The sequence below is a fragment of the Diadema antillarum genome, unplaced genomic scaffold (assembly GCF_040938485.1).
Source record: "Diadema antillarum isolate AM-2024a unplaced genomic scaffold, OU_Dant_1.0 seq00000549_RagTag, whole genome shotgun sequence".
In the NCBI taxonomy this organism is placed as follows: domain Eukaryota; kingdom Metazoa; phylum Echinodermata; class Echinoidea; order Diadematoida; family Diadematidae; genus Diadema; species Diadema antillarum.
In genome coordinates, this window is record NW_027271494.1 from 486,172 (window position 1) to 547,360 (window position 61,189).

Here is a 61,189-nt window from a genome sequence, read left to right on the forward strand (position 1 = left end):
GGAATTCACATAGTGATGTGATGTTTCACACAGTGAATTGATGATCATCGATGTGATCGCATTGTTAATTGTCAAACACTCGAATTCAACAGTGTGAAGAGATTTCACACTGTGCTCACAATGTGTTCACAGTGTGCTTCACACTCTGTTTCACACTGTGAGGCACCGTCTTCTTTCCAGCAGGGATTTGCACGCAGAGAGTTAATACGGTACTCAAGTGGGATACAGTGGCTGAACGCATTGATTCGTACGATGTTTCCATTTTGAAATGTCTGTAGTGCATGGTCCTACATGCAGCCAATGTAAATTCAGCTATGATAAAAGTTTGGTTGAAACTACAACTCCGATGTTTCAAAAAATGAAAACAAGCGTGACCGGATTTACCACACTCAATGTTTCTCATCAGAAATATATGAATAGAGAAAGCTTTTAGTAACCGGTTTGGAGTGGTAATATTTGTTTGTAGATGTCTTGTCATTGAAAGCATATTACATAATCGCTATAGAGGTTGTTGGTTTCATGCTCTCACAAGCATTAATACATAATTCAATGAAATTCAATTTTTGGCAAGTTTTGGTAAGGAACTACCGCAATACCAATAACATTGTCTTTAAAAGGAGATGTTCAGGGATTCGAATCCAGGATTATGCTGTTGAGATTCCAGTGCCCCAGCAACTACATCCATTCATTCATTCATCTTGTCACATTTGCCTCCCAACCCCCTCACTCCCCCCCCCCCCCCCCGCCCTTTATCAGGTGCTTAGAACATTGCCCAAATTTGTGGTATGGCCCATCCTGCAACACACCGTGTGACTGCCAAAACGGACTTTCGTGCGACCGTTTCACGGGACACTGCCCTGGTGGGTAAATTGATCATTTTATTTTTTTTTATCCCATTTTCTCTGTCGGTGCTTATGTCTCCCCCACCCCCTTATTTAATTTAATTGATATAAGTAAGATAATAGCCGTTTGCAAGATCTTAGTCGTTGAGATGTCGTATTGAAGAAATGGTATATTTCATGTAGGCGGAAAATGGAATTCCCAAAGAGTAAATGTCGTGGAATAGCTACCCTTTGCTATGTCTTTCATCAATATCAATTCTACTACGATACGATAACAGTCAGTAGGATAGAAAATAAAGCCAAATCAAAGCCAAAGAGTATAATAGATGTGATCATTATTCCTACTTCCCTGGTACAAGGAATTAATGAATGAATAATGAATACCCCTATTATTTGTTATGGATACCTCTAATCTGTCTTTCTGTCAGTATAAATATCATCACCCAAACAACAAAAATATTCAACGAAAGAGTATTTCAATGTAAGATAACCATGTAAAAGTGTATCTACATGCTTGTTTTTTTTTTTCGTTTTTGTTTTTCATGTGACATCGTTGAGCACTTATCGAATGGACCAAACTATGATTTGAATTGGCCGAGAAAATGAAGACTCACTCTGTTCTTGTTGGTTTGTTTTTTCCGTGGATGTGGTATAGGGGGTAGCCAAACAGAGTCGGACAGCGGTCCATCATCGACTACAACGTCCCCCGCCGCACGAGCATCGCCGATCGGAAAACAACATGATGGTCCCGGTCGGTCAACGACACAGTCTCAAGTACCAGTGCCAATAGACAACTCGATTGGCGGGGGCGACTCGTCGTCGAATAATGACACATTGGTCATTTTGACTGCCGCGTGTGTTTCTATTCTGACCTTCAGCGTCTTGTTCTTCGTCACCATTTACGTCATCAAGAATAAGCCGTAAGCATTTTAAATCAATATGTTTAACTAAAATTGTGTCCTTTAAAAACAAAAATAAAAAATAAACAAAATTTATAGGAGCACAACAAACACAGTCACAACACACGTACACACATGGAACCCAAACAACCAATAGGCAGATAGGAGATTAGAAATAAACATGAAATAGAAATCTGTTAAAATTCTGTAAAAAAACAAAAACAGCATTACCCTGTAGTCTTTTCCATTACTATCAAAATCCCTGGTTTCAATGAGCTGTAATTTCAAAGCAAATCACTTGAAGCATCAATATTCCTTTGTTTTAGTCTCTTGCTTTTTGAAGTTACTCAAATACAGACCTAATTTTCCTGTGCCGCAGGTTTGCTCAATATTACACATTGGTAAAGACGATAACAGTTACAACATCACAACAACCTCCCCTTTCATAGTGGACTGATTGCATGAAAAACGAAATTGATCCTTATTTCTCCCACTGCCTCACTCTCTTTATCTCTCCTTCTCTCTCGCTCTCTCTCTCTCTTCCTGTCTCTCTCTCTTCCATATCAAAGTTGCAGGCGAGATGACAGCATCAAGCCCGACCAGCAGCCTGTGTCACAACCAAATCAAGTTCCCATGGAAATGTGCGGCAATGAGCCACCCTCACGTAAGAAACAACACTTTTCATTGTGCTCTTGTTGCCTTGATAATGATGTGATTCCAGTTGTCCTATCGTGTGTGATGTGCTTCATGACATGCCTGCACAATTGTTATTTTTCTGTTCCGTAATTTTCTGTTCTGTTTTGTAATTTTCCGCTCATCATTTGACATGCCCACCAAAGTACGAATATCGCACTTTCACACGTCATCAATACTGTTTGAATCTAACATTTCACCATTACGCAATGAAAAGCTCATATTTTTAAGCCACATACTAATAGTTATGACAGACAGCGGTGAAGAGAGTATGCATGCCTCTTTTCTTATCGCCCATTTCTCTTTGCAAATGCTCTTGCCTCCAGATGAGTATGCTTACGCTTGTGATGTGAATGTCGTAGACGAAATCCTAAACAACAGGATAGATATGCGTGATGGATATGCGATCCCAAATTCGTTGGCTGAAGGGAATCGATACGAGCGTCATCCTGACTCTTCGACCATCACTGCAAACACAAGCCAGCCGGGACCTAACAACTACATGGAACTCTACTCGGATCCGCCGCCGGATTACGAAATCGTAGTACAAAATGTTCCCGCCAACACACGCGCATAAAGTCTGTTCAATTAAAGTGGTGTGATGAGATATTTTGTCTCTTTCTCTATCCCACTGCCAACAACACGTCAATTTGCACTAATGGCAGAAAAGACGTAAGAGGTCGGGTGTCAGATGAACTCAGTCTAATCTAAAATGAATCATTGTAAAAAAATATATATATACATTCATCTAATGCTGCCATCATAATGATATTGTGCATAGAATGTGATGTTGTTGTTTTTCGGCGTATTATGTGCAAATTAAACGGCTGATATCACTTGAACGCGAACTAGAGGGAAAATCACGTAGGGAAATCAACATTAAAAAAAAAAACAAAAAAACAAAACAGGAGCCGGTAGTCACTCATGTCTGAGGTCTCATTGCCACGTTTTATTCAATCATTTTCCAGCTTTATCTACCCAGATATCTCACTGCTCTTTACTTATCTATGTTGGAGATATACGTAGACCCCTTGCAGTGACCACTACCCCATCATCTCACTAGACGGCGATTCCATTACGATCCTCAAAATTCGACAAAGCGCGGCATATTATGGCTTGATCGCTTCAAATCTTCCCCGTCGTATCTTGAACGGTTCAGAAGCGCGATGAGTCGCCAACATTGCCATAGTCGCCACCAAGTTTTTAATATATCCAAAACTTTAAAGCGACAGAGCGGTGGTTCTAGAGCGTATACTGTCGGTTCAAAGCAGCATACCTTCATAGTGGTAGCAACGCGTGAAGCGTATCTCAAGCCCATCAAGGCGGCCCCCGTCGTTTATGAAAATCTAAACTTTTAATTACTACTCAATGCAAGAATCTTAAGTTGCAAATATCTTCGTAAAATTGGCTCATTGTCCGATACGATTTGAAGTTTGCTCGTAGGCCGGTTCTTTACTGTACATACATTTCACCCATGACCTTTTATTTCAAGTTCATATTAGTTCAGTTGGTGTTGTTCTAGAATGCTAAGATATAGGGGTGAACCATAATTATTCTGCAAATCCTTGTTGGTTTGATACTGAAATCTGACTGAAGAAAATCACTCGTGTAACTCAATTTATATCCCAATTGCTTGAGATCGTGGCATGAGCCCAGCATTTACCATTTTTAACGTATTACAGTCGCTCCGATCGTACCACTGTACTTGTAGCGAGGTCTATTTGATCGCAGAAGCATATCAAGATGATAATTATCATCTCAATATGACGTCCGACAAATAGGCACACTGTGTTGGACCGGTATGATCTCTAACGTACTTCGTCCTTTTGAATGATATGTGAATATCAGTTGGACTTCAAGTGATAGATAAGTCAGTGAACTGATGGGTCGATGCATAAACAGGGAACAGATGTCAGTCAGGGAATTCTGCCTTCCTCACACTCAACAATATGTGAACATCTGTCAAACAGGATTTCATAGGCACCTTCCTAGATCTTTTCACTTCAACGGCGATATCTATTAGCACCTAGCTCTGAAGACTCCTCTATTCAAACGTTGGAAATTGTACGTCTTACAGTATACTCTAGCTGCGTTTTCTCTTCTTTTTCATTATCTTACCCCCTCTCCTCCCACTAAAAGAAATACCCGATTCCAATTACACTGTTTGCCTATCAAAATTCACATTCACATTTGTAGTCAAAGAGATATACAATTCGTGTAATAAATACCCCGCGCAATGACATTAAAAACAATATCCGCGAAGTGAAAAGAAGATTCATCTCTTGGTTTATTAGCAGGACTACCATAACTATTTCCACGCCCACCATTCAAACACTCTCATGGAAACCATCGTGCTTCTCTGAGGTAGTGAAGTATGATAACTACAACAAAAAAGAGAGATTTGTGGTTGTACTATTTTTTATCTAGAATTAAGCATTCATTTTTTGTATGATAACTTCTCTTACACGGAGGCGAACATTCTGTGTCTTTGTTCTTCCAAAATGATGAGAATTTATATCTGTTTATACCTAGACTTGGAAACTAACCCATTAGGGCGTAATTGCTTGGTAAGATACTTGGTGAAGTGTGTACTTATGTCCTTATTGTAGTCTGTTTTAATAATGAGTTCCCTTTTTTATTATCAATGCTGCGTTTATGTGAAGCTAACAGATACTCAGTTTAGAAATAATCATTTTGGGGAAATGTACATTACGGAGTATAAACGGGGTGTACGGGTATCATCGCTTGTATTTCTTTTCTCTACACAGATTTGTTTCCAAAGATATTGACATTTTACTTGAGATATAATCCAATCAAAAGCAAGAACTTTGTTACTTTTACGTAGTATCACTCTAATGGGAGAACAAGGATTGCTACAAAACTAAGAATGATATTCAACCATGGCGGAATTCTAGCCATGGCGCTATTTCTGCATGGAGGTGAACGAAGTTAGCAAAAAACAAACAAACAAAAATAAACAAACAAACAAACAAAAAACAAAAAGTAAGCACTTTTTCGAGTTCATATTTTTCACAGAAGATCTTGATGAAAATCAACTTATCATATACAATATCAAAGGCAATTTAATTGGCTATCAAGGTATAGGTATATACAAAGGGAAACTTTACGCATGAGTTAACACATTCGTTTTTGTCCTCCAAGGCTCAGAAATAAAAATTTCAAAACAAAAAAAAAATGACATGCTGTCTTTCATTTGCAATTGCCCTTCTGTAGATAACAATGACAACAAAAGACTACTTTGACACAAGGAGAGACATGAATGAAATAAGAAAAATAAGTTTTCGTTCTCTTTATTTCTTTATAACCTCTACAAAAATAAATTGGGAAACTAAAGGAGAAAGTAAGAATTCTTTGTCGACTCAAACTTTAAATAACATAGGGAATGGTATACATAAAGGTGATTGAACTAACAGAATTCCTGTATTTAGTTTCTTTAATTCATTGATTTAAGAATTCATGAAACAAATTTAAGAACTAAATGCTATTTACGATATTCCTAAATTGAAAAAAGTATATGTATATATATATATATATATATATTTACCATTTTTTGTTGATATCGCTTCTTTTCCTAGTTCATTTGAATTTAGATTTGACAGAAGATTCTTCATCGATCTCTCGGGCTGTAGAAATAATAGGTTTATTTTTCAACTTAATTCATGTTTCTTTTCGTTTGAAATGTGTTGTTTGTTCTTGTGTTATATGGAAGAGCACTTACACGCATGAATGACAACTTGCTGAGTTTTGCAATTTTTACTTTTGTGCCCTAGAAGAGAAAACAAAGGTGTTCACTCATACGTAAAATTTTCCTTTTCATTGACCTACCAGGTTGAAAGCCAAATTAGATTACATTTAATATGGCCTGTTGGCCAAATATTCTATGAGAAATACAAACTTGAAAAAAAAAGTTCTTACTTTCTTTCCTTTTGTTTTTGCTGAGTGTTTAAAGAACGCGCCAAAGTTCACGAATCAACGATTAAAAAATACAAAACAAAACAAAAGAAAACAATTTCATGACTGCCATGAAAGTAGGATTTACCATTTGTTGTCCTCGTTGGGCAGACTGAGCTTTACTCAGCGGATATTCTTTTTTCTTTTACGAATGTTCCTGAACCAATAAACTTAATTGTATACACTGTAGATGTACAAGAAAATATATTAGTATGCAGATTGCGAGATAGAGAGAAGGAAAAGAGAGAAGGAAAAGAGAGGGGGAGAGAAAGGTGGAAAAAGACGTGCGCTCGAATTGCTGCTTAAGATATACTAAAAATTCATATTTTCTTTCATTAAAATTGTCGTATTATATCGACAACTTGATGAATGTTGCCAAAAAATTATGATGATATTTTGATATGTGATTTTCGTAAACGTCACATATTTATTATTCTTTAAGGTAATTCGTCATGTTAAAACTGTTTTGTTTTCATTATCATTGTTAAGCATTAATAAACACTGCGCCATTACACTTGCATTAATATATTCTTTGTATGATATGACGTTACACATCTTTATGAAAATATTATAATAGTATGCAGGCACCTTCGAGTGGGTGTTCAGTGTTTGTATATCGCGCCATTGTATTTAATGTACAATAATATTACTGCAATAAGACTCATATCAGGGCTGGCGCATTGTGAGTTTTTGTCGGTCATTGTGACCGAGGTGTGGAACCCAGCAGGGCTGGGATGTGCACGGGCGTATTGGATGTTTATTAAACTGATGAATAAAATAAAGATATATATTTCTGAGCTGAATCTCCTGCTTTCATCGAACTGGGATACATTCGCGAACACGTGTGCAAATAATGACAGAGAGCCCAAACTCTTTTGCTCGAGATAGTATTCAATTCGATACACTTAAAGGGGCATTCCAGACAATTTTAATAATTTCACATCACGTACACTGACGTAGTACAAAAATCGACATCTCTATATGTGACCGTGCACCTCAAAACGAACATAAAGTCGCACACACTGATTTTGCGTGAGGACTGAAAATAAGTGAAATGGGTCAACCTAGCCTAACTTGACGTTTTCACATTTTCTGAAAGAGCGGGTCTTCTTTTACATTATGCTAAAATTTGGTATCATAAAACGGGCAGGAAAGTGTGTTTTTTCATCAGTTTATCTCGAACATTTTTGGTAGAATAGTGTGATTAGGTGTGTCTTTAGAATCCCTTTTTCATTTCTGAAAAACCTTGTCCACACTCTTCACTTTCAACTCTAATAACTTTTGAAAGGATAGTGCTACTGATTTGAAGGTTGGCATTAATTATGGACAGAATGTGTTAATGAGGCATGCTTAATTTCAGTTCAATCTGATAATCCCTTCATTGTTGTTACTCTGGTGGCTTACTTCCTGTTTTTTGTCCCATTCATCGCACAGCCAGCACGGTTTGGTAACGATTAAGCGCTTGAATAGACACTGTACTTCAGAGCCTCTTTTCTCAGTTCACACTTTTCCTGAGTTTGTGCTTTCTTTCCAATATTTAGATAGGTTAGGAGAGTCCATTTAATTTGAGTTATACATCATTTTAAAGCTTAAAGTCTGCTCTTTCAGAATATGGTCTTATCTAAAAATTCATGTCTGGCGACTTTTTGTTTGTTTTGAGGTGCAGGGTCACATATACACATTGTAGAGATTTATGGAATAGACATAGTCCTTGAACAGAGAAACCGATGCTCTGGAAATCATCAAATCAGTAACACTGAACAATTTTGATGATATAATTGTAGGAGACTGATATAATTTCAGAAATGTAGCAGTGTAATTTCATTACAATACCGCTTGCTGACCAAACAAGTTCACCTGTGTAGAATGTATGCATGCCTTCTTCTTTTGTTCTGCTTCCTTCAGCCCCAACTCATGCGTTCTTATGGTGAGGCTGCCACGCATCATCCTTGTTCACTGCAATTTGTTATAAATTTTGAAAACATTCTTATTCCTCTGTATTCAGTAGTAGTTGTTCAAACGTAAAAACAAATTGAATCATTATTTTTCCCTTGTTTTTAGATGTATCAGCCATTTCAAAGCAGATTTTCATCAAATCAACTTTGAATACCTCTTACAATGGTATGCTTTATACTAATTCCTAAGTAGTTTCTTGGTACCTTGCAAAAAGTGAAAAACCCAATCCTTATCTCCACCAAAACTATGCCATCCCTTTTCACAACTTGTCACGTGACATGAGCAACAAAATAGAGAAGAACATCTCATGCTTTACCTCATGTAAAATTTTGAATATTTCATTGAAATTATGTTATTAAAAGTGGGAAAATCGGAGCAATGCTAGCAGATTTTACTAAAGCGTTATTGATGTTTTAGATACAGAATTTTTTTATTTGAGTTATTGGTTATTCTTAGGTGAATCATTTTGTAGATGAATTTGTTTTGTTTACAAAAAAAAAAATATATGAGTTCTGCAATGATCAACGGTTGGCTATCGAAAGGTTTTGATATTGAAAGAGGTGTCCGACAGGGCTGTGCTTTGTCATGATTACTTTTTTTTTCTGCAGCTGAATTCATAGCAAACAGTATCAGGGAAAAACAGAAATAATCGGTCAATGGAATTGGCAGATTATGATAACAACCTAAATTGTTACAATATGCTGATGGCAATTTATTTTTTGTTCAAGATTCTAAAAAGAATGTTGGAGGAAAATTTTTAAAAAGTTAAATTTTTTTTAGTCAAGTAGCAGTCCAAAGATTTATATAGACAGAATATTGATAATATGTTTGGGTGATTTAGTTCACATAAAAGCGAACGCTGGAATTTGGAAAAAAAAAAGGGTGCCTTATTTTAGAGTATCTAATAATTATAATAATAATAATAATACAATACATTTATAAGGCGCTTAATACAGATGTTTCTAAGCGCACAATCTAATGATTTATATCGAAACGAAGTGAAATTAGTTATAATTTTTTGTGAGAAATTTTAGAATAAGAATAGTAATGCAATGTCGTATGAAATAAAAAAAGAACTAAAGGAAAAAATGAACAAATATTACCAAAATAGTTGAACCTTCTGTATTGCAAGGTTGTGTTTGCATCGCTATGTGGAATCCTGAATAATCATCAGACGAGGAATGAAAAAAAAAGGATTGTGATCAAAATGAATGTGTCCTTTCTATCATTTTGTATGCATATATATATACATAATAAATATGCATATATATTTTTGTATATAGATATACTCCTCAAAAAAAGTTCTGCAAGTCCAATTTGACGTATCGTATTTCTCTCAAAATTATGTAATTTCATTCAAATGTGACATCACAAGAAAGCCTGATTACTTATCTTTAAAATGACACCTCACTTGCTATGATTGGGTGTTCTTGGAATGTGCAAAACAGCTGAGTATGGGGACAGATCAAAAGTGAAAAGTCGCAACAATTCTGCTATTGATATTGTACAGTTTTGATGAAAAAAAGGCCACTGGAACAAGCAAATGCTGAAATGACAGCACTTTCAAAAACTCCCATTTCCTAGACATTAGATGACTGTTTGGTCAACCTTTATGTTTAATTTTAATCTGCAGATACTACTGCATTTTCTAATTCATGGATGAAGCCTGGAATCTAATGATAATCTCACAATGCATTCTTTTCAAGCACATTCCTTCCCTGAAGTGACAAAGCAAATGGGAATTACTCTGTTTGACACAACATATTTGCTCTATTTTGCAACATTTCACATTTGGCCTTTCCTCATTCTCAGTCCTACTGCGCATTCCAGGAATACCCAATCATAGCAAGTGAGGTGTCATTTTACAGATAAGTAATCAGTTTTTCTTATGATGTCACATTTGAATGAAATGATATAGTTTGGAAAGAAATATGGTACGTCAAATTGGACTTGCAGACATTTTTTTCAGGAGTTTATATATACAAGTGTATATAGATATGAAGAGCTCAAGTTCAAACCAAATCCTCTTAATCCATTGAAAAATGATGGATTTAGCGCCTTTTGGAAGCAAGCTCTTCATATATATAGATTGTATATATGTGACTCTGCACCTCAAAACAAACAAAAAGTCGCCAGACATAAATTTTTAGTTAAGACCATATTCTGAAAGACCAGACTTTAAGCTTTAAAATGATGTATAACTCAAATCAAATGGACTCTCCTAACCTATCTAAATATTGGAAAGAAAGCACAAACTCAGGAAAAGTGTGAACTGAGAAAAGAGGCTCTGACGTACAATGTCTATTCAAGCGATTAATCTTTACCAAGCCTTGCTGGCTGTGCGATGAATGGGACAAAAAGCGGGATGTAAACCACAAGAGTAACAACAATGAAGGGATTATCAGATTAAAATGAAATTGAGCATGTCTTATTAACACATTCTGTCCATAATCAATGCCAACTTTCTAAGCAGTAGCATCATCCTTTCAAAAGTTATTAGAGTTGAAATTGAAGAGTGTGGACAAGCTAGGTTTTTCAGAAATGAAAAAGGGATTCTAAAGACACACCTAATCACACTATTCTACCAAAAATGTTCGAGATAAACTGCTAAAAACACACTTTCCTGCCTGTTTTATGATACCAAATTTTAGCATAATGTAAAAGAAGACCCGCTCTTTCAGAAAATATGAAAAAGTCAAGTTCGGCTAGGTTGACCCATTTCACTTATTTTCAGTCCTCACGCAAAATCAGTGTGTGCGACTTTATGTTCGTTTTGAGGTGCACGGTCACATATATATATATATATATATATATATATATATATATGGAGAGAGAGAGAGAGAGGGGGGGGGGGCGTCGTATTATCTTTCCAGCCGTGTGACATCACGAACTGATATATGTTACCGACTTACCGTGCATCACAAAACCAACAAAAAGTCGCACGCGCTGATTTTGTGTGAGGATTGAAAATAGGTGAAATGGGTCAACCTAGCCAAACGTGAGTTTGTCATAAAGTTTGGAAAGTCTTCGTCTACATTATGCGGAAGTTTGGGTTCGTAAAACGAATGAACATTTTTTTTCTACAGTTTTTTTTTTCCTCGAACATTTTTTTTTTTTTGTAGAATAGTGTGATTAGGTGTATCTTCCAGTGTCCCCTTTTCATTCCTTAAAAACCCTGTAGGCCTACACACTTTTCACTTTCAACTCTAATAACTAATGATGCTATTGCTTTGGAAGCAAGCATGGACAAAATGTTTTGATAAAGCATGCTCAATTTTAGCTTAATATGATGATCCCATCATTGTTGCTGCTTCGGTGATTTACTTTTTTTTTTCTCATTCATCGCACAGCTAGCATAGCTTGCTAGAGATTATACGCATGAATGGACCCTGTACTTCAAAGCCTCTTTTCTCAGTTCACACTTTTCCCGAGTATGTGATTTCATTCCAATATTTAGATTAGGTTATGAGAGTCTATTTGAATTGAGTTAAACATCTTATTAAAGCTTAAGAACAGCTCTTTTAGAATTTGCTCTTATTAAAAAGAAAATCCATGTCTGGCGATTTTGATGCAGAGTCACATATGACCTCACAAAATAAAAAAGATTTTGGTCACGTAACTATTGGATTGATGATCCGTGGAATCATTGACGATGTTTTCTTTCAATTATCAGTTGATCAGCAGAGTGTGATTTCAAGTTAGCATATATGTTATCCCTCCCACCCCCCCCCCCACCCCCGTTTTAAGTCAAGTTTGACCGTTTTTGTCTAGCGGAATGATCCATGTATACACTCGTTGAGATCGCTATAACTACCAATATAGTATTGGACAGCTGTATTGTGTTGTATTGTATTTTATTGTATTGTATATGGTATGATATGATTGCCTCAGAACGCATAAGTATTCTAACATTCCTTTTCTACTGACATACATTCGAGAACTCATACCCTCCCGTCAGTATCGGATTGTTCCAGACTTTTCCAGATTGTTCAAGATTTAAGAATGATTACCTGTATTTTTTTATCTATTCAAAAGGATAAGAGGTTCATGGTATCATTGTTACCATACAAATCAATTCATGTCAGAGTTGTCAGAAGACAGCATCGTTTTCAGCTAAATTCGGTGCTTCACAATTACTTGATGGAAAGCCAATATTTTCTGTTTATAATAACAAAGAGATTATCTCTCTTCTCATCGCCCATTTCTCTTTTTCCCGCTTCCAGATGAATATGCCTACATTCATGAAGACCACACGTTCACTGACTCAGGCGAGTACGTGGACATGAGGGAATCCGCGTATGAGATCCCAATGACAGTAGATCTGGGAAAACCGACGGGACCGCCGAAAAGTCCGAACTCGTTTGTCGAAGGAAACCGATACGAGCGTCATCCGAACTACGCAACCACCATTGTGAACACAAACCAGCCGCTTGACATTCGACCGGGTCCCGACGGATATTTGGGCCTCGACCACGCGCGGGGTCCGCCGCCGGCGTACCACAGCATACATGCTCCCGCCAACATCTAGACGCGAAGTACCGTCTGCCCAGGTGGTGTAGTGAGACATTCTCTCTCTCTTTCCACTGCCTGCAACAAGTCAATTCGCATTGATCGTAATGCAAGGCGTGAGAAGTCATGATCTCGGATGAACTCGGCGTAATTTGAAATGAATCTCTATTGGAACAAAAAAAAAATCAACTACAGCTGCCAATGTCACTACTCTGTTTAGGCTGCGTTTTTTGTATTATGTCATAATGATACTCTTCACATCAGTCGAACGCGAACTGTTAGAGTAAAGAACGAAAATCCCAATTTTTAGGTAGGGAAATATTTTTTTTTCTTTTTTTCAAAATCGAGATTGTAGATCTTGATATCGAGATATCGGGAGCGAGCAGTCACCCGTATCTAAGGTTTGATTGGTGCGTCTCAGTATTTCAGCATCTCCCAGTTCTGTTCACCTATAGACGGCTAGACGTTTCACAGTGACACAATATGCTCTTTACTGGTCCTTGGTGAAGATAATACCAAGACCCCTTACAACGACCACAATCCTATTTTTTTTTTTTAGGTCGTAGGATGAATAAAATGATGTGTCGTTCTGGCATGAAGTCCAATTATATTATGCAGAGTTTGATGGTGAAGTAAAATCAATAATGCACGTTGTCCTCTCCATAAAGACTGCATGAATGCCAGTCCGACTTAAATAATATAAAATTATATTATGTTTCAGTGAATTGAGATGAATAGTTACGATTCAAATAGATTTGAATCTTGAATTTGAATCTTGAATCTTGAATGAATTATTATACGGGAAACGTAAAATCAGCCAAGAAATTCTACGTTCTTCAAACTTACCGAGGTACGAACATCCGTCAAATAGGATTTATTTGGCACCTTCTTGGCTTCTTTTCACTCAGAAGGCGACATTGAATAAATAGCGTCAGCTCGGAAGACGGCTCCATTTAACCCTCTGCGCGCTACATTGATTTCCTGTGAAATTTGTGTACTGAACCATTGGGACAGAAAGAGTTGAATATTAGAAAAAGTACGTGTTCCACCATTCACTTAACTTTCCTGCATTTTTCTGCGTTTTTTTTTTTCTTCAGGGATTGTCCCTCTTCCCGCAAAAAAATAAGTGATTTGAATTCCAATAATTGTACTCTATTTTGTTTATTATGCAAATGTTATATTGTATACTTTGTCGGAAATGAAATAAAATGAAATTAAAATGAATAATTGCTTACCAAAATTCAAACTCATCCATGTCATGCATCGCTTGACGACACCATACTTTGATTGAATAACAGTTTCCTTCTGTACACCAGTCTTTAAATAGCTCTCTACAATTGTATCTATTCAAATTAGTGAAATTCTTACGTCTAGTTGTTGTTTTTGTCGTTGTTGTTGTTTGTTGTTGTTGTTGTTCGTTTGTTTGTTTGTTTGTTTTTTTTTTAATGCAACTGATTGACAAATTGGCCTACATCGGGCACTGGATTGATCATTGTTTTACTAGTTCGAACCTACGACTGTCTCATAGCTTTCTATAATGTATCATGATTATTTATTTTTTCTGTAGTTGGGGTATCAATTCTATCCCTTAAAGGTATGGTTATGGTCATGATGACGAGGACGATTTTTTTACCGTTCTTCACATTGAATCGGTGTGATCGCGGATCTATACACATGATCCATCTTTAAAAGCGTTATCGACAACAAAATATTTGTAGGATGAGGGTAAGCGATAGGGATATACAATTCGTGCAATGAATACTGTGTACAAGGACATCAAAACGACATCCGGGAAGTACAAGTTTGTGAGGTAAGACGAATATCTATCTCCTCATGGTGTATTGACAGGGCAACCATGGTTCCCCGCCCACCATTTCAACACTCGTAACCATGGAAACCATTCTACTTCATAGGCCCGAATTCATGACGGTGGTACAATCTTGTCCATGGTTTAAACCATGGATAAAACCATGGTGCGCAAAGTGTCGCGTGGATTATTTCTTTACTAAATTATCATTTCATCGACGAGATGTCATTTCGTTACAAAAAAAAAAAAAAATCATTTCGTCGACGAAATGTCTGATTTCGTACCGAAATATTCCATATGCAACACTTGGAGCCCCATGATCTTTGTCCATGGTTTAGACCATGGACAAGATTGTACCACCTTCGTGAATTCAGGCCTTTGAGGTATAAAGTACGACAAATAAGAGATCATCCATTTGTGGTTGTACTATTTTTTTAAGTGGAAAATTGAGCAAAGAAAAAAATGGGAATTGTTTTATTTAAATCTAGAATTAAGTATTTTTTTTGCATAGTAATTTTCTTACACGGAGGAGAACATTCCGTTTCTTTACTTCCAAAATGTTGAGATTTGTTGCTACCTGTATAATTTATTTTTGTTGATGCCTAGACTTAGTAAGTGGCCCATTAGCGCGTAAATTCGCTAAATTTACTTGATGAAGTGTGTATTTATATCCTCATTGTATAAATAGTCTGTTTTGACAGTGAGTTCCTTGTTTTATTGTCAAAGCCGCGTTTATGTGAAGCTAACAGTTACTCAGTTTGGAAAAAAAAGGAAGAGTTGTGTGTGTGTGTGTGTGTGTTATTTTTTTTCTTCCAATATAAGTGAATCATTTCGGGGAATGTGTGTACATTACGGAGTACAATCGGAGTGTACGGGTATCGTTGCTTGTATTTCTTTTCTTTGTAAAGATTTGTTTCCAAAGATAGTGAAATTCTACTTTAGATATTGTTATCAAAAGCAAGAACTGTGTTCCTTTTGCGTAGTCTAGTCACTCTGACGAAAGAACAAGGAAAGCTCCAAAACTAGGAATGACATTCAGACTGTGGCGGATTACTGCGCATGGCTTCATTTCGGTGTGGAGGTAAATGAAGCCATAAATAGTCTAAAGAATGGCCCAAAGTTCAGGAATGAGCGATTAGAAAAATACGAAACAAAACAAAGCAAAAATCATGATTACTATGAAGCAATGAATACCCTCTGTTGTCCTGAGCTCTACTCAGCAGGAGTTTTTTTCTTTTACGAATATTCATTCATTTTTTATTTCGTGTACGTGAACCAATTAGTTGTATACATGTATGTATATGATTATATATATATATATATATATATATATATATATATATATACATATGTATATATATATATAGATAGAGAGAGAGAGAGAGAGAGAGAGCGAGGTGGAACAAACGACACATCAATTTGCTGCCTAAGATATAGTTAAAATTTAAATTTGCTCTCAATGAAATTGTCATTATATCGGTAACCTTGTAAATGCACACTTATATTTTGATTTGTCATTGTTGTAAACGTAGAAGAAAATAATTGATCATAGCAGCTTTTTGTTATCATTTATTAAGCATCAATCAAGATACTGCCCCATTACATTTGTATATTTTCGTTGTATGATATGACGTTACACACATTTTAATCAAAACACGTTTTTCGTTTCAGCTTTGAGGTTGGTAGATGTCAGCGTTTGTATATCGCGCCATTGTGTTCAATATTACAATTGATAATTACTGCAATAAGGTTCCTATGTCATTGTGAGTTTTTGTTGTGTGCCCGGGGTGTAGAAACCCAGCAGGGCTGGGTGTGTGCCCAGGTACACTTTATTTTCATTAAAATGATGAATAAAAAAATGTCTCTGTCGTATCTGTTGAAGAAAACAATGACTCCCTGGTCACAGAAATTTAAAAAAGAAAACTGGATAAAGGATCCAGAGACTGGTTCGCAATTATTTCAGCTAAACGTTCGATGCCTTTTTGTCTACGATATAACAAAGGCTGTTCCTGCCAAGCAGAAAGCTTCTCCAAGGCTTGCCTGGCATGGCATTAATTAATGAATGCATACAGGATGCCACGAATATCAATACCGTTTTCATATACAAGCTAAAAAATAGCTTGTTACCAGGCTCTCACAAAAGTCATTTTGATGAAAACAATACGCATAAACTCAAGGCGTAAACAATAAGAAACCATTAATGTTTGGAAGATTGAATAGATATCATTGGATAAGGTAGTTCTCTATTTCGTGTCTCATATTCTAGCTTTAAAATAAATCACGTGTCTTGTTATTTTTTTCTTTCTTTCAAACTGGTCACATGACAATAAATCATGAAGACATAGCAATGAAAGTTCTATACAAACTGACGGAGAGCTATGGAATCTACATGATTTCTCCTGCTTTTACGGTGATAGCATTCAGGGGCATACCATGCAGTCAGGTGCAAGATGCACTGAGAGAGAGCCCAAACTGTTGCGCTCGAGGTAGCATTCGATTCAATACACGCTTATGTCCACCTACGAGGGAAAACATATAACACAATCTAAACACACTAAAGTTTTGAACAGCTAGCAATAAAAAATGCATACTAATGCAGTTGCAACTTATTAATAATTGTCCTACATCGACCTATATAAGCACTGAATCAATCAGAGTTTTAGTAGTAGCAATGATAAAAGATTTCATAGATTCCATTAATTTGAACAAATACGTAGTACCCGCTACATGCTATGAAGATTAAAAACATCACTGGCTGAAGCTCGAAGGTATTGTCTGGTGATCAGGAGTTCGTGGGTTCGTATCCAGCCCGCGCGAGCATGTATGCCCATGATTTTAATCATGACTTTTACTAAAACAATGATTAATTCGGCGCTTATTTATGTCGGTGTATAAGGCAATTTGTCAGTCAGTTGCAATAAAAACAACTGGACGCAAGAATTGAATTAATTTGAATAAATGCAGAGAAAACACCACCTATATAGTACTTGTAATCTGAAGTTGATTATGACAAAATAATAAGGCGAAAGAAACCAAATCCAAGCTAAAAAAGGTTCTCAATGAGTTGTATAGATATCACTAGTTTTAGCAAGAGAAATTTGCTGAAAAACCAAGACGTTCAAAAAAAAATAGTATAGTCGGTCCACAAGGCATTGCAAGGAGAGAGAAATATAGAGGCAGACAGAGATAGAGAGAGAGAGAGAGAGAGAGAGAGAGAGAGATAGTGTGTGTGTGTGTGTAAGAGAGAGAGAGAGAGAAGTAGAGATGAACATATAGAAACATGCAAAGGAGCACATGCAGAAACATTAATGCGCGTGATTGTAAACCGTACTACAGACTATACACATCATTCAACTAAACTTTTATAACATATTACGTGGTATGCGAAGAGACGACACGCATTAAAGAGGAAATTCACCCCAAAAATAAGTAAAATTCAAAAGAAAGGGAAGGAAAGCCCTACAGAATGACACCAACATGACCAAAATCGGATAAGAAATAAGAAAGATGCGACGCTTTGAAATTTCACATTTTTTCGGAAAACATTTCTTTATCAGTCCTTTTGATTATTCATATGAGCGAGTTGATGATATCATACCCTGACAAGTTTTCATTAATGGTATATGAAATTAAGAAAAATGATAGCCAATACAAGTAAAGCATGTGTCCATACCAAGATATATCAGAGTAAACATTTATGTTGTTCTTTTATATTCTGGGTGGTTTTAAGACAAGCTTTATATTCATACAGCTGTACTATGAGATTGTTGTCATTTGTGTATATACAAAATAAGAAATTGCGAGAACAAGAACACGTTCCTTCTTTCTTTTGAAGTTTATCTATTTTTGAGTTGAATTTTCTCCTTAATTGAGCGCGGACCTGATGATGATAGAAAGTAAACAAGCAAACAAACAATGAATCATTCATCAATGATGAAGCTTCACTGTTTGTTTGGTTTTTTTACGAATATTATGCTTGTAGCATTCTCATCATCGGAGTGTCATCAACGCACTCTGGTTTTGTTTTGTTTCACCAATATCATAGTCATACATCATCAAGTCGAGTCACCGAGTTCATCAAATTTCGAAGCCGAAACAAAGTAGTGAAATTAACCAGATGGAGCGCCAGGAAATGACAGGGGTACTTTGTAGCTACGATGAATGTACACTTTCTCCTTTCAGATTTCTAAAAACAGAAACAAAAGTAAGCAAAACTCCCGAAAGCACAAAATCACAGCCAGTCACTCGCCTGGCAACCGTCAAAAAAGAAAACACTCCATGCATGTAACCCAGTTTTGATACTACGTCGCGCTCCAGTTCTTGCCCAAATATTTCTAAAAATATTGCTCGACAGTTTATACTTCCGTTAGACAGCAAAGAGTGGGACGATGCTTCCGGATTGGCATTGTTGCAGGCATCACATCCGGTGTACGTCTGCAATGAGACCGGGATACCAAGGGTTTCTGGGGATAAATACGCCACCTTGACGGTGTCATGGCACCAGAGTCTCCGGCCTCAGAGAAAACGAGATTGGGTGTGAGTGAGTCCAGAGTCTAGCTGCGTTCGACTCGATTCCAAAACACTTTCGGAAAGACGGTCCCCCTACTCCAAGACTCCAATACTTAAAGACTTCAAGCTTCCTCGAACTGCAGGTAAACTCTCCAACCAGTTCTGCACAATGTACCTTGATTCAATGTTACAGCATGGAGATACAATACTGTAAATCCATCATGTCCATGGTTACCAGCTTACAAAGTATTTCATCAGTTGTATTTATCCGAAGATCGCAGCGCATTTAGTGTTACGGAATCCATGTGGTCATCATGATTGCTATCCACTTTTCTGGTCCTATGGGCGTCATGAAGATGGCGATTCACCATAGTTTGTAAGCTTTCTTGGCTCAGTTCATTTCATTACTTATTCTCAACTAATGAAGTGCTCACATCTTCTTCTTTCTTCGTCAAATTTTCATGCAAATACGATTGAAAAGCACAGAATAAAAATCCGTTTGGGTTTTAAAAAATGACCTTTTTTATCGCCCTTCTTGCATAATTACTATTACAGCTTTGTAAGTCACTGATGAGTTTTCTCTTCGAACATTTCACTAAAGCCTCCCCCCCCCCACCCATCCTTGTTTCTTTCTCTTATCTAGGCCTCACTGCTCTCCGTTTTAATCAGTCGCTGAAAGTAACAAAAAAAAATGAGGCTTCAGTTGACCGTAATCTCAGCCATACTTATTGTGGTCATCGTTGCCACCGTTGATGCTGGTCCTGGTCCAGGAAGTCATGGCCGCGATCGCGGCCCAGCTGGGCACAATCACGGTCCCGCAGGGCACGACCACGGACCTGGCAGACACGACCATGGACACGATCACACACATGATCACGGTCATAGAGGACATGACCACGGTCCCGCGGGACACGGTCGAGGGCACGACCATGGTTACGATCACGTAACCCTTGGGCCTGATCACGAAACCCCAAACAAGCACGATCGTGAGGAGCGGCAGGTTACTGTATCGCCATCCCTGGAGCCTGGTCGATGCACGAAGATCGTCAGGTAGTGAAACTGGCATTATACCATTACTCTTTCAGGGCCTGTAGTATGTTATTCTACACTTAACGTTGCTGCTAAACGACAGTCTCATTTCTACCCAACAGTAAGACATATTAATCGCTTGCCTCCTGAATTATCATTTTCCGTGAACTTGATAAAGATAAGCCATGCATGACTTATTAATGACTGTTATTTGCTGTTCTTTCCAATCCTTTCCCTTCTATCTCGTGAAGTGTAGTTATGCCAAATTTCACTCCCTATACCCAACTTTATAGTACAGTGAACAACCAATGAAAGCACGATACAATAGAGATTCTGGATGCAATTTTTATTTTCTTTCACATTAATTTTTTCTCCTTCTATCTTCTATATCCATCTTTTATATTTAACTGATTTTATTTCCACATCAAATATGCTATATTCATTAGAGTGATGCAATTTTTATTCTTTATTTATTCATTTACTTGATAATTTTATGACATTTTTTTTCTTCAGCGTGACTCTGACTGTGAAGGAATCTTACAAAGCCACGCGGAAGGTTGCGACTCGAACTCGATGCGGCTGGTTGCATTTAGCACACTGCAGAAAGTACAGGTGGGTATAACAACAACTGCACACCTCGAAAGTCTGTTAAAATGCTTTTACTGTGCATTAATTTCATCGAAGTGCAAGATATTAATGACAGTTAAAATGCATTGTTTTTTCAGCTATATATTCATTTGTTTCTTAGTTTCTTTTTCTTTTTCATGAGTGTGTTTCAGATTATAATCATTACGCCCTTCCAGTCTAATGTGCAATCCCTCTGTAAATATGTTCGTTGTTTCTTGGGTTTTACCAGGTTAGCCTACGAACTCGCGTACCGCCAAGTGACAAGACTGGCCTACGGCAAGGTGCGGAAATGCTGTCCGGGTTTCATGGAGGTTGACGGAGTCTGCGAGCCGCTAAGTAAGTTATTACTCTTTCGGACGTAAATAACCACTAACCCTTTTCGTGCTAATGAGTCGAATATGCGCAGATCTTACACGCATACCTGTATGGACATGCAATTAATGTGGGACGCAAAGGGTTAATTATGATAAAGGCAACCTCCCCTGCAAGACGACCGATATATGATATGACAAAGAAATAAACATTCATTAGAAATAACTGTCTCTTCCCCATTTCATGAAATGTGTGGCTTACTTTAAACACTGCTGAATGTCTAAACTGTTAACCCAGTGCCAATCTGTTAGTGACGTATGATTACGTGATTTTCACTACGTGCCCACTATCTATATCCTATACATGGCATTTCATAACATAAACTGTGAGTGATCTTCTGCCAGGGTAACGTAGGCGAAATGTCAAGCTTTACCTTACGGGCATAGCGGATTATCCTCAGGTATAGTGAGCTGTATGCATTTGCAGAGTAGGCTGCATGTTTTCTTACCTTGAAATGATATCCAGCGTCACAAACCAAACCCTTCACTCCACCTGTCCTTGCGCACGCGCAGATGGCAGGACCACACCCCCGCCTCCTTCCAAGTCCACAACCATCATTGCTCCTCCCGAGGAGACGACCGTCGACCCCGTTCCCCACGACGACATGATGATGATGGATGATACCCTGCAGAAGTTCGTGGCCGTGGTCATTGTCGCCGTGGCGGTGTTCATCACAGGTATCTGCATCGGAGGGGTCGTGGTCTACCTCTGCGGCGGAAGAAAGGAAGTCATAAGGAGGTGAGTACCGGAAAACGACCGTCAAAAAATCGTACCATTCAAACTTTCCTTCTTTTGACAGAGATGACAGATAATCACTTAAGAATACAAATATATATATATATATATATATATATATATATATATACATACATATTTATATATACCTACATTATATATGTATAAAATTCTTTGAATACGCAAATTGACACATTTATCTCACAGTTAATTCTTAAAATCAATTTTAAAAATGCTCTTTCGTTTTGGGATATAACGTAAAGCAATCTTGACAACACGGGCAAAGTAGATTATCAACAGTGAAGATGCTGATTTAAATGTTAGTATTAAGGTTTGTTCATAAATGAAAAACGTGTTTTCCTTTTTGGGGGGAGGTTGTTCGTAAATAACAAGCATGTTTTGTCCCTCTAATACGCCAAGCAATAACAATTTGCTTTCATTTCTCTTCTCTCTATTTTACTTTTTGGGGGACAGAATATCAACGCGGAGATTCACGAGGTCGAAGAAAAACACAACACCAGCAGACAAAGGTATGTAGAAAGGCTAAGTTTGACACAGAAGCAAACGCGCAACTAATGAAAATCGGGCCCAGTTTTCAGATATTTGTGAGATGAAATAAAATGAAGCATTTTCACTGATACTTCACCTGTTGAACAGGGAAATATTCTTTAACTTAGGATTGAAAATATCCCATATATTATGATAGGGCCCTACCATTTTCCTCGGTGCTTTAAGCAAATATCTCAAATTAACATGAATGGAATTGACTCGTTTGACGATCGTACTTTTCAAATGCATTTTCCGGGGTACTTTCCTGATGGATTTCAATTATCATACATCATTAGTTCGCATTGTTAATAAGCGCAATACATTCTTTGACAGTAACTAAATGGCAAATTGTCATTGGGTGCCTGAACGTTCTGAATTAAGATTCGTACTAACAAATTAAGAATAAATGATGGTTTAAAAAACAGTGCATGCTCTTCCAGCAGAGAAAGCGTTAAAATAATTTGAGAGAGTGAAAGCGCAAATCTCGATTTCATTGTTTTCTAAACAGCATATGAACTGATGAAGATATTCATCATGACAACGTTGTTGTTGTTGATAGTAGTTGTGACTATGGAGGGTTTTTTATCATTCGTTTTAACGGGAAGTAAATATTCAAATGATTTCAGGTAAATCTACGCACACGAAAGACTCTTCTGACGCACCACCTCGCTACCATGACTTCTGCAAGCCGACAACCACCACCACCACCGCCGCCGCCGCCGCCACCCCTGCCGTTCACTACAAGAAACCCACGGCGCCGCTCCACGAAGACGGCTACGAAGATCTGACCGCGGGCAAGGCTGGCTTGAAGGCGAGGGACTCCGGAAAGAGCGGGGAGGGTTACCTCGAATTTCATCCCGACGACAACCCTCCCGTCCATCACACGTCCAAGGTCCATGGATACTAGATTGATATAAAGCACAACGCGGAATGCTTTCACCCATAATAGACAGAAACCACTTGTGACGATGAAGAGGACTTGAGAGCAATGGCATTTCGCTTTGAATAGTGTTTGTCTGTCAGTGACAAAAGTGTTAATCTCCTGCATTAGTGCCGAACAAAGTAAACACTCGGTGAATCTGAAGAGAAAAGTCTTAGCCTATCACAGCTCACTGTTGTGTTCGTGTTAATCTCCTGCATTAGTGCCGAACAAAGTAAACACTCGGTGGAATGAAACGGTAAAGATGTGTAATTCTCTTAAACAAATTAAGACATGATTTATGTTCTTGAGTTATGTTCTGGCAGATGTTGTTCCTAATTGATATCTTTATATTATGTATTTATATGTATATACAGATGTCTGCTCATAATTTTTGCAAAATGATAGCAACTATTAAACAATTTCTCAATAATCATTGCTAACTGAAAACGGTCCAACTTCATCATTATGTCGTTCCGATGAAAAATAGGATCGGGTGTAAAGCAACTTCTCAGATTCTAGAATTCGTCTTGCCACAACACAATTTTGATGTAAGGTATAATAAAGTTATATGTCATACATTGCATTTACATCTGGTGTAAACTTTCGCATGTTTCATTTTTTCTGTATTTTGATGATGATGGAGAAAATGGAGATTTTACTGTGTGTTGCGTTTGTATTTGTGTGCGCCTGCAAAGGGCATTGTGTAGACAAGCTCGATTAGTCATTAGATGGGTTGATATTCGAGATAAAGTTTGTAGTGGTAACGACAATGGTGATGATTATGACAGTGTAAATGACAATGCTGATTATTTTCATTATCTTAATCATAATTATCATATGTCCTATCATTGTAATTAATACCATCATGTCATTATAATTAATCATCATCGTAATATCAACAACAGAAACAATAGAGTAATTATTTACTTAAGCTACAAACACACAAACGCAAAGATAACAACGACCTAAATCAAAGACATCAACTTTCTTCTGCTTAATAAGTTGTTGTGATGATAAAGCAATGTTAATTGGTAATTATTTTGTCTTTTCACATTATTGATTACGAATGATAAACCACACCTTTTAGGTAATGTGACCGAAGCGACACGTTCTTCAACACCTACTTTCTACGGGAGTAACGGTTACAGGCAAGCACGAATTATATAATTCGTCCTAAAGCACTTCAACTTATGATAGATAAACCGCATCCGCACTACAAGGGTCAGAATTGCTCTCCAAGTACCCTGTGGTTTAAATTGGCAAAGACGAGTGAAATGTTCTGCAGATTTCCACTTGTTTCCTTGGGAATGGATGCAGGCGCCTACAAGGATATAGAATACATTTATATTAATAAAAGGAAATCATTATTTATATATATATATATATATATATATATATATATACACATATATATATATATATATATTACTGCTACTACTACTACTACTACTACTATTATTATCATCATCGTTATTATTATTATTATTATTATTATTATTATTATTATTATTATCATATGTATATATAATCCCCTCCCAAACCTTTACCCACTAGGGGTACGTATTTTTTTTTTCAATGGCTTTGAAGATTGACGTACAATGTACCAGCCATGAATGAGTGTGGGAGGGTTATTCCCCTCTCACGCTAGGAAGCTTTTTTCATTCTTTTTTTATATTGAAACTTAACGGTCTGGTGCACACTTTTGTGGAATATTTGGGCAATTTTCAGTCAATACGTGGGTTAAGTGCGTTATAATATTTAATTTGCAAGAAAAAAGTTCCAAACAAACTTCTGTAACTGCCATGACTGATGTTGCGGGATTTTCTCATTTTTTATTCTAATCAAGCTATTCCAAGTTGTGTAGGCGCAACAACCGAGCAGAAGAAGAAATGTATGCATGTACTGATTTAGAGGATTTGAAGACAATCGGTTTAAAATTTTTTCCAGCACGAGGAAGCTTTTGCATTTTCGATCTGGAGCACATTACCGTGGGGGAATACTTGGAATATTTCCCATCAAAAAAGTAAAACGATCCTTGGGCTATTTTATATAATTATTTCAGTTGTCAAAAAAAAATACAAAGTAAGTTCTGTTATTGTTTTTCTTTTAATGATCAGATTAATTGAAACTCTAAAATGCTAAGTGCAAAGACCTAGAAGGGAAGAGACGGAAGAGGGATATTCCCCCTCCACCAAGAGGAGGATTCTGCATATTTGAGAATTGAAATTCAACGATTTGGTGCTCACCTTTTAGTGAAAAAAATAATAATATCAAGGGACATGTGAATGGGTAACCTGTTGTGTATCTGTCATCTCTAGTTCGACATGTGCGTCTCTATTATAACTCAGTCTATAGAGATGGATGGCACTCACCAGTAATTACAAAATCAAGGGTGCACGTCACGAGACCGACACCCACGAGTCATACAGCCAATGAGTTCAACACTAAGGTAACAAGGCCCACGAGACCGACACATTAAGCCCGTGTTGTATCTGTCGAACTCGTGGGCTGTTTTTACCTAGTGTCGAACTTATGGGCTTTATTTGCCTAGGTCTATCTCATGGGGTGTATGACTTCTGGATGTCGGGTCTTGTGGAATGACCCAAAATAAATGGCAGTGAATGAACTGGTGACGTTGCAGATATCACCGATAACGCCATGTGTGTTCTCTCAGTAGGATGACGAGAAATACAATTGCCAAAGCAGAAGAAAAAAAAACCTAAATTCTGTCATTTGTTGCGTGATTTTCTATTTGCCATGTTTACTGATCAAAATTATATTGTGAAATCTATTATCCGAATCTAGGAAATCAAAATAGGTGGAGGGGGTGAAAAACCCTTCCTTACAGGTACACATCCATGGTCGAGTTTGGGTCATGGCTCAAGACAGGACGATTCGAGACGAAGGATGAGTGGGCCGGGGGGGGGGGGGGGGTCAAACTGTTAGATTATTTGTATGGATTTTCATTTAACAATGATGATACTATTAATATATCATGAAATTCTAAAAAGAAATTTCTCTGTCGCATTATGAGAAAAGACACACCCTTATTATTATTTTGTATTTGTTCAAGTGGCCGTGCTCGTTCCTTCGTTCGAATCCCCCCCCCCCTCTAGTTAAGGATCTGGTATGAGAAGTACGAGCCCTATACCTTTGTTCGATGTGGCATACACTTGCCAGATGGACTGACGTAACGAACATTGATGTTGCACTGAAAAAAAAAAACATGTCCAAATGCAGCAATATAATACATAGCTCCTATAAGAACAAAAATATGCAAGTACTGGTTTTGAGGATATGAAGGCAAATCAGTTAAAATCGTGCATAATTATGTTTAACTAAATGAGCATATATAAGGCCTACCCATTTGAGAAATTTCCACTCCGTCAAAATTAAGTTTGTCTCCAGATGAAATTCATTCGATGTTTCAAAGCTCTGGTTAACAATGAATAAAATCTAACGAGGACACAATAAAATCCACGTTCCTCAAGTTCCCGCTGCATACTAGCTCTGCATAGACCTGTTCGGTTTGGGTGCTTTTTTATGTTGATGTGATATTGTCTATATCAGCTATACCTGGGGGTTCAGTATGCTTAATAATAGTTGATTTAAGCGCTGACATAACAGTTCAGATTGCATAAAAATTTATTTAATGTTCCGTTGAATCATTTTCTTCCTATTTCTGAACCCCCCCCCTTCAGTTATGGCAAACACAGGTTAGTGCTTTATAAACGCAATAGGTCTATAAAGGGAGGTGGTGGTAAGAGATGGTGAAATAACTACTACTCTCCTTAGAAGTCCTGCTCAGCACAGTTTTGGACAGGTGGTACACAGGTGTTTTTCACAAAAGAGACTTTTTGCGATGTAGGATCACATTTGGACCTATATTTTGTTGAAATAAATTCTCTTTAAAAAAACACACACACAAACTAAGTGGCGACGTGTTTTGTGATGCAAGGTCACATACATCGTGCAGTTACTTTTATCTTGATGCAATGTTTTCAAATATTTCTTTTCTGGAGACAGGTCTTAATCCACCCGAACGAGTCCTGCTGCCTTCAGACGTCTACCCGGACAACGACAGCACCACGTGAAGCACCCCCAACAGCCTCGTCTTCAGGTCCCATCAGACAACAGCGTATCGAGCCAGCAAATGCCAGTGAAGTCTAGAATTTGAAGATACGTTCGCATCCGTTGCTAATGCTGGGATAGTTCGTGACAGGTTTGACGTTCTTTGTATTTATTAGCAATTCGTAGTGATTCGCAGAGATATTCGAACCGACTTTCCAAACTAAATGTGAATCCTACGAAAAGCTATTAAATGACATGACAGACGTCAAACCTGTCACGAACTATTCTGGTATCAGCAACTGATGGCGTTAGATCTTCAAATTTTCGAAATCGTTGAGCATTCATTGGCTCGATGCGCTCTAAGTGTAATGCCCAACCTCTGCGGGACAACATGTTCGACGATGCCAAGAAGCCCTGGTCCAGCAATAAATTCTAGTAACAGAAAGGATATTTTACAGATTCATGCTACATGTTAAGTTGAAACTGCATTAAATAAAAGAAACTAAAAAAAAAGTTCCACAAAATGAGAATAAAGTCAATTTTCACACCGGCTGTTAAGACTTATCATTTCAGAGTAGACTGGAATATACTTAGTATACTAAATAGGAAAAGAGTACGTAAAAGTATGTATGTGCAGTGGAGTGTATGCGCAATCAGGTGTGATAAACAAACTTCCAGTGCTACAACACAGCACAGGTCACATCATTGTACGGTTACTTTTATCTTGATTCAATATTTTCAAATATTCAAATATTCAGACCCAGGGCGTGCAGGACCCAGGGGGTGTGGTGTGACAAGGGCGTGCCGGACCCAGGGGGTATAGTGTGACGATGCTTTTATTTGTTGTTTGGGGGCGGGGGCTTTGGTAACGGAGAGCTAGTGTGCCAGACACAGGGGGTGTAGTGTGACGGTGCCTTTATTTTTTTTTTTTTTTTTTTTTTTTTTTTTATTTTTTATTTATTTATTTATTTATTTTTTTTTTTTTTTGGGGGGGGGGGGGGGGGCTTTGGTAACGGGGGAGAGCTAGTGTGCCAGACACAGGGGGTGTAGTGTGACGGTGCCTTTTTTTTGTTGGGGGGGGGGGGGGCGGGGGCTTTGGTAACCGGGGAGAGCTAGTGTGCCAGAGCCAGGGGGTGTGGTGTGACGGTGCCTTTTTTTTTGGGGGGGGGGGGGGGACTTTGGTAACGGGGGAGAGCTAGTGTGCCAGACCCAGGGGGTGTGGTGTAACAGTGCCCCCCCCCCCCCGTTTTTTTTTTTCAGGCTTGACGTTCTTTGTATTCATTAGCTATACGTAGGGATTCGAAGATGATACTGGAGCTTATTTTGAACATGTCCATAATAAATGCGAATCCCTACGAACAATTAATGAGATCAAAGGACATCAAACATGTAACGAACTGTTCTGGTGTTAGCAGCTGATAGGATTAGATCTTCAAATTTTCGAAATCGTTGAGATTTCGTTGGCTCGATCTGCTCTAGTGTGATGCCGCCCTTTCCAACCTTTGCGGTGTTCGACGATGCTATATCAAGCCCTGGTCCAACAACAAATCTTATGAACAACATGGACATTTAGGAGTCATACTAATTTGATAACTGCCATAAAGAAAGACAAAAGACAAAAGACAAAAAAGGCAAAATGAGAATAAAGTTCAATATTACAATGAAAAGAAACAAGCTAATTAACTTTGTGGTGGTTTTTTTTTAAGAGACCTTTTTTTTTTTCAAAAGAGACATTTTTTTTTTGCGAGAACACAATAATTACAAATTCGTTTTTGTACTGTTGTAAGGCGGGAATACAATGGGCAACACGTCTCCTTAAGAGTCTTGGAGGGAAACGACTTTTGACCTGCTTTACAAAGATCTTCATTTCTCTGTGGCCACCGAAGCAAATCAAATGGGATTTTCTGTAAGATGTAGGCAATAGATTATATTTTGATACTCTGAATTGCATTTTGATTGGCTCACTATTTTTAAAGTTGTCATTGCTGAAAGTCCGATTGTATTTTTTTTTTTGGGGGGGGGGGGACGGTGCATACGGTAGTGCATGATAGAGCATGCACGATTCGTATAATATCAATTTAAAGGGCTATGGGACGATAGCATTATCATTGCCTCATTTGCAACTGTGAACCACATCAGCGCTAATGTGTGTCAAAACAGGTGAATGTCATGTCCCTGTTAAACTACTATCGTGGTGTCCGAATAATTAACGTCGAATTATTATTGAACTAAACTTGAACATGAACCGAGTGATTTTGCATAATGGTGGGATGAAGTGAAAGAAGCAGAAAAGCTGGAACAACAATGAGTGACAACAGGATTTAGATGCTTATGGTAACAATGATACGCAAAATGGATTCTGAATATTGCGCAACTCATCATGTAGTTAATTGTCAAGCATATCACACTAATATTTGGCATGCATCTTTGTGTATGCTTAATATCAAGCCTCAGTGAATATGCTTGCCAACGGAGAACCGATGGGAAATTGTGCTCACCCACAGTTGCACTTTTCTTTATAGAAGGCATTTCTCTTCTGACGTTGTAGGATCTCACATGTCGCAAAAGTATCAGGGAAAAAATGCGATTTAAGTTTGAAAGGAAAAGTGTGATATCATTGAGCACCATCTTCCTTTATTCAAACGCCGGAAGAAGCTATCAAACGAAATCCTGGGATATCCGTTCGAGTTTTGACAATCTGTTCGATCCTGTAGCAATAAACAGCGGGATCATGACTTCACTATTTTGTAAACGTTGGCTTCTCCGAGCTCTAGACTCAAAAGTTTTTTTTGTTTTTTTTTTGTTTTTTTTTTTTTGGCGTTGTGGAGATGTGTCCGAGCTAAGGCTTATAAGCTGCCAACAGGCATGACTGGAAAGGGGGAAAACTAAACCAAAAGCAATAAACTTTCTTCTCTTGGAGATGTTTTCGATTCATTATCTTGTTGCCTGTGGGTGACAAAGCTTTTTCTCCCTTTTTCTCCCAATTCTATAGTATGTTCACTTAGTGTTTTTAGTTAGAGAGATCTCGTGAACAGAACGATAAAGGTTTCATCATGATTGGAACTGCCATAAGAAAGTGACGGAATGTTAGACTTAGAAACGGTTAGATTTAGTCGGAACCGCATGCTCAAATTCGAGGGGAATGAAGAGAGTTATAATTTCTAAAATCTCGAGTTATCGTAAGGGAATGCATTTTTTTTTTAATTGTCCTACTTGATTAGGTTAAAAGAAAAATAATATCCAGTCTTCATATAACAAGATTATAGTGGTGACATTAATTAACATTGACGACTGTTTCAAAGTAAAGCAGTTGTTGTTGCTCACTTATTTTGTAGAAAAATAAATAGATATAGATATACATTCGTGTACACAACAGAGGGAGAATTGTAAAGTAATGACTCTGTCGCTTCATTTCTTATTTGCCTGTGGTCGTGGTTGGTTTTGACCAATAGCATTTTAATATGTATCCCGTGAAAAATGCGATTAATTTTTGAATTCCACTAATTCCCCGTTGAATTCGAGTCCGACGAAATATTGACCATCCAATTTTACCTTGTTAAAGTCAGCCTTACTATTTTGTGGAATTGTACTTTCAACGAAAGTCTTTTAGCGCTTATCATTCAAAACCATAATATACACTGCATTATGTAGAAGCATGACATAGTTTATTTTAAGTGAAGATGATGATAGTACAGGCCGCACATGAGGTTAGCTTTGTTCCTATGCAGTTGCCATTCGTCTGAACATCTTCTTTTCATGGCGACAAGTCTTATTCACGTGTCCTCCTGGAACGATCGCCGAAATATCAATAAGACTGTTCTGGTGGCTTTAAAATAGTTGATATTTTACAGGACCTTAACACAAGATACAAAACACTATGAGATGGCCCGATCGCGTAACATGGGCATGATAATCGCTTTCCTTCGATAACCCACTAATGTAGCAATTTCTCCTATGTAAATAGAATTGTTTCACTTGTTTTCAGCCCTTCTCAGTTATCTAAACATGATGAATATGCAACTATTGAGAGAGTTTTGTGACTGGTTTTCAATTAGTTGGTAATTATCTCGCAAAAAGTCAAAATCTAATTCATCATCTCAGGCAAAACTATACCATCCCTCTAATTACTTTTCTATGTAATCACTTAACGGAACTTTAATCATTGTTTCCGGAATAACATTTCTTGGGTAACAGATAAACCAACTATTAAAGTGCCCTTATGACAGCAAACGTCATCGGTGTTGGTTGGCCTTTGTCCGAAACGTACGTTTACATTCTCTCGAAATGTCTGGATTTATCTCTAAAATTCCTGTGTGACCAACTCCATTTAAAGAAACAATCGGGACACGCTTTAGTTGGAACCCCTCTCTAAAAGATAAAGTGCAGGAAAACTTGATGTAACAATTTTTTCACATGCTATTTACATCGCTTAATCGGCAAACAATCGGGACAACTCTGGCTGAAACACTTCCATTCATTAATGTCTAAAAATGCAATGAATTCATAGAAATAATAACACACTCAAAAAAAATTCGGGTCAGAACTGACCCGGAACTAGGTCCGTTGGGGTCACACACCGTTCACGGGTCAGAAATGACAAGGAATGGTCAGATATGACCCCATCCAGAGTCATGAATTGGGTCAGGGTGACCCCATTCCGGGTCTTCATGACCAAATTACAAGTCATTTTTGACTCGGAACGGTGTGTGACCCCAACGGACCCAGTTCCGGGTCAGTTTTGATCCGGAATCTTTTAGAGTGCAGAGATTTCATTACCTCACAAGAAGGGTCCAACTCGTAAATTCCCAACACCAAACGGTTTTCCTGGGAGAGGGAAATTGACAAACAAAAAGGAGTCCAACAGAAGCAAAAAAAAAAAAAAGAAAAAAGATTTTAAAGAAGGAGAAAGGGCTGAGCAAAATGACGTCAAAGGACACCAACGAGAAGCATGACTACGGTGTTCGTTTTGTTTTAATTTTCATATGTGCTAGTAGCCACCTGGACTGATGCTAGAGTATTCTTTTTATGATCAGTCAAAACGAAAATAAAAATGGGAACTTGCAAGGGGGGTTATATTATGATACTTACCTGCCATCAAAGCAATGTGCCAGCATAAGATTCACTATCTGGAGGAATGATAAGCATACAATAAGGGGGGGGGGGAGGGGGGGGCGGTGGTTCGATTTTCATTTATCATTATCTCTACTAATCCTCACTTTCTAAATTCAGCGATAAGATAAACAAGAAATTGCTTAAACTAGCTGAAAATGACATGGAAAGCCTATTGTTGGCGTCATGACGCATTTTGCAACAAGCTGCATCAATGCAGCAGAAAAAGCAAAAGGCAAACGACAAACAATAATATATAGTGATCACATTTCTAACTGTTGTCATGCCAAAGTATGTTGACTATTTAGGAAGTAATCGATGTTCCGGTTTCTAAGCGACGGAGCCATTTAAGGGTTGCCATTAAAAAAAAAATGACAAAAAGAGACAGAAACTCATCGTGAATCGTGATATGAGCTCTTGTCCCTGATTGGGGCATGATCTCCAGAAGTGGGATGGAACGAGTTCCGGCGTGAAACCAGACTTCACGTCCGGAGGGGAAAAAGAAGTAGAAAAACAGGGTCACTTTATACTTGTTTAGGTTCACGCTGTTTTACACGCTGGTTCCAAAGTGCATAAAAGCGATCGTGGGTTGCAAGCAGTACATATACATGGAGCTGAAAAGCCAACCTTCTGCAATCCATCAGCTTCATCTCAGGTACCAGAAAAAAATCCGCGGAAATTTTGGGAGACTCATTGATGAAAGTATCCTTTCAAACACGTCAAACCCGGGACCACGCAGCACCATTGACAGGTCATAGGCATACTTGTGCAGAGTACAGTGCAGTTATCTTATACCTATCACAGCACTGCGATTCACCATTCGAACGTGAGTACTATTAGGGTTGTTAAGTTCATATCTGTGCATGTAATTGAGCTCGCTCGGCAGATTCACTGTTAAGTAAAGAGTACTAGTAGTTTATTTCGCCATTGTGTGAATCCATTTTAAACGGACGCTCTCTACAAAGACAAAATTGTTTCAGGGCGACGCGGACGTAATGGACAACCATGTATGGTTTTCTATTATGGTTTTCCATTATGTATATATCATCTAACTCTGAGGGAATTTGTAAAGTGCATTGTAATTCAGAGAGTTAATGAAATAGTGTGTTGAATGGTTACATGACTATAATGTCATTTTTGTAGAAATCATAACTTCGTTTGCACATGGTTGCACATTATTCAGACTTTGAGCCACCATTACATCTTATGGAAAATTAACGAAGCAATATTCTTGAATATAGTTTATAGAATGTAGAACACAGTCACGTCGCAACGCGTCGGTGGGTTATGTGGGTTTTTTGTTTCATTTTTGTTCTTGTGGTTGTTGTTGTTTTGTATTTTGGTATTTTTTTTAGATGAGTAAGAATGAGGTCACAAAACAGCTCACTGCATTCAGCCAGGGTAGGGACTAATACTTATGTTTCAAGTAGAAAGGCGCACTTATTAAAGGGATCATAATTAAAGGGAGGGCGTAGTATTGGCGGGGATCAGGACTGAGCATTACAATTTTTGCAAGTTACTAAGGAACCACTCATGAAATGTTACCGAGCATACACTGCAAAAACAGTGGTGTTAGATTTAACACCACTGGTGTTGAATCTAACACCGGCCGAACTTCAATAAAAGACCACACCATCTGGTGTTGAAGTAACACCGTCTCTGGTGTTAAAATATCCAACACCCATGGGTGTTAAAGGGTGTAAAAATATACCAACACCAGCCTCGGTGTTTTTTTTTAACACTTAAGAGAGTGTTAAGAAGTTGACACCATAATGGTGTTCATTTGACATCCCAACACCAGTTATGGTGTAAGTTCAACACCCGTGGTGTTAAAATATGCCAACACTAGCTTTGGTGTTGCTTAGATTATTGATAAGTTGACACCACTTTGGTGTTCTTTTGACACATAATGACGGTGTAACTTCAACACTATTTGATGTTAGAATCTATACCCCAACACCTGTTATGGTGCTATTCTAACACTTCAAAGTGTTATAAGTTTGCATTATTTGGTGTTTATTTGACACCACAGAAGTGTTGATTCAACGCTTCAGAGTGAGAAATAAATTCCAAGTGATGCCAACTTATTAACAATTTGAAGTGTCGATACCTCGACATCATTTCACACTCTCCACATTCAATCGCACAAAATAACACAGTAATGTAAGTAGGTGAAAGACAGTCGCGTGCTACTAGGTTGATCAAAATATTTAATAAATTCTGTCTGTCTCAACAAAACACAATAATTTTATTACATGTAATGAAAGCCTCATCTCTACAATATAAGTATCAAAATTGAATACCTTTGACCCTTTCAGTTGGTTCTTTGATTATCTATGCAAATGAGATACATTATGGCTATTGTAGGCTAAAATATCAAATTTAAATACTCACTCTGAATACCTTTGGCCTTCTTGGCACTATCAAGTTGAATTTTCAAATGAAATTGATACTAGTATTATATCTTCTTGGCTCCATCATTCAAATGTTCAAATTGAATTGCCTACTCAGCTGTATAATTCAAATATTCAACATAGATCATCAAGTCTGGTTGTAAAATGTTAACATAAAAAAAATTATACTCTTTCTTTTGATCAATGCTATTGCAAGTGACGATACAAGCATGTGAAAGTCGGATCATTTAAATATTCAAATGACACACATAAGGCCTTCTTGGGCCAATATTTTCAACTCGAACTGGATGTAATTGATACCCCCACCTAAAACTTAGAGAGTTAGCTCAATTAACGATATTTTTGTCTGCCTTTTGTTGAAAAAAAAGTACAATGTAACAAAAGTTGTTACCATAGCAAGATTACTCAACAGTGAGATCAGTGTGCGACTCATTTTAAGATTACACTGGTTACATGAGCGAAACCTCAAGTCAAATGCTAGAAAACTGAGGGAGCTCACCCAATTCACAGTACATGTATTTTTTGTTTGATTTTCATTTTAAAAGATGGGTGCCATTACATTAGCACTCTGTGCAATATTTCAGGCCAGATGCTCAGAAACTGAGGGAGATTGCATAATCAAATGTTGTGTAAGTTGTTAATTTGAAAATGTCACTGCCATGATAACACTTTCTTTGACCGATACAAAAGATGACATTTGCACATTAGCGCACTACAGTGGTCACGTGCCAAATTTCAAGTCAAATGCCTAAAACATGAGGGAGTTATGAGTCAATCACAATATCTTCGATTGCTTTGTATTAAAAAAAAAATTAGCATGGCAACGCATTGTTTAACATTGACGAGAAAAGTGTTTTGCACATCTAGAATTTATCTTGTCACAATATACGTATAGGTGTCATATCTCAAGGTTATTGCTAAAAATTGAGAGAGTAAGCTCAATCCACTTGTAGTTTATACGATTCTCATTACAAAATACCATTAACTTGACAACATACCATTTGACACAGGTACATAATACAGTGGTCACATGTGCCAAATTTAAAGTCAAATGCTCAAAATCTGAGGAAGTTAGCTGAATCCACATCGTACTTGTGGATGATTTGTATGAAGATGCTGTTGCCATGGAAACGGATTTATGACCCCCACAAAAAGTGTCTTGCACGATAACATATTATCATAGTGACCATATGTATCAAATTCAAATTTAAATGCTAAAAAAAAGAAACTAAGAGAGCAGCGTGATCCACACAATTTTGTATGATTTGTTTAAAACTGCAATTGCCATGGCAACAGGTTTCTGGACAATCGAATTTCAACAGAATTGATTTAAAACTGAGTAGCTTGATCCACATTCTGTATTTGTAATCTTTATGAAAATTTGATGTTACCATGGTAATGCATTACTCCATACTGACACATGTAAACTAGGACATGTAAAAATTACAAGGTCGTTGTTCAATGTCCCCTGGACTAAAGGTAATCACCTCCTCATCAAAAACTGTCATCGACTAATGAAGAGTACTGCTTCATCAACTGTATATCATCAGTCTCTATCTCGGTTCCTCCATAGAACTGGATTTGGAGTATCTTCACAGTTTCATTGTCACAATGATGATTCTTCAAGTGTCTTCTAAAACCATTGAACGAATCAAATTATGTCCGTACACAGGCCCCCTGGGCGCAATTTATTGTTTGTCCATCACTCAGTCCATGTTCGTATGGCAAACAGTGAAAAAAAAAGCAGTTTCAGTGGGAACTCCTAAAGAATGCATCACTTCATTATCTATTTGAAAGTTTAGATCTCGGTTCACGAACTCGGGGTAATTCCAAATGTCCAAAGGTTGATGAGAGGTTTTGCATACCGTAGACAAAACACATATTTAATGTGCTTTGGACAATGTGTCGAAGGCACTCTGAATGATATCACCAGGGCAGGGTAGTACCAAGTGGTCAACAATGAAGTAATATTGGTACACATGTATGTCATCCTTCTAACGTCCTCTGTCAAGCAAGCTGCATCTTCTGATCTTCAAGCAAGCAAGCTGCATCAAGAGCTGCATCTTCTTCTGCTTTCCCTCTTCAAGTGGTGATCAAAACTAGCATCAGGCTGAAAATGTAAGGAAACAATGAAAAACAAACAGACATTGTATGAATCTATTACAAATAAAAACTGGACAAATTTGACTGTGACCTTTATTTCGATTCCATAATGCAATTTGATAGACTCAGTCATACATAGGCTTAACACATTTTATTCACATTTATGATTATTTTAACAGATTTCAAGCTATCACACACACGGAGGGATGGACTACTCAAAACCATAACAATTCAGGCACCACTTCTGGACAGAGGATAATAAATAGATCTTATTCCATTTTACTTAAAGATCATTATAATTTCACAATCAAAACTCACTTATACCTATTTTTTCTTAAAGAAGCTTTGAAATTTATCACTTTTCTCTTATTCGTGACTGATCAAAAAGCAACTTCAAAATTTTAGCCTACATATGGGGAAGACAATCTTTAAAGTTCAAGGATCGACTTTGAAGCATTCACAAGTAAAGTTCTCGTCGACATCAGGACATAACCCTGACAAAGGCAAGTGCGCAAAAATATTCACAACATCCAAAAAAAAAGTTAACCTGTGAAACATTGAAAAGCAAGTGATCTTAATAAATTACATAGTCCAACAACACAAAAAAAACCCAGAAAATTTCCCTTGACCTCTAATTTCTTTTCTAATACAAAAACAGATCATAGAAAGTAGAAAATGCAAAATCAATTAAACTCGTAAAAATCAATTTCATTTTCAGAATACCAAAGTACTGTGAGTTCTAATTGCCTGTCCAAAATGACTCATAAAGGCTTGTTCAGATATGATGAGACAAACTCCGGCAACATTTTAGTGCACAAATCAATGCGATATGAGATGGTAAAAAACAAACAAATAAACAGATCAAAATGCAACAAAACAAAACAAAAACACTGAGGCAAGAGGAATATATTTTGCCACACAGTGGCAAGAAGTTATGGTGCAATCAAGCTCAAAAGTACAGTGTAAGTGAAGATACAATGTCATGAGTTTATCTTTATCTTATTTTTTTTTTTAGTCATGTGCATTCATTAACATAATGAAAGTGGCGTGGTTCGGCGCACCATATCTGAACACTAAAAATGTCAGGGGGTTTGTCGCATCATATTTGAACAAACCTAATAGTCATGTAGACTTACCTTTTGAAATCGGATAAGGTAGTCTATAGCCAAAGCCACAGAAATCTTGCACAATCCTTGCACCCTGGTTCACAGGTGGAAGCAGATAGAGAAGAAGGAAGGATTTGCAGGTTACTTACATTCTATGCTGTGTTGTAAGAAATGCATGTTATATACAATATATTCTACGACTCATTAACAAAGTACCCAGGTATCAACAGAAATTATCAGTGAATTGCACTGCATAATCAGGGAGCATTAAGTAAAACATATATGATCCTTCATGTAGGATGAACCCATGGGTTGTTGTGTGGCTTCTATAAAAAAAAACTAGAAAAAAAAACTCTTCTTTAGTAGATTTCAGCTACTTATCACAGTTGTCACCAATGACAAGTTTTGTGGAATGCCCCCTGGATTTACATAGCCTTACCAAGTTTCATTCACAGATGATTGTTTTCAACTTGCGGCATGATACGCAAGAAACGATATTGGATGGATAGACATCTACAACATAAAAAAGGGGCTTTCAAAACCTTTAGTATTGTGCATACCCTGACTGCTACCAGGTCTGGTGGTACACTATTTGATGATTGCTCCAAGTCTCATGAATCCACATCAGTTTTCCGCATGTGTTCTCCCAGCAAACTCAACAGCTTGACTGTGGTTTCTGAAGGCTTTCCTCTTGCTAGCTTGACAAGACCTTCCACCAAAAACTGGCCACTGCTCAAAAAAGCTTGGCATCGTTGCCTGGGAGAAGGAGTGAGAAGTACTGTTCAACCTGCAAGTGTAAGGACCATGAACATACATACACGTAATTATCAAGTGGCTACAATGTACAAGTCCGCAAACTGTCAAACTGGTGCGCAAGGTGTGATGCACTGGCTTAGGATTCAAAGTACTGAACATCCACATAACTGCACTAGTGTATTTACTGTATACAAGTGCATGAAACAGATTTATCTGTGTGCATGAAAGATTTGATCAGAACTGCAAACAAAGGGTTTTGTTCAGGTGGCTTCAGATTAATTCAGTCGGTGATTCTATTATATATACCTACTTGAGATATGTATGTTCATAATTTCAAGTTCGTTTTAATTAGCCAGGGGGGGGGGGGGGGCAATAATATCCTGCTTCCAGGTATTCATCATCTTTATGCAGTGTACATTTATGCAAATATTATTTGAGGAGAAATGGAAAAATCAAATGCCATTTTGCAATTGATCTACTCTCATTTTCAAGGTTTTTTAGATAGATAATAAAAGGTCTTTTTGCAATTCTGTCATTTTCAAGATTCTCAAGTGCACTATTGCCAATATCATTAAGTGTTGCAATAACATAAGTATGGGGAAGAGGCATATTCCAGAAGCGATTTTTTTTTTTCAAGAGATTATTTCAACAAATACTACCATCAAAGTAGACGTATATTCCCTCACCTGAATCATGAAAAAAGCGATGATACATGTATTCCATTTTGACTCATTTGTGAAATTTAGGACCAGTTCTCAGACAGAGAACAACTGCCAGTTATTTATAGGGGCTGTGATTCTGTTTCTCGCTACCCTTAAACCTTGAACTCGCACCTTACAATTAGATCTAGTGCACTGTCTTAACATGGACTCGGTGGAAATACCGGTTTTACATGCATGTGACGTCATCAACTTTATAAGAGCATATTCTTATATAATGTAAATTTGTAAGCGAGCGGTTAGCAAACTCATAAATAGTAGTACTCATACTAGAAACTAGTTAGTAGATTCTAACGTAAGATCCACGCGCAAACACTAGCGTCTTATATAGGCCCCTACGTTCCTACGTGTAGCTACTGAAAACATCACGTAACCTGTTGTGATAAACACAAATCGGGTCGGGAGAAGCCCCCACCCAGCCCCTTTAATCGGGTATTTACGCTGTTTTTAGAGCGATATTTGCTACTAGTACCTAGTACTAATTTAAACCTAACAGTTTGGACCTAGAACAGTTACAGTAGGCCCTACAAAAAATATAATAGGCCTAGGGGCTACCAGTATACCTACGAACATGTACAAACCTACGAACATGTACACACAAACATTGTTCGAACTTCGTCTTCGTGCACGTCAGTAGCGGGTCGGGTTCATTGGTTACAATTGATTTGCGCGCTAACAAAGATCCGCACCAGAGCCTCAGAGTTAGAAAACTACATCAATAACAATACAAATTGCCACGGAACCTTTTATATTCAAAATTTGATGATATTTTTAAAATGCAATTATTGGACAAAGGAACCCTCAGCAAAATTCGGACTCAATGCACCGCTGCAGCGCGTTGGTGTTATGGCCTATTATGTATGGCAAACACTATAGGCTACTTAGTATGCTGCGCTACATAGTATACTATGGTATTATGTGCGTGCAAAGACAAAGTTGTCTATAATATGCGATGAAATCCATGAAAATCATGCACATCGTTTATGATAGAAAATAACTGGTACAGGAAATAATTACCTTAAAAGATACTTATCCCTGCTGACAGACTTAGCAAAGTCACCATCATAGATTCAATGTCATTTTTAGCCCCAGACGACATCGAAAACCTGACTATCGCGATGACAGACGTTGACGACTCCGCGCCACAGCAACAAATTTCAGGCATTGGCATGTGTAACCAATGAGATCATCGGACTGCGAACACGTGATCTTCTCTGGTGGACAACTAACACCGATACGGTGTTATTAGTGAAAACCCCCTTTTCATGACAAAACTGTAACACCAGTTGGGTGTCATTTTAACACCGAGAATCTAACACCCAATGAATGAGAGAATGTTGGTGTTAAATTAACACCGAAGGGTGTCAAATTGTGTCAATTTAACACCAAATTTAACACCCACAGTTTGACACCCGGTTGGTGTTACACTTTTAACACCGCATTTTTTGCAGTGTACCAAAGTTGATTTGATGAAAATCGGTTTAGAAATGGCTGAGATATCCAAAGACAAAGTAAAACAAAGAGATCCTCATAAAAGGTGGGTCCTACCTTTTATTTAATAGTATCGCTTGTTTTGGATATCTCAGCCATTTCAAAAACCAATTTTCATCAAATAAAAGTTGAATTCCTCTTGAAATTACACGTTCTTGCATATTTCATAAGAGGTTTCTCATTATCTCACAAAAAAGAAATAGAAACCTGAAGCCAGGCCTCAACCAAAACTATACTTTCCCTTTAAAATCATACGGAATAGCAGAGGCATGCTGGAGACAGCGGCTCAAGGATGGTAAGTGGCCTGTAGTATACAGTAGTAGCTATGTATGGAAGGCTACAAATCCATGCTTGCACAATTTAAGAAATGTCATACAACAATTAGAACAGGGCTATCATTTCCTTTCATGATTCCAGGTAATAACCGTCAGTAATATGAAGCGCACAGTATTCTACCTCATGCTTCTCGTGCTGATGGCACTCATCGTTCACATCGAATGTAAGTTCAGGAAACCTAGCAAGCATAGCCGTCACGGACCTGGTGGTCGATCACCTCACCATCATCACCATCATCATCACGACGGGAGATCGAAGCACGGGCACGGACATCATGGTCACGGTCACGACCACCACCACGGAGTCCATGACTACGGCTATGATCACGGACATGGGGATGGATATTATGACCACCACAGTTTAAGAAAAGATTGGGGTGCTGCTGGCAGTGCTGGTTCCAGTCACTACGAGGCAGGGTACAGACATCGGCGAGACATCATCATCAACGGGACGAATGAAATGAATGAGACGGTTCCTTCCACAAGTTCTCCCGGATGGTGCAGTAAGGTTGTAAGGTGAGACGACTACTGAAGTATTTAACAACTTCCATACAGTCCCCCCCCCCCCCACACACACACACACGGGAAAAAGGCGGAGATGTCAACAACTGTGTGTCTATCAATGGTGTCGATTAGAGTGATCGAAAACTTAGGTAGAATCGTGTCATAAGCATGTGATCATTGAATGATCACATGCTTATGACACCTCGATTCTATTTGGTTCGTGCTCCAAATGCCCGGTAAAAGAATTGTCAGTGCATTTTCTAAGAGTCACAGCAGGTCCCGTAGGTAGTAGCGAAATTTGTGTAATTTTTGTTTTCTCAAACACAAGTCTACACAATGAAAGCTTAAAGGTCCTGTTTACCTTTGGGAGCTGTGATTTAAGAAATGTTAAAGATATCACATTTGTATCACAAAACATCCTATATAACATTTTCGCAATAAAGCCTAAAATATAAGGAGGTATCACTCATTATTTTTCTCAATAAACCATAACTGTAGACAGTTTAGTCTGGAAACATTTTTATTATAAATATCGTTCACATTTTGTATATTTAACGATACTTAACATCGATTATACTGGTTCAAATTTTTACATTGGATGTTTCTATCTCTAACTCACATTTTAGAACTATTTTGAAGCACTAATGCTGGATTTTGTTGTTGTTTTTTTTTAATCGCTGTCCTCAGTTGAAAGTTCAAGGGAAACATTGTAGATCAATAATTGTTGTAGATGATTTTCTTTTCTTCATAACAAAACAAATAAGCCATCACAAACAATGCGCATGTAACGGGATATTAGAGTAACTAAACAAGGAGGTGCTGTCCCGTATTAATCATCAGTCACCTGTTTGAAAACAAAACAAGCAAAATTTAAACGATTGTCCCGATGCCATTGTCATGCTTGTCGTATTATATCTTCAATCAAGTTTCGTCCTTCCTGTTATTGACGCGGTGTTTTTGTTTATCAATTCTGAATAAGGTCCACTGTTATATCTGATAAATATTCTTCTCCCACCCCTCACATCATCATCCCCTTCCATCACCTCTTTCTCCCCCCCCCCCCTTTCTCTGTCTTTACAACATACATTGTACAGCGTCACCACAACTTTTGCCCAGTCCTTTCAAAAGTCACGAAAGGTTCCTGCGATTGTCAAGTGCGGCTGGCTGCACCTCGCCAAGTGCAAGGTTTACAGGTAAGTTCGTCTGGTACCGAAATCAATGATAATGGTTATGCGTTTTCTTTCCTAATTTTCTCTGAGTTCACCACTCATGCAAGGACGTCCTTCATGTTGATGGAAATTAGGAAGCTCAGAAGAATCTTGAAGAGCACTGAAAAAAAAATGCTTAACTAAATAGTTTTACATAGGCCTACTTGAAATTCAAGATCATGACAAAATAAAATGATAATGATGACGACAACAATGCATTGCTGATACTGCTGCTGCTGCTGAAACAATGGTAATAGTTGTGATGATATGATAAGAATAGTACTATTGATGGCATTTCATCAGAATGCCGAGAGAAAGGGCATTTTCCTTAAACACACAGCTGAAAATGCGACAATGATGTCAAATGTCATAAAACAAACAAAGCAACAGAGAGACCAGCAGCAAAAACAACCAAAAAAAAGACAACACTGGAATTAATTGTTATGCTGGTTTTGTTTCATTTTTTTCTTCCCTCCTCCCTCTCTCCTCTTTCTTCCTTAACCCTCTTTTCTCCACCTCCTAACTATCTAGTATATTTCCGCATGCCTATCCATCCTTCCATCCATCTATCCATCTATCTATCTATCTATCTATCTATCTATCTATCTTCATCTATCTCTCTTTAATTCTATATGTTTTTGTGTATCAATTTCACTCCTCACAGGATCGGCTACGAGCTGGTGTATCGCCAGGCGACACGGGTGGTTTACGCCAAAATCAAGAAGTGCTGCCCGGGTTTCATGGAGATCAATGGCATATGTGAACCAATAGGTCAGTCGATCCATCGTAGTCCGTATCAATAACAGACACCACTGATCAATACATGCATATGACTTTTATTGAGTGTGTGTATGAGGGGAGGGGCTTGGTTGTTGTTATTCATTTTTGATAATCATGGTGAAGTTGGTTGCTTCATGGAGATGCAAACCTATCCCGAGTAGTAAAAAATTTTGTTGATTCGATACTAAAGGGTGTGTACAGTTCTGGTTGAGGTGAGGATTTAGCTTTTAACGTTTTGCGAGATATTCAGAAACCACTCTATGAGATGTCAAAGAGGATGCAATTCTAAGGGGAATAAAAAGTTTATTTGATGAAAATCGGTTTTGAAATGGCTGAGATATCCAAAAACAAGGTGAAACAAAGAGATCCTATTAAAAAGGCGTGGCCTGTTGCCTTTCATTATTATCATTTTTTTTTTTGATATCTCAGCCATTTGAAAACCAATTTTCATCAAATAAATGTTGAATCCTTCTTAAAATTACATGCTTTTTCATATTTCATGAGAGGTTTCTCATTATCTCACTTAGTAATGTTCAAAACATGAATCCCCACCTCAACCAGTACTGTACAGTCCCTTTAATGTTGCATAAGACGGAAGTGCGTCATAAGTATAAAAGCAAACTATCAGTTTGAAATTTAAAGAGATAATGATTCATGTGGGAGCACCATTGTACAACATCGGTGAGGCTGTAGATTTGCGTCTGAAACGGACAGACTAGTCGACTTCGTTCCGACGCGCTTATCATTGGACGATACATTTTGTTCCAATACATCAATCATCATTTTTAGGTTATACTGGACCACTTTTAAAGTAACCAAATAACACTTGACAGTACTGTATGTGTAGGGCCCCTGAGAATAACAGTGTTTGTAGCTACTGACAGAGCTACCCTACTTAAACAAAACATATAAATAAATAAACTAAACTAAATAGCCGAGCATACTATCCCCATTTTAGGGCTTTCGTGAAAGTCATAAACTCTCCTTCCTCCATTCTTTAAATTTGAATAGCAGCACTGCTATTACTAATATTTGCTTTCTACAAAGAATTTTGTGTTATGAACCACAAAATCGCATTCATGTTATATAATACCAAACTATGAATCCAGCTTTAGGAAGAAATAATAGTCCTACTTATCATGTCAAAGAGAAAATCGATCTGAAGGAGACAATTTGTGTTTAACCTATACAACTGTTATCATTGCATCTCATTAAATAGCATGCTTTACTGCAGACATCCTTTAGTACACATTTCCCACGCACTGTCTTCCTAAAGCTGGATCCAGAGTTATTATATTATATAACTATATCAGGACTCGATATTGGCGGTGGCCAGTGGCCCGGGGCCACTAAACATTGGTGTAGGGCCACCAAACTTTCAAGAAGCATCTCTTGTGGCTCTTTCACCCAACGTGGTTTCAAATTAGAATCCTCTTTCTCCTTTTATTTATACCGCCACCACATTTCTTTTTTCCGGCCACCCAAATTTAAAATGCAATAATTACTGGCCTGAACGGGCCCCCAGAAAAGCAAAGATACCAATATTGATATTAATAATAATAATGATAATAATAACAATCATAACAATGATAACAACAATAATAATAATGATAACAATGATAACAACAATAATAATAATGATAACAATGATAATAACAATATTAATAATGATAATAATGATAACAGTAGTAGTAATAATAATAATAATGATGATAATATTTGTTTCGAGCCTTGTGTGTATATAATATCATCTTTTTATATCGTTTAGCGCCTTTCGTTGCTCCCTTGGCTTGAAAAACATAAAACTGTAAGAAATACATCTTACCGACTCGAGATATCACAAACAAGCAAATAAAGATGAAAGCATACATGCATGCTTTTTTTTTTAATTTCAGGGGGCAGAACGACACCACCTGCACCTACCACCACGGAGATGCAACCGACCACGCCCGACATGACTGCGACAACGACCGCGATGATGACGACGACAGACGGTATTCCCGATGACTACATGGAAGTTATGGACGACAAGATTCAAAAGTTGGTGTCAGCTATCATCGTTCTCCTTCTTCTAATCGTGACCGTTGCCTCCATCGTCGGATGCGTCATCTACATGTGCAAACTCTGCCACAAGCACAAACAGTAAGGATACCCAATGTATGCCTTTTACTCTTTAAAGTACAATTTCAGCGAATACTCTTTACAGATAGCTCGAAAACGGTGATATCATACACATACGATGATAACAGTGTCATGAAAAAGAATGAACAATTCTAAGATTAGAAAGTTACCGTCACCAGTCCTTTTTGGGTGCATTTGATGAAATAATGACGTTTTCGCCGTTGAGTTTTCCCAAAAATATCTTTAATTAGTTTTTTTTTTTTTTTTTTTAATCTTGTTTGTGGACATGACGCCATTACAAAAGCTTTGAATATTTCAAATCAAATAGAGCCGTCATAGAATAAACTGACAAATATAAAGAGAAAGGGATGTAGTTGCTAGACTCTAAACAGACAAACACAATTTTCTCCCTATAATAACATTTCGTGTAATCTGTTGAGAGAGGTCTTACGTAAATGATGAAAATTGTACCAATTTCTCATTAAGAATTGATTTTGTGTGTGAAGTCCGAGGCAAAAGTTGCATTAGTGTTTGAGATTCGGTCATTATTCATCACTAACTTTACATCCCAGACATACACTGCTACTAAACCCAAGGGAGAAAACTCGCTCTCCTTCGCGCGAAAGAATGGACATCATTGTCAAATGCTTCTGGAGATAACAGGAAGAACAAAACTATTTAAAGATTTCTTCACTTGAAATTCTTTTACATTAAATCTGCTGATGATATCATAACTTCATTATAATTCTTTTTCCGTATCATTTTGCCAGCTTCTTTATGTTTCCTCTTTTTTGTAATCTGCGAAAATTTGAGAGAGGATAAAGCCTTATACCATAATCTTATGACGTATACCACTGCATAGTAATTTCAACTATTAACAAGTAGACAAACACAAGAGGGAAAAACCAAAAACCAAAACAGCCAGTCGTTCATTAAAATTGGAAAGGAACTGGTGTGGAAGAAGGTTCTCCGAATGACTAAAGGGATGTTCTGATATGAGCACAAGAGGGCGTTTCGCTCTACGATCGAGTTTGGATGTGAAGAGAAAAATAATACTCGACGGCCTACAGCCGGTTTTACAATGGGGGTGACATATTGAAACCCAAAATAACACGCTATAGCAACTAAGAAATGATATGTGGAATCTGATGACATCGATCATTTGTCATGCTTGTTTGTAATTTGTCTGTCCGTCTCTTTGTTTGTTTGTGTTTTTTTTTTGGGGGGGGGGTTGTTTTGGGGTTTTTTTGGTTGTTTTTTGGTTGTTGTTGTTTTTTTTTTTTTTGTTTGTTTGTTTGTTTTTTGGGGGGGGGTTACCTAGAGGATATTGATTGCTCTTGACTTTCTAATACCGTGTTCTCGAAACTGTCAAACGGGGAATAAACAGACAAACGGAATCAACAAAACCAGATGTTTTCTCCGTGAACGATTCGAACTTATTTCAATATCAAAATGTATTCGTTTCTAACGTCATGTTGACCTTGTGTGTGTATTTTCTTCTCTTCACTCCAACAGGGCGAGATACGTCTAACACCATGGTCATGCCTGTTTCGTGTCCAACAATCAAAGACTGTAATGAAGTTCCAGCTGCGAAAGAAAGTATAAAACCAAAAAAAAAAAAAGTGTAAATTGGCACCATCTAATCGTGTCAATGATCATAAAAGTATAGTACTAAAAAATGAATGCAAGAAAAGAAAATGAGGGTAAATTCAGAATCCGTTAGACTTCGTACACAGAATTTACATCCTTTCAAATAAATGGTGCAGAAGTTTTGGCGATATGCAATATTTTATTGCTGTAGCCGAAATCCTCAACTTGTCTATCAAAGACAGAAGAGATAGAGAGAATAGAATTCGTTTTCATTGGCGAAAATCAGGAGGGTCTTATTTAGGAAGCTCGTATTACACGAATGCAGTCCATCTGACATGAATGAATTTGTATGGCATGAATTCTTGGATGATTTACTGACACAATCAATTATTAGGGGCAAATATGTGCATTGTATTGATAAACGCGTAAGTGCTCGAACAGATAAACATAAACTTTTACAATGATTGTGACATAGGTATTTGAATTTGTTTCTGAAAAGATACACAGAAACTTTTACAATTGTGACATAGGTGTTTAAGTTTGTTTCTGAAAAGGGCCTTACAAGTGAAGAGTTTGTTTGCAAAAACCGGTAAGTCCATTTTTGAAGATTTTGAAGTACGGTCTCTGTAATAAAGTACAAAATAATACCTTTTAAATGATATTTTGGTCACTGTAACATACAAAGGTACATTTTTGAAGTTATGGTCAGAAGAAGCAAAAATCTTCTTATTACTCTCTTTATTTTTCTTGAGCTTTATTCGCAAATATCTCCGTTTGGCAAATATGGACTTATTGGTTTTTGCGAACAAACTCTTCAAGTGTATTTGTAGGTTTTATTTTGTTTTGTTTCGTTTTTCTCCCTGTCAGTAAGTTAATCATAACCCATATCATCCTTGGATGAGAAGGTAGTTTGGTATCATCTTGCAGCATCTTTATATCTACTATGTGTTTGCAATACGTGTACATTACACTGTAGTATCAGGACTCAGAAATGCCATAACTCGAGGGAAGGGGGCCAGAGATTCACACCCTTTTCCCCTCCTGCGTTGATTAACGTTCGTCCTGTTTCCTATACGCTGTAAATATAATCACCTGTTCCGACGCAATGTGCGGACGATATGTCACCTGAAACCGCAATATGACTGATAAACTGTCAGTACGAGGTATTATTTCTCTAATATGTAAGGACTGTTATTTTTGTTTGTTTGTTTGTTATTTGAGGTGTGAGCTAAAAGGAGGATAAAAATGTTTTGAAAATAGAAAGCAGTACATTGAAAAAAAAAATGCAATAAAAACGTACGTCCCTGTTAAAATCACATGATGTCAAACACTTTGTAATGCCAAGCATGACAGAAAGTTGGGTTTGTGATCGTGATGAGACATTTTGATCGAAGATAGACGCTATCATGTCGGAAGAAGCCCCAAGAATCCAAAGATAACGTTTCAAGTCAAAATAATGCGAGACTCATAAAGATTCCTGTCTCTTCTACCACAGAACCCCGCAAACGGTTTCGCAAGCTGTTCTGAAGCAAGGTTCCACCTCCCTGTGGAACCGCCGAATTTCTTTTTTAGAAAGTCCGCCCACACGCTCATTGAGATCTTCATGCTATAATTGTTACAAGGGCTTGTTCCCCTACGTCCATGTCATGATAATATCTAGGATACCTTTACCTAATATAGAATCAATATGCCAACAACTCGAATGGTAATATACCGTACCTTGTGCGTTAACCTTGTCAACGGGATCCACCTCACCATCCGTTGTCTACTATTAAGGCAGCGGAAATCAATTAAATAGGCCTATTCTATTTTTCGACAGCTCCTTTTTGCAAAAACAAAGCAAAGAAAAGAGAGGAGACTCATTAGCTTTATAGTGAATCGTTTCATTATGGATATAATTATATGATCGCATATAAATGATATATTTCACAACTTTTATTTGCATTAAAAAAAATAAGTATAGAGAGGGAGAGAGAGAGAGAGAGAGAGAGAGAAAGGGGGAGAGAAAGAGAGTGCCAAAAAGCAATATAGAGGGTGAACACAACTGAAAAAAAGTACTTTTTGATCCATCTCTTTCGTAGAGCTTCTCTTCTTAATGGTATGAGTGTATACGAGCTTACATAGTGATAGTCTCATTATATGTGGCAAGTAAAAGGGATTTCTCTCGAAAGAATATTACAGCTTTCAAATTAACTGAAATCATCGTAGATATAGGTGGTCGAGTGTTGATAACTGACCTAAAATGGTTTAATAATGACATGTGAATAGTAGTCATCTGCGGTTGTTTTCAACAAAATATTTTGACCAGAAATGATATATATAATGTAATAAAGAAAATATCGGTTTATAATCATAGAACATTCGTAACTTGAATTGCTTGTTGTTCCATACATACATGGAATTGTTTTGTGAGTATTGTGTATTGTGAGTATTGTTGCAGTGGTGGAAAATGATGTTGTTGGTCAGACTTTATTGATATGCTTCGATGTACTCAGTGAGAAACATTAGTGAATTTCCATGTATAGCGCCAACATCGATAGAGTGAGTGGGTTTGGATTGGAGAGTTGCCTAGATTTAAACAGGGACATGCTACTCTTTAGTCACAGCTTACTTTAAACTGACACCATAAATTGGACATAAGAGAAATGAAAAACGGGAGAATCTCCCTAAAATCGAGCATGAAATAAAATAAGAAATTTAAAGCTTGTTATGTTTCCACGAAACAATGATCTGAAAGATAATCACATTACATAATATTCAAATTGAACCCGGCGATGACGTCATCGTCTCAGACAGTTGTCCTGTACATACAAATAAATAGTACCATTTGTGTGTGGGTGTGTGTGTGTGTGTGTGTGTGTGTCAATGAGCTGCAGCTTCCTTCCCTTCGATACTAGGCCATGACGACAAAATCGTTACAATCTTAACGCAACGTGATGTGATGGCTAGGGTTTTGTTCTTCTCCTTTAATTTGTTATAAGATTTTTGTTTTTTTATTCAGTGAAGGTTTGTGCGAGTGGAAGAGACACTAGAATAAAGGCAATGGAATCCTCAAAGGCCGCGTACTGCATACGACTTTAACAGATAATGTAATGTACAAATATAATCATAGAAACACTGCACTTTAACAACTTTCTTGTTTACTTTTCAACTTTAGCATGTTTAGTCCGATTTCTATGAATCTTTCGCTCTTGATCCAGTTTCTTCTTTAAATCACCTTGAAGAGGGAGAGCGTTTCTCTATAGGCCGAGTGCATGCTCCCGCTCACCAATTTCGCTGATGAAATCAAAGCGTTTTTTTTTTCTCTTGGCTCTTTTTTTGGTCATCAGTTAACAGAAATAAATCGGGAAATCGTGGTGAGAGTCAGAAAAACGAAGAGAGTGAGAGAGAAAGAGAGAGAGAGAATACGGCTGAATTATAGCAATGTGATATCAAATTGCATTTGATATGTTGCATGCACAAAGAATTTAACATCTTCGTTATATTTTCATAAATATATTTCATCCTACAGTCTGTAGATGTCCCCTTGCGGAGGGTTTGATTCGATTTTATTTGATATCTTCATTTTTTTTTACAAAATGAATGTAACGTCACAATAAATTGTTCAAAAATGATTATACATTGAACATTAAAAACAATATACATACCAATCATACGATATACGTAAATTTAGTACCGGTAATACACGAACAATTGGAAAATCATAAATTGTTTAATCAAATTATGACGAGCAAGGGCAGGAGACCGTCATCTTGAGCGGAACCTTGATTTTTATGAAAAGAATAGCATATCAGTGCAAACCATTCCATACATTATTGCGAGGGGGGTTAGGGTGCGTGTATCGGGACAGTTGTTGTTGTTGCTGTTGTTGTTGTTGCTGTTGTTGCTGTTGTTGCTGTTGCTGCTATTGCTGCTGTTGCTGTTGTTGCTATGGAAGTTGTAGTTGTAGTTGTTGTTTTTGTGGTTGTAGTTGTTTTTATAGAAGATTTATGTGGATTTTTATGAATAATCTTATAATAAGTTAGAATTTAAACTCGGTGAGAAATATACTCTACTTGTAGTTATGCTATAACCTACTCAAACTTTCTCTGCGAGTCTTGTTACCCTTATTTTACAGGAGTATCGACATTGTAACTGCAATTACGATTACAATTACTTTTCAAGTGCAATGACAATTTGTAATTAACATAATGTATTGTATATACACTGTAAAAACATCGGTGTTAGACTTAACACCACGGGTGTTAAATCTAACTCCGATCAAACTTCAATAAAGGACCACACCCACAGGTGTTAAAAATGCACTGTGATGGTGTTAATTCGAAAATGACACCACATGGTGTTGATTTGATATTTGTTGGTGTTAATATCAATGGTTTAACACCCGTCCAGCTTCACTAAGAGACCACACCAGCTGGTGTTACTTTGGTGTAAATCTATTTTCACATTTTTTCAAAAATCTAGTATTTTAATGTAAAATTCTTGATCGTCTTGTTTAAACTAAAAATCAACAAGAAGTGCAGTTACTAAGAAACTCTTCAAAAAACAGTTTAAAATTTGGAAATGACACCCGGAGGTGTTAATTTAACACCATAAATGAGCACCGAAAATTTAACACCAGCTCGGTGTTCACTATTCAACACCGGACTTTTTGCAGTGTTACCACTGCGATTCACAATGATAATAACAATGACATGGATGATGACAATTTCATAATCAATCATAATTCAAAATACATTACATTCAATAACATTGTAGTGTGTAAGGATTCTCTTTGTTATTTCTTTCTGTCAATGTATCATCATTGTTTTGTAATTCAAGGTGTTATAAGTATGTGTTTCTTTTTCTTTTATAATTATAGTAACATAAAAACTACATATAAAACAAGACATTGATTTCAGATACATTTGGACCTAAGTTTTGTTGGTAACTCACACGTAAAAGCGACGTTGGAGGACGAATAGTTCATTTTTATCTCATACGTTGGAATCAAAATAGGACCTATACTAATAAAAACGACTTCCGAGACGGCTAATTTACCACAGAGTTTAGCTCCATAGCATGACAATGGCTTCCATGGCTTGACCTTTGTATTAAAAAAAAATGAGAAATTATAATAATATTCCCTTGAGCACTCCCGAAGCATTTTGATATTCACGGAAAAGTTTAGGGGTGCCTCAGTCTCAAACAGGTGAGCGGATTATGAAGTCATCAGATGCCAAGAATAGGTGAGACATGAGACAATGGCCGCTGATGGACAAACTCTGGCCATACGCGTGGTCAAAGTTGGACATGTGACAATAATCCGCCCTGATCCATTTCCCCTTAAAACTGTGAGCAGTGGTCATGCATGATATAAGTAGGTGATTCTCACTATTCTGTATCGACTGCGGCTCTTACAGAGTCTTATGATATCACACATGACGCTATAGTATCGGTATACCAAAGTTCTTTACACTTCATTTTGCCTGCATCTTTTATCTATTTCATACACTTCTCTTCACTAGCATTGCTTTTAACAATAATCTTTATTCCTAGCAAGTGTTTGTCTTCTGTTTAGAGTGATCACATTATCAAGTTTGCTTACAGTGACCTACAAATATGTGTATCATGACGTATCATTCTGTGTTAGCTTGTTGAGCTATGCCTATTACAGACGATTGTAGTAAAGTGGCGTTTTCCCTACAATTTCCCCTATCAAATCTCTTCCGTTGCTGTTGTTGCTGCTTTTTATGTTTTAGAATATATCTCTTTTGTTTGTTTGTTATGTTGATTTGCGACAGAAATTAAGTAATTTTTGAATACACACTGTATTCTGTTGTATTCTTAAATGAAGAAAATGGCGTCGCACAAATAAGTAGAAACTAAAAACGTACACATTTCTGGTAGATGTTGAATAAGCTGTGGTGACCTGTTTTTTTTTATCTATATCATAATAGCCCCATCCACTGAATTACATTATTAAAATAACAATAGCAATACTAGTATAATATGAATGCACAAGTAGTTGCAGACGCATCAGGATACATGCCTTGAACATCCAGGCATATACGAAAAACAACGAATTTGAGTAAACTCTCGCGTTATTCATTTGAGTATCCAGTGAGGGAAATACCCATTAAAGAGCAAAATAACTCATTTCCCGATACATTTCTCCTGGTCCATGTTGTCGATGCAACAGTGTATTTCAAGCTTTGACGTCTGAATCATATCAGCTAATCATTCCACTTCCACCCCTCTTATCTTCTTTTTTTTCTTTTTTTTTTTGGGGGGGGGGGGAGTGGGGATTAAGTGCGAGATAGAAAACAAAGTTCGACTGTTACGAATCTGCTACAGTATCGAATGAAATTTACGTTTGTTCATTGTTCTCTTCAAAAGTAATTAAGAGTCATATAATAATAACAATTACACAGCCAGTTCACTCTTGTATCAAGAAAATGGACAGTAAACACTTTCCCATCTGCCTGTTGAGAAAAGTTTGGGCATATAATTATAAGAAAACTTCCTGTCGCGCTGTGTGAGAATTTGGGCTGAATACACAGACTATAGCTTGCAACAGAAGTAGGGAACGGGGGTGCCTCTCCTACCTCAGCGAGGCTGAGCTCTTCTTTGATCAAACTCAAACGTTCGCTTGCCGAGGAAGCTGAATGAGCTCGTGCGCTACTGTCGCAGTCTCGCATACACATTCGTGCTGTATGATTCGACGGGCAGAAGTAGACAGAAGTTGCAAATCTCTGTGAAACCTCTCCTCTCTCGAGTCTAATCTTTTCCAGAGGTCAGAAACCCAAACTGCCCTCAGACGAAGTTTGCATTATAATAATACAGCGAGCGCTCCTTCGGGCCAGTAGCCGACGCAGCACATAGAGTTGTCCCACGTCACGTCGATGACAAATTTGGGTTGTTTCGGATTCGATCTTCTCATCGCAAGCAGCCTCTTGCATTACTTGTAACTTTTAGACATACCTATACCTACACGTTGAACGCTGGGAGTAAGAGAGCGGCGCAACACGTTCCAAATTGATTAGCGCTAAATCATCATCAGTAGGAGGAACGTGATCAAAGCAATTGTGCCCTTGTGGTTAACCTCTTCTCGAGCCTGTTTAACACCTTCGCCTCGCTGGAGTCGATTCCTTGTAAGACGCGCAAATCGCTGGGGTGCTATAGATGACACATACACCTCCACCTTACCCTTTAGCAAGCTGTACTGAGATTCTGGAATAAGCTCAGCGCATCATCTCATCCATTATCGGTATTACTAGATGGTTATATCGCTGGTGTTCTCCAGGACTGATGAAACGCCTTTGGTTCTGCATGAGATCTTCATCGTATCTGAAGTAACAGGTGAGTGTGGTTATAGAACTCTCTCTCTCTTGTTTTTGTTTTTTTTTTTTGTATTTCATCGAGCAATATTGTATTGAAAAATACAATTTTCTCAGAAGCTATGGGTTAGACGCATGACCCAACACTATCGAAATTACTTGCTACATAGTGTACGTTTTGAATTTTATCGCAAACTTTTTATCTTCTAAAAAGGGTGATTAACTAAAGCTTATTCAAAGTAAGTTGTCTCTAAAAGACATTTACCTGCGGACGATTATCATCATGCTTGATGTTCGAATGTTATGGGCCGGGTTATATTCTTGACAAAATATTCAGCAGTATACTGCTTCTTTTAGAATATCTAATATTTTCTGTGCCAATGAGCCAAAAAAGTGTGCAAATTTTCCAAGTATACCTTTGACGATTAATGTGGTAGGCAGAGGGTTAAAGGGACTGTACAGTACTGGTTGAGGTGAGGATTCAGGTTTATAACATTCTTAAGTGAGATAATGAGAAACCTCATGTGAAATATGAAAGAGCATGTAATTTTAAGACGGATTCAACGTTTATCTGATGAAAATTGGTTTTCAAGTGGCCGAGATATCCAAAAAATCGGTAAGAACAAAAAGCGACAGGCCACGCCTTTTATTGGGATCTCTTTGTTTCACCTTGTCTTTGGATATCTCAGTCATTTCAAAACCGGTTTTCATCAATTTAAAGTTTTTATCCCCCTTAGAATTGTATCCTCTTTGACATCTCAAAGAGTGGGTTCTGAATATTTCGCAAAACGTGAAAAGCTAAATTCTCACCTCAACCAGAACTGTGCAGTCCCTTTAAGTAACTCTCTGACACATAGTTTGAGGAAGCTTCGGTTGATCCTGCCACCTTATTCGGCAAGATTCATCTCTTCGCAGGACTGGTAATAGTAAACACACATCGTATCATCCTAATCAAATACTTTTGGCGCTTTTCGTCGCTGCCTTCTCCACCGGTAGTCATTTACTATTTTTGTATTGCTTTCCATTCAACGGTTCCAAACCTGCTGAGGTTTTCCACTGATTGTCGATATACTCAATTTGCGAAAATTGGCAAGTCCTTGACAAAATATAACACACCTATTCTCGGATAATAACATGTAACGCTAATTAAGTGCATGTGAAGTTTATCTATTTCAGTTTTTCAGTGAGTGACAGGGGGAATTCGACCTTCATAGGTCTGACATATTGTCTTTGTGGATTTAAAGATTCATTATAGGCACCGTGAGGACTGGTTGAGAAAAATGGGGGGGGGGGGGGGGAATGGCAAAAGACAGCAAGTAGGCCTACTTATTGAGCCTTTTATCAAGTAAAAGCACTGCAATTGTTGCGAAACCTCATGTACATGTAGCTTTCAACCGTTATCTTTAAGCGTGAGTCTTATTTATAAGATGAGATACAGTGTGAGTAGAGATAAGGAGGGTTCCTTACTGTCTCCCTCGTAACCTCCCTGATGACTTCCATGCCAAGCCCCTACCCTCCACCCCCCCCCCATCTCTCGTCTCTCTCTCTCTCTCTCTCTCTCTCTCTCTCTCTCTGAGATACAGAACATTGTCATTGTGCTCATTACACTGAAGGGGTGGCATAGTTTTGGTTGAAGTGGAGGCCTCAGATTTCAACTTTTTGCAAGATAACTAGACACCACTTATGAAATATTAAAGAGCAAGTTTCAAGTTTGTTGTGAAATGTCTAAGATATCCTGAAACAAAGTAAAACAAAGTGGTCCTTATAAAAGGTGGGCCCCACCTTTTATTAGTACCTCTTTGGTTTTGGATATCTCAGCCATTTCAAAAACCAGTTTTCATCAAATAAACTTTGAATTCCTCTTAGAGTAGTATACTCTTTCTCATTATCTCACATAAAGTAGAAAACCTGAAGCACCATCTCAACCAAATCTATTGTGGCTTCATGAGGTAGGCAGATTCTGCACATACTGTTGTATACGTGACCATCATGACCATGTCATCGGGCCTTCAGATGGGGTTCCCCCCTCGACCACACGCATCTCAAACAACAACAACACAACAACAACAATAGCAGCAGAGCGATAAAAACAAATATAAAAACGACAATGACGAAGTGAAACACATCACGTGAACCCCTGTGTATCTAATAATATTGGCAGCTATTTATTTATGGAATTATTCCCGGAACAGTGCGCGGAAGTTTAACAGGTCAGTGATAATTGGTTGCGTTTCCCCCGCGCGAGCGGGAAGTTGGCGAATACTCGCAAAATCTGTTCGGGGGTTTCGGCCTCCTTCTCCGTCACGAGTTCTGAGACAATAAGCCTGCCTCGGAACCCCTATTCCAAACACGGTAAATAACACCGTCGTTGTCGCCATGGCAACGCGGTAGCGAATTAATGGAAAGTCAGTCGGGATGCTCCGCTTACGTCAGAAGATTGACAAGGGTATGAAAACCTACAGTGTCGAAAGCCAAATGCAGTTTTGCTTCTGACGATAGTTCAAGGAAAGACACGCTGTTTAAAGGATTAAAACGCCCTGACCGAGTTATTGTTTGTTTGTTTGTTTGTTTGTTTGTTTGTTTGTTTGGGGATTTGTTTTATTTAATTTATTCTTTCGATAACTGACTCTATCGTGGTCATCTATTTCAAATAGACAGGCCTGAGAGTATAGAACAGTATCAAATTGGAGTCTCTCTCCCTCTCTCTATTCATCTGTCTATCTATTATGTCTTTTTTTGATATTATCATTTTTTTTTATTTCGTCTCTCTGATTTACCTCTTCCTCGCTCTGATCCTTGCATTAGCGTTTTTGTTTTGTTTTGGGGTTTTTTAAGGAAAAACCGAGGTTACTTGAAGTCAACCAAATGTCGCTTTCTAAAAACAGGGCGCCACATCCGTGTCTTCCTATCAAGCAATGCTTTATCGCCATTTTAGGGCGTCTTTCCTAACATCATTCCTGAGGGAGATTACAGGCGACATTGATCGGCCGAATCGAAAGCGCTAGGTCATGTTCAGATGGTGTTCGCTCATCGCTCATCAGCAGTTCATAAAATGATTTTCATGCTCGCTCCCTCTCTACGATTTCGTGAAGTGAGATTTGAGATTCCAAACCAGAGATGCCAAACCAAAGGAAGTTTGTCCTCACTCTTTGACCATCTATGACAAAATGCCAGCGCAAGTACATGTAGTATCCATGGCCATGATGAAGTAAAAATGCTGTACAGATGACAATGGAGATTGGTTCCCCTTAACCCATGAATGGGATTCGACAAGGGCGCCCCCGCGGCCTCTTCAACAGCCTCCCAATTTCCACGGACACGACTTACTCATGGCATTTAAAATAATCACTCAGATTTAAAGGGAAGTAATCGGTTAAACAATGAAACACGAGGAGAGATTAGGCACTGGATCGGGTAGCTTTACTTCCATTTACTCAGTACCCGATCTTTAGTAAGTTCATTATCAGTAGCAAGGTAATCATTTGAACTCACAATATGACCAGCATATACAGTGATTAGATGAATTATAACACACATGCGAATGTAAAGTACAGACGTAATAAATCAATGAGTATCTAATATTGAATGATAGTAGCTAAACGTAGAAAAAAAGTAGATCAATGAAGATGTCGGTATATTATAGATGGATGGATATAATAGATGAGAAGATGTATAGGTGGGTAGGTAGGTAGGTAGATAGATAGATAGATAGATAGATAGATAGAGATTGGGATAGGTAATAATCATAGTCATGGCACAATAATTATACAAGTTGTATAAGTATATTTAGCCGTGAGAAAATGTTCTGTCCGGTCATATACTATTTTTGGAAAAGAAACACACCAAACAGTCAAGAACATAATAAGTAACCTTCATGTGCCCATAAAGGGGCGTTCCCCACGAAAAGGGAAGGCAATGGGAAGGCCTTATACGTGCTCGAGATACTATCACCTAGCTTTCTTCACCAAGACTCTTCATCTGGAAACAAAGTTGAAGAAAAAAAAAAATCCCCTATTCTTACACGCACCATGGGACATTCCTATCGGGAGTGAGCTAATTTTGTTGAGGGAATGCGAAACATCTGTCTTTATGATCCCGATTCTTTTCAGGCATACTGTTCGATTTCCAATAAGCATAACATGATAATGAAAATCATCCGAAATAATTACGTGACAGATATTATAACCACGGGTACGAATATTCAGCATTCATTTAATACAGAGAAGAAACAGATTGCATTCTGCTTACTCTTATTTCACGCGTTTCCTCTTTCGCTTTTTCCCCGTTAATTATCAAATTTCATCTGAAGGAAATGTTATTTTGCATCAAATTGCAGTGAAGCAATTTCTGCAGTAAAAGTCCTCTGGTGAGGAATTTTGATAATGATTTGAAAGGTTATCATGATGATGATCTCTAGATCTTCCATTTCGGTATTCAAAACGGGAAGTGTTTGGCGGATCCTGCAATGAGCGCAAAAAGATTATTTTTACCACTTGAGCAGTAAGAGTTTAAAGAAAATTGGCAGTCCGTTCCAAATTGTATTTTGCAAATATGTTCTTAATTCCATGTGTCGCTTCCTGACGATAAGAACACTACCATATATTTTGATGTTACGATAGTTAACAACGAAAAAATAAAGTTACAGAAGTTCACTTTTTTTTAAGACATCGGAGAGTTTACAATGACTAAAGTTTCAGTTTCCGTTTCAGTTTTAGTTTGTTTTTTGATTATTTTTTCCAATAAGCAACAAAATATATTTGAATGGACACGATATCTCAGTAACAAGGTAAGGCAACATTGCGTTTCATTTTACAGCACGACACTATAATTTGACTTGATGTAATATCTGATCTGTACTGTTCTGTTTCCTTTCAGTATATATTTTGCAACCTGCTGTGTATACATAGCAGGTAGCACATAAAAACAAACGAACAAACAAACAAAAATACCAGTATGCCAATGTTGCGTAAGAAACAACACCAATTCCCGTTTAGTATGAGAGGGTTGCAATATTTGAAGAGTCTGATTGCAAATTAAGTTAACTCCAATCTTGTGGATTTAAGATTTTTGGAAAAAAAAAATTAAATTGAAAATGATAAAGAAAATTAGATGTTCTTAATCATAACCTCAAGAATAATTCATGTTATGTGACACGCGAGTTATCACTGGAAACGTTTCGTTTTGCTCTGATGATTACATCTGATGATGAATTTACATTTAAATGTTTAAAGATAACACTCAATCCATTTTGCAATCAAATTCTTCACTTGTATCCCAATTGAATAATATACCACAGCACTATAGCTTCGGCGCTTTCCGATTATCACCAAAGCAACCGGAATAATCGCAACTTACATACAATCACCGAAACAGTTGCAAGAACCGAACTCCAGAACCGGTTAAATAGTGGACTTAGAGGTGTGAAAGCTTTTGAATTCATGCTTATGGATGTGTCAATGTTGATTTTGATAGTATGCAGTAGGTCCTACATGTATTTCCAATGACGTCTTTATAGGTATACGTGTGCGCAATTTTGTTGTCTGTCTGTGCATGGTCGCTTGTTTGTTGGGACGTACTCGTTGACATGATATCTCTCTTTAGTGTGCCTGCCCCTCCATGGCGTACCTTAAAAGAACACGCACAAAGATTTAACCCTCTGCATGTCATGTAAATTTACTGCCCATAGGTATGTATGTGATATCTGTGCACGTATTTTGACTCATTGGGACAGAAGGGGTTAAAGGTCATTCAATAGTAGGGCGCCGTGCCAATGGTGTCCTGCCGTCGGGAATGATTAATCAAATTGGCAGCTCTGCAAGGTCATGTAATCTAGTTTCGTTCCATTTAAAATGGCTAGGCATGACAGTGACAGTGAATACACGCCTTCACGCACATAGATTTACACATAATTATATACATATACACACATACATACGTACATACACACACATACACACACACTCATACATATACATACACATAAGCACACACACACACACACACACACACACACACACACACACACACACACACACACATACACATACACACACCTGCAGGACTTACATACATACTCGCACACTTACATACACAAACAATTAATAAATGCAGTAGTAATTATCAATTATTAGCGTGTGCGTAA

The 61,189-nt window shown here is 37.6% G+C and overlaps 2 protein-coding genes across 3 annotated transcripts; both read left to right on the forward strand.

Annotated features, from left to right (window-relative positions):
* Positions 1 to 19,878: 19,878 nt before the first annotated feature.
* LOC139734827 (uncharacterized) lies at positions 19,879 to 27,591 on the forward strand. The gene is made up of 7 exons (XM_071645612.1): positions 19,879 to 20,237; positions 20,730 to 20,828; positions 21,073 to 21,179; positions 21,728 to 21,953; positions 22,425 to 22,480; positions 23,126 to 23,391; positions 27,448 to 27,591. Exons 1-7 carry the CDS (start codon positions 19,879 to 19,881, stop codon positions 27,589 to 27,591), a joined length of 1,257 nt encoding a protein of 418 aa, XP_071501713.1.
* A 5,636-nt stretch (positions 27,592 to 33,227) lies between these two features.
* Positions 33,228 to 48,116, forward strand: LOC139734822 (uncharacterized). 2 transcript variants are annotated; one of them, XM_071645607.1, is made up of 6 exons: positions 33,228 to 33,427; positions 41,608 to 42,041; positions 43,124 to 43,222; positions 43,902 to 44,008; positions 45,913 to 46,159; positions 47,654 to 48,116. In XM_071645607.1, exons 2-6 carry the CDS (start codon positions 41,626 to 41,628, stop codon positions 47,667 to 47,669), a joined length of 885 nt encoding a protein of 294 aa, XP_071501708.1. In that variant the 5' UTR covers positions 33,228 to 33,427; positions 41,608 to 41,625; the 3' UTR covers positions 47,670 to 48,116. The 2 variants fall into 2 exon arrangements, with proteins under 2 accessions (XP_071501708.1, XP_071501709.1); XM_071645608.1 differs by lacking the exon at positions 33,228 to 33,427 and having other exon boundaries at positions 41,555 to 42,041.
* Positions 48,117 to 61,189: the final 13,073 nt, after the last annotated feature.

Excerpts from the sequence above, each read along its gene's own strand:
- LOC139734827 (XM_071645612.1), top strand. The coding sequence starts at position 19,879 with ATGAGGCTTCAGTTGACCGTAATCTCAGCCATACTTATTGTGGTCATC. Across the intron at positions 21,180-21,727 it reads CGGAGTCTGCGAGCCGCTAA|ATGGCAGGACCACACCCCCG; the intron begins GTAAGTTATTAC and ends GCGCACGCGCAG. Across the intron at positions 23,392-27,447 it reads CCGTCCATCACACGTCCAAG|GTCTTAATCCACCCGAACGA; the intron begins GTCCATGGATAC and ends TTCTGGAGACAG.
- LOC139734822 (XM_071645607.1), top strand. The coding sequence starts at position 41,626 with ATGAAGCGCACAGTATTCTACCTCATGCTTCTCGTGCTGATGGCACTC. Across the intron at positions 42,042-43,123 it reads TGGTGCAGTAAGGTTGTAAG|CGTCACCACAACTTTTGCCC; the intron begins GTGAGACGACTA and ends TACATTGTACAG. Across the intron at positions 43,223-43,901 it reads GCCAAGTGCAAGGTTTACAG|GATCGGCTACGAGCTGGTGT; the intron begins GTAAGTTCGTCT and ends CACTCCTCACAG.